This window comes from Neovison vison, chromosome 5 (genome assembly GCF_020171115.1).
Source record: "Neovison vison isolate M4711 chromosome 5, ASM_NN_V1, whole genome shotgun sequence".
NCBI lineage: Eukaryota > Metazoa > Chordata > Mammalia > Carnivora > Mustelidae > Neogale > Neogale vison.
In genome coordinates this window covers 81895827-81967852 of record NC_058095.1, presented here as the reverse complement: position 1 = coordinate 81967852, position 72026 = coordinate 81895827, and the positions used below count along the sequence as shown (strand labels likewise).

Genomic DNA, 72026 nt, shown 5'->3' with positions numbered 1-72026 from the left:
GTTCTCCTCTAGGATTCTGATGGATTCCTGTCTCACATTGAGGTTTCTTATCCATTTTGAGTTTATCTTTGTGTACGGTGTAAGAGAATGGTCGAGTTTCATTCTTCTACATATAGCTGCCCAGTTTTCCCAGCACCATTTATTGAAGAGACTGTCTTTTTTCCACTGTATATTTTTTCCTGTTTTTTCAAAGATTATTTGCCCATAGAGTTGAGGGTCCATATCTGGGCTCTCTACTCTGTTCCACTGGTCTATGTGCCTGTTTTTATGCCAGTACCATGCTGTCTTGGTGATCACAGCTTTGTAGTAAAGCTTGAAATCAGGTAACATGATGCCCCCAGTTTTATTTTTGTTGATATCCAGGATCTATAATGAAATCCTCAAACTCTACACACACAAAACAGACAATCTTATCAAAAAATGGGCAGAAGATATGGACAGACACTTCTCCAATAAAGACATACAAATGGCTATCAGACACATGAAAAAAATGTTCATCATCACTAGCCATCAGGGAGATTCAAATTAAAACTACATTGAGATATCGCCTTACACCAGTTAGAATTGCCAAAATTAACAAAACAGGAAACAACATGTGTTGGAGAGGATGTGGAGAAAGGGGAACCCTCTTACACTGTTGGTGGGAATGCAAGTTGGTGCAGCCTCTTTGGAGAACAATGTGGAGATTCCTCAAGAAATTAAAAATAGAACTTCCCTATGACCCTGCAATTGCACTCCTGGGTATTTACCCCACAGATACAGATGTAGTGAAAAAAAGGGCCATCTGTACCCCAATGTTTATAGCAGCAATGGCCACGGTCGCCAAACTGTGGAAAGAACCAAGATTCCCTTCAACGGATGAATGGATAAGGAAGACGTGGTCCATATACACTATGGAGTATTATGCCTCCATCAGAAAGGATGAATACCCAACTTTTGTAGCAACATGGACGGGACTGGAAGAGATTATGCTGAGTGAAATAAGTCAAGCAGAGAGAGTCAATTATCATATGGTTTCACTTATTTGTGGAGCATAACAAAAAGCACAGAGGACATAGGGAGTTAGAGAGAAGGGGGTTGGAGCAAATTGGAAGGGGATGTGAATCATGAGAGACTATGGACTGTGAAAAACAATCTGAGGGGTTTGAAGTGGCGGGGGGGGGTGGGAGGTCGGGGTACCAGGTGGTGGGTATTATAGAGGGCACAGATTGCATGGAACACTGGGTGTGGTGAAAAAAATATTGATACTGTTATGCTGAAAATAAATAAATGAAAAAAAAACCAATATTCCCATGAAACATGCTGATTCCTTTTTTTTTAAAGATTTTATTTGAGAGAGAGATTGAGTATGTGCACCTGAGACAAAGGGAGGGGCAGAAGTAGATGGAGAGAATCTCAAACAGACTCCCCACTGAGAATGGGGGGGGGTGCTGGATCATTCTGAGATTATGACTGGAATGGAAATCAAGAGTCAGGCGTTCAACCCAGGTTCCCCAGAACATGCTGATTCTTATGCAATTTTGTGAAAAACATTCCATATCCCCCTCATCTGGAATACCCAGTTCTACCTTTTTGTTGACTTATAGTCTCCTTATCCTCCATGAGTCATCTTTAGAAACACCTGCTTCTTCTTGAAACCTTTGCATTTCTCCCTGCATTCAGTAATACTCCAGCATGTAGCAACAATCTTCTTTTCCACTGTTGGGGTCGATTCCACATTAAGACATGTTAACCCCCTAGGGCCCGCCTGGGCCTACTTAGCCATAGTGACTCCATGTTGCCTAGGTAGATATTTTGTTGTTTAATAAATGCCTCAACAGTTATTGATGTCAGTTCCAGAGAACTGTTACTAAAACACACACCTAAAACAAGGCCATTTTGTTTATATTGGTTCCAGGTAACTATTACTAAAACACATACCTAAAATAAGGCCATTTTGTTGTTTAATAAACACCTCAACAGTTACTAGTATCAGTTCCAGGTAACCGTTACTAAAACACACAGGTAGGAGACATTCAATCAGCCAAAGCCACATATGCAGATATCTGCGATTGTGCCCTATAAAAACTAGTTTGTAAGACCAAGGGGCATCGATCTCTCCGGAGGCGGCCCTGGCCTGTCAGTCTGACTTCTAATGCTTGGCATAGAATAAAGCTTTACATAACTTTCACTTTGTCTCAGCCTCATTTCCCTGGCCGGTCAGTCTAACTTCTAATGCTTGGCATAGATTAAGGCTTTGCGTAACTTGGTCTCAGTCTCGTTCCTTTGATAACGGACCCACCACCACTAAGGATTCTGTGCTGTAATTTGAATAAAAATGATCTCATTGAATGGGGAAAAAAATGGGAAAAATGATATCATTGCATAGGGGTTCTTATTGGGTCATACAATGAATCTAATATGGTACAATACAGAGTAGCTATCTCTGAATGTTACCAGATGTGCTGGAGAGAATTTTGCCTTTGATAATCTCAGAAGTTGAATAAATCAGGACCAGTGGACAAATCAGGACCAGTGAGATATACAATGGTATATGTTTGGGTCTTGATACTTACCATGACCTCTTAAATACAGCAGGCAGAATTATCTTTTTAACATTTAATTTACATTGTTTAAATCATTTGTTTGGATTCTTTTAATGGCTGCCTATTGGCTATGACAAATCCTTAACATGGTATCTGAGGCCTTAGTGATTTGACTTCTGCTTACCTCTCTAGCTTCATTTTTTATCACTTCTCCTCACTGTGTCCCAGACACATTGGCCTTTTTCACTTCTATAAGTAGGTCAAACTCTTTCCACTCACAGGACCTTTACCTGGAACTATTAAAAAAATTGCTACAAAATATTTTAGTACCACGAAAGGAATATAGAAGAAAATTATGAACGTCCATGTATCCTCCAACCACTTTAACAATCTAATTTTATCCAGATAATCTAGTTTTATTATGTTATTTTGGCCATTTATTCTCATGTTGATCAATTCTTTAATTATTCCTCTTCATACCTTCCTTCTAGGATAATTTTTCTTCTTTGGGGACACCCTGAATAAATGTCTTTAGTGGGGATATGTAGTGGCAAATGCTTTCAGTTTTTATTTGGATGAAAATGTATTTTTATTTCATCTTTATTCTTGAATAATCTTTTAGTAACATAAAATCTTAAGCTGACAGTTATTTTTTCTCAGGCTTTGGAGATAACATACTGATTTCTGACTTGTTGCTATTGAGAATTTTCTGTAAATCTCTCATTTTTTATGGGTAAGTTGTTTTTCTTTGGAATTCTATATTTATTTTTATTTTTATTTATTTTTAGTAAAGACCTATTCACTTATTTTAGCGAGAGAAAGAGAGGCAGCATGCGAGCCAGGGGAATGGGGGTGTGTGGTGCTGAGGTAGAGAACCTCATGCTGACTCCTACCAAGCATGGAGCCAGACACCGGGCTCAATCCCACAACCCTGAGATCATGACCTGTGTCAAAATCAAGAGTTGGCTGCTCAACTGACTGAGCCCCCAAGGTGCCTCTGGCATTTCATATATTTATTATAATATCAAAGTAGATACATATTTACTCTGTTTGGGGATTGATCACAGTTCCTCAGTCTGAGTATTATTATAAGCAGGTCTGGAAAATTTGGGGCCATTTGTCTCTTTGTATATTAGTTCTTCCTTGTTATTTTTTTCTGGAACTCCTATTACATAGTAAATAGTGTCTTTTCATTCTATACCTTTCTTAACTTCTCTTTCCTATTTTCCACTTCTTTATCTCTCTGTGCTGCATTCTGAGAATTGCTAAACAATTCTCTCTTCATCTGGATCTAACCTGCTATTTTAACATGACTGCCAAGTTTTAAATTTTCACTATTTTATTCAATTTTAGTTATTCTTTTTTTTTAAATTTCAAAATATGCCTGATCTTTTTGGATAGTACTGTGTTCCTTTCTAATGGTTTTTAGTCCATCTTTTATTACTTTAATATTTTAAGCACAATTATTAAGTTATATAAGCCCAAAATTCTTTCTCTGATAATCTTGAGGGATATAAATATGCAGTTTATTATTTTTACTGGTTCTTATTCATGGTGATGTGTTTCCTCCTGTGTTTTATAATTTTGAATTTTAAGTTCATGTTTGAAAGTTATTATCTGTGGGACTCTTGTGAGGTCTGTATTAAGGATACATTTCTTCAGATTTAATTTTTGCTTCCTTTAGGCACCCCCAAGGCATGATGAATCTAAGACCACTTTAATGTGTTGGCTTCCTAGACTACTGATAGCATACTTCTAATCCCTTGCCTACCTGAAAGCACATATGTATTCTATGTAACCTGGGGAGATAGTTTCTCCACACAAAGGTATACAAGATAATCAAAATTCTTTGTCTTTTAACCTACCTGTTCACTCCGGCCATCAAAGTATGAACCTACTATGCAAATGCTTGGATTAGCAGTGTTTTGTTTTGTCTGCTAATTCAATAGCTGTACCATATATTTTTGTGGTCTTAATTTACATTTCTTTAATGACTAATGAGTTTTCATGTGTATTGGTCATTTAGACTTTCATATGCTCTTTTTGCCTTTTGGGTTGTCTCTTAATTGATTTATAGCAATTCTTTATTCTAGATTCCATTACAAATATCCTTTTCTAGTTTATGACTTGTTTTTGTTGTTGTTGTTGTTTTGTTTTGTTTTTACTTTGTTTATAATATATCTTATTGTCCAAAAGCATTTTGTTTTACTATGAAATGTTCATTAAGATATGCAATTTTGGAGTATTATTTTTAAAATCTTTCCTCAAACTAAACATTTGTTTTATTCATTATCTTCCATAAGCTTTATTACCTTCTCTTCTATTTTAAAATTCAGCTCTGTTGTTGTTGGTATTTGCAGGAGTGGGAGAAAGTGAGGTGCAAAGGAAATATGAGATCCCAGTAATTTGGATGGACAGGGTCATGAACCTTGATTAACTCTTTACATGTGTATCTCTAGGTATACACCATTGATAGAGTGCCATCTCAGAACACAGATATGGAGATAGATATTCCACATCTTATTATGACTTATAAAATTATCAAGTATATTTTAACTTTGATTCTACTTTTGTTTCAGTAAAATATTGGATTTAATATTTTTCTTCTAGACTCTCTGAAAGTATCAGGTTGTCATTAAAATAATTTATTATGAAATATTCAGGCAATACTCTCAGGTACCCCTCCCTCTTTGGGAGCTTTGTCCTATCACTTTACTGTTGCTCAATAAACTTTGCTTTGCTGCCCACCAAGGGAAAAAAAGGGGAGGGGGCCCTGGGTGGCATCCACCTTTAGCTCAGGTCATGATCCCAGGGTACTGGGATCAAGTCTTACATTGGGTTCCCTGTTCAGTGGGGAGTCACTTCTCCCTTTCCTCCATGTCTCCCCCTGCTCGTGTTCTCTCAAATAAATAAAGTCTTTAAAAAATAATAATTTATTATACAACATTCACAGAGCCTCATACACAGTATGTGCTCAGTAGAAATGTAGTAGCAGTAAATGCTCATGTGGTGTCAGAACACAAGATGGCTGTAAGTAGAACACACCAACATAGCAATAACCAGCTTGACATAATCTCAAAATGCACTAGATGGAGCCAGGCCCATAACAAACAGTATTCGCAATTTGGTTCCTTCCTTACTTTTTGGAGGTAGTTTTCAGGTTGTCTGCTATGTTGCCTCTGACTTTTCTGTCCTAAATCACTGCTAGCAGAGGTGTGCAGTGAAAAGGTATGGTTGCCTTCTTTTTTTTTTTTTAAGATTTTTATTTACTTATTTGAGAGAGAAAAGAGACAGAGATAGTGACAGAGATAGAGAGAGCACAAGCAGGGTGGAAAGGGAGGAACAGTCTCCCTGCTGAGCAAGGAGAGCAATGTGGGGCTTGATCCCAGAACCTCGAGATCATGGCCTGAGCCGGAGGCAGACACTTAATGACTGAGCCACCCAGGCACCCCATAACTTGTCTTCTATATGTTGTCTGGAGGAGGCAGAATACCCAGGTTTCCCAGGAGGTGACTCTGGCTTTTTTCTTAGAAATTTTAGGGCAGTGGAGCAGGAAGGATTTTTAGAAATTGCTGGAGACCCCTCCTCATTTGGGATGGGAAGCCAAGCCTCTCAGGGTTTCTTGGGTAGTATTAGAGTCTTGGTGTTCTGATTTCTGGACTATGTGCCTATAATTTTGCTATACCTATTTCCACAACCACTTCCAGAAGACTTTGGGGAATTGTGGCAGAGATGGACTTATGGATAGGAAATTTTGAATTAATGGAGAGATAACAGTTGTTGCTCCAGATCAGATTTGAGGACCTTTTGTAGGGATCAGCAAACTTCAACTTGGCTGTTAGTGGACAAGATGGGGATTGCAGAAATAACCCCATTCTGGTGTCCTGAAAGTTGAGAGAGTAACCTGAAGGACATGAGGAAAGCTTGTGACCTTTGTGAACCTTCTTATAGGGCAGCAGGGTGTTAGCATCTGCCACTGTTCCTCCTATGCTCTATTCAAGACTCATTAATTAGGAGAATTCTCCAAATGCATTTGCCAGAGTAAGTGATTGCTTTTCTGACTGAGTTGGGTGTGGGCTAGACACCACTAACCCAAACTTAGCCAGCAGACGCTATCTGGTAATTCTCAGACTTTTGTGTGCTTGAGAATCCCTTGGAGAGCTTATGGGAATGTAGAGCTCAAGCCCTAGAGGTTCTGATTTAGGAGGTGTAGGTGAAGCTCACTGAGAGATAGACTGCCTTACAGAGCTGAAGTTTCTTCTGATTTCTCAGTGTGTGTACATGTCCCTAGTTTTTTCCATTCCAAGACTTCCATTCCTTGCTGTCTACATCTATTTTTTTAATCTTGGAAACATAAAGCTATAGACACTGGGGGAGAAGCAAAACCCATGTTCACAGAGATTTTGTTTGTTTACATTGATGCAAGTTATAAATTAGAAATTAGAAAATTAGAAAATCTCCAAGGGACAGTCACTCCAAGCTCAGACTCTGTGTCTACTCTGTGGTGAAGCAGATGAAAGAACTGAGTTTGCAAATAACTTTCAGTAGAGAAATATGACCTGTTGTTTCAGAATCTTAATCTTAATAGTTGCTGATTGTGTATGCTATGCTGATAGCTTTAAGGCAGTCTTGCCCCTTGAGCCTTTCCTCAAGTACCCTGGCCAGAGGAGTGGGTAGGCACATATCTGTAGCATATCTGTAGGCACATATCTCCACCTTTCCAAACCCTCACCTGTCCATTTCTCATGGACAGAAGGCTCTCCATCCCTCCTCTCAGATACTGTAAAAGAATAAAAACATTTCATGCAAAGCTTGAGAAGGAGAGATACTCCTTCATGTGGACTCGTTGTGGTATTTTATGGCTGCCATTTTGTGTTCTAAATGTCATCCTTGTTCTCCGTATGCAAGTTAGATGTCTTTAATGTGGTTCACAGCACTAGGTACGATTCTAATACCTGCTTTCAGTTTCAATGATGGCTTCAGAGAAGAGATAAAGGAATAAATGAAGGTGTGTTTAAGCTCACTGTAGTAAGGGAGAATTTGAGAATTATGAGGAATGGTGGCAGGAGTTGTGGTGGTGTAGCCTGAGACAATATGGTCACACTTATCAGTCTTTTCTTGCCAGGAAATTTAATTCTCCGGTTTCCTCTCAGAGGTCCTCCTTTTACCTCCTCTATCCCCCTCATCTTTTATCTTAAGGGCAAATAAAACATTAGAATTGAAAAAAGTTTTTGGAAACCAGGCCAGGTCACTGGATTAACTCATTTTAGTGAAAACAGTTTATTTAATGTCACAGTTCATCATTGTGTTTTTACATAAAGCTGCACTCAAATTCTCAATGCCTCCTTCAGACATTCCCCACCAAGGCTGAATCCAGGTGATGGATTCCCACCATCACCAAGTTCTCTGTATAGTGTTATTATATTAGTTTCAGGTGTACAATATGATTCAACACTTCCATACATCACCTGGTGCTCATCACAAGTGTACTCCTTAATCCCCATTGTGTATTTAACCCATCCCCTCACCCACCTCCTCTCTGGTAACCATCAGTTTGTTCTCTATAGTTAAGAGTCTCCTACCTTGTCTCTCTTTTTTTTTCTTTTGCTCATTTGTTTTCTTTCCTAAATTCTACATATGAGTGATATTATATGGTATTTGTCTTTTTCTAGTTGACTTATTTATTTTGCTTAGCATTATATTCTCTAGCTCCATCCATGTTGTTGCAGATGGCAAGATTTCATTCTTTCTTATGGCTGAATAATATGCAAATATAATATTAATATTAATAATATAATATGAATAATATGCAATCCCATTGCATACATGTATACACATCTTCTTTATGCATTCATCAGTCAATAGACACTTCAGCTGCTTCCGTAATTCAGCTATCATAAACAATGCTGCTATGAAATGACGTGGATGGAACTAGAGGGTATTATGCTAGGTGAAGTAAGTCAATCAGAGAAAGACAATTATCATATGATCTCTCTGATATGAGAAATTTGAGAGGCAGGGCAGGGGATCATGAGGGGAAGGGAGGGAAAAAATGTTTCATTTTGTTTCATCTTGTTTCAAGATGGGAGGGGGAGGGAGACAAACCATAAGAGACTCTTAATCTCAGAAAACAAACTGAGGGTTGCTGGGGGTAGAAGGGAGGAATAGGGTGACTGGATTATGGACATTGGGGAGGGTATGTGCTATGGTGAGTGCTGTGAATTGTGTAAGACTGACGATCCGCAGACTTGTACCCCTGAAGCAACTAATATGTTATATGTTAACAAGATTAAAAAAAAATACTGCTACGAACATTGGGGTGCATGTATGCCTTTTTAAAATGATTTTATTTATTTGACAGAGGACACAAGCAGGGGGAGTGGCAGGCAGAGGGAAAAGCAGGCTCTCCACTGAGTAGGGAGCCTGATGAGGGCTGCATCTCAGGACTCTGAAATCATGAAGGCAGATGCTTAACCGACTGAGATACCTAGGTACCCCTAGTGTTGCTTTTCTGAGACAGATTGCATTTTCCTAGCAATGGCTCCCATATTATCCCCTGCAAATTGCTTTTGACACCCTTCCTGTTAGTGGTTGTAGGTGAGGAAGATGGTATAAAATGAAGCTGAAGAGGTGGGCAAGGCAGATCAGTTAGAATATTATAGGCTATACTAAAACTTTGAATTCTATTAAGCAGGGGAATGATAGGATCCAGCTACTTTTTCTTTTATTTTGTGGGGAGGAGTTGGTAACAATGGATAGAAGAGCTTCAGTTGTTATTTTTAGCTCCAGGATAAGGAGCTGTTACCCTCATAGCCTGGGGATTCTCCTACCCTGAATATTATTTCCTAAGGAAATGGGTCTGTTATACCACACAGGCAGGGCAGTATAGTAGGAAGTCTTAGATTGGCTAAAGGGCTCTATGAACACTTATTATTCTTGTAACCTTGGAGCAAGTTATGTGTCCAAGCTTTCTTTCTCTTCATCTGCAAAATGGGCATGATAATAGTCCCTATAATGTAGAGTTGCTTACAGGGTTCACCAAGATAATAGTTGCAGAAGGCTCCCACAGTGCCTGACATACAGAGGGATATCCAGTGGGCATATGAATTAAGATGGATGGATTCTCATTGACTCCCAGCCTGCTCAGAGTTTCTGTTTTAGTCCCTCCATCTTTCAAGAATTTTGAATGAGGAATTCACTGGGGTCATGAAAAATATTCCATATCAGAAGGCAGATAAACTCCATTCTGTCATTAATTCTCTGTGCAATATAAGGCAAGGGAGTGTTTTTGAGATTCATTCCCCTTACCTGTAAAATGCCCAGGTCATTTCTCAGGTTTATGATGAGAATTAAGTGTCAAAGGGCTTTGTAAACAATTCACTATTAACAAGTGCCAGATATTAATTCTCTTCTTAAATAACACTTGACCTCCCATGTTTCTGAGATGTTAATGAGTAGGAAGAATCCAGGTCTGTGGCCAAGGGCATCATTTACTTGTAAAGATGAATATGTGGTGGAAACTACAACAGCCTTCTCATTACACTTTGTTTCCTAAAATTCCACAGCCAGACTGTGTTAGCATTCACGTTGCACGAGTGAGATGTGGAAAATGGGATCTCCATCAATTCACAATTTTCCCATTTCTGCTCTTTGTTTGAACCTGAAATTACCTTTCAGAGGTTGATCTAGGTGAAGCAAGAGGGTCCTGGAAAGGTCTGGCTGCAGTGCTTTGAATGTAGTGCAGACCTAACTTCTTGGAGCCATGGCTCTCTTTCCTACAAAATAGAAATATAGTAGTAAACCTACACCTCCTCCCATTTAACTCCCACTGATGCTACAAAACTAAATGGAATTGTAAAAATTATGTAAGACTATTCATGTATTTTTGAGGTTTATTTTTTATGTTAATACATAAAAATCACTATGGAAAGTATTACTAGAGAGTGTATTCTCTTCAAGTAGAAGAAACTGAAATAAATATCTTTGGATTTCACAGGCATTGACTGATCCCTTATTTATGAGAGACAGTATCACACAGTGACTAATAGCATAGACTGTGGAATCAGACTGGTTGTGTCTGACTCCCAGCTCTGCAACTTAAAGCTAATTATGTGTACCTGGGCAATGTACTTACCCTCTCTGTCTCAGTTTTCCCATCCACAAAATGGGTTGATAATAGTACCTCTCTCTCAAGGTTGTTGTGAGGATTAATTGAGTTAACATACAAAAAAGTCCTTAGAACAGTGTCTGACAAAAAGTAAGCACTAAAAAATGTCCTGTAGTCAGTGCCTAGCACAGTTTTCGGCACCATGTATGTAGGGCTTGTAGAACTGTGATATCTCCAAAATTGCTTCTTCTCTTTTCTTTTGGAAAGTAGTTTTAAGTTTGCAATAAAATTGAGAGAAAGAGAAAGATACGCCATGTATCACCTCCTCCCACACAGATATAGCTTCCTCCATTATCAACATCATTCACCAGAATGGTACATTTTTTTCTTTCTAACCAAGAATGAATCTACACTGACACATTACTATCACCCAAAGTCCATAGTTAACCATAGGATTCACTCTTGGTGTTATATATTCAATGGATTTGGACAAATGTATAATGATATATATCCATCATTATATCATAAGATATTTTCACTGTCCTTAAAAATCCTCTGTACTTTGCCCATTTATCTCTTTTCACTCCTCATTCACTAGCAGCCACAGATCATTTTACTGTCTCTATAATTTTGCCTTTTCCAGAAAGTCATATAGTTGGAATCATACAATATGTAATCTCAGACTGGCTTCTTTCACTTAATAATATGTACTTAAGTTTCTTCTATCTTTTCATGGCTTGGTAGCTCATCTCTTTTTTTCTTTCTTTTTGTTTTTTTTTTTAGAACTCTGGGTATTCTTTTTTTTCTAATAGATTTTAAAATTTAAATTCAATTAATAAATATATAATGTATTATTAGTTTCAGAAGTAGAGTGAGTGATTCATCAGTCTTCTATAATATTCAATGCTCATTACATCATGTGCCCTCCTTAATGTCTGTCACCCATTACCCCCTTCCCCCAACACCCTTCCCCTCCAGGAACCCTCAGTTTGTTTCCTATGATTAAGAGTCTTTTATGGTTTTTCTCCCTCTCTGGTTTCATTTTGCTTTATTTTTTCCTCTTCCCTTATGATCCTCTTTTTTGTTTCTTAAATTCCACATATCAGTGAAATCATATGATACCTATCTTTCTCTGATTGACTTAATTTCTCTTAGCATAATACCCTCTAGTTCCATCCACATTGTTGTGAATGGCAAGATGTCGTTGCTGGGGGGAGGGGGTTGGGAGAAGGGGGGTAGGGTTATGGACATTGGGGAGGGTATGTGCTTTTGGGTAAATTGGAAGGGGAGATGAACCATGAGAGACTATGGACTCTGAAAAACAATCTGAGGGGTTTGAAGTGGCGGGGGGTGGGAGGTTGGGGTACCAGGTGGTGGGTATTATAGAGGGCACAGCTTGCATGGAGCACTGGGTGTGGTGAAAAAATAATGAATAATGTTTTTCTGAAAATAAATAAATTGAAAAAAAAAGATGTCATTTTTTAATATTTTTTTATTTTTTTAAAAGATTTTATTTATTTATTTGACAGACAGAGATCACAAATAGGCAGAGAGGCAGGCAGAGAGAGAGAGGAGGAAGCAGGCTCCCTGCTGAGCAGAGAGCCCGATGCGGGACTCTATCCCAGGACCCTGAGATCATGACCTGAACCGAAGGCAGAGGCTTAACCCACTGAGCCACCCAGGCGCCCAAGATGTCATTTTTTATGGCTGAGTATTCCTCTGTGTGTGTGTGTGTATGTATACATGTATGTGTATGTGTGTGTGTGTGTGTGTGTGTGTGTGTGTATATATATATATATAGCCAAACTATGGAAAGAGCTGGATGTCCAACGACAGATGAATGGATAAAGAAGATGTGTGTGTGTGTGTATGTGTGTGTGTGTATATATATATATATATATATATATGGATAAAGAAGATGTGTGTGTGTGTGTGTGTGTGTGTGTGTGTGTGTGTATGGATAAAGAAGATGTGTATATCTTCTTTGGTGAGGTGCCTGTTAAGGTTTTGTTTTGTTTTTAAAGATTTTATTTATTTGTCAGAGAGGGGAAGAGAGAGACACACACACAGGGATAGAGAGGGAGAGAGAGAGCACAAGCCAGGAGAGTGTCAGGCAGAGGGAGAAGCAGGGTCCCCTTGGAGGAAGGAACCTGATGTGGGACTTGATTCCAGGACTCTGGGATCATGACTTGAGTGAAGCCAGATGCTTAACGGACTGAGCCACCCAGGTGTCCCTCTGTTAAGGTCTTTGGCCCATTTTTTAATTGGATTGCTTTCTTATTGTTGAGTTTTAAGAGTTCTTTGGTTACGTGGATAAGAGTCCTTGATCAGGTGTGCCCTGTTCTTTCTTTTTTTTTTTCTCAAAGATTTTATTTATTTATTTGACAGACAGAGATCACAAGTAGGCAGAGAGGCAGGCAGAGAGAGAAGAATGGAAGCAGGCTCTCTACTGAGCAGAGAGCCCAATGCAGGGCTCAATCCCAGGACCCTGGGATCATGACCTAAGCCGAAGGCAGAGGCTTTAACCCACTGAGCTACCCAGGCACCCTGCCCTGTTATTTCTTTATGCTTGTCCTCCTTGTCCCACTGAGCTGACCTGACTCAGACATATCCCCTGTAGTAAGGAGTCAGACTCCTTTTTGACGTTTGCTGACAGCTTTCAAGCATTACTCATCTCTTTTCTTTCTGTTCCATATTTGGAAGAGATAATAATAAAGCCTGGATATTCTCTCTGTTGGAATCCTCAATCTACCCCCACCCCTACCACAGTATAAGCCCAAACCACTTTCCTTTCTCTGCTCTCTCAGCCATTTTTGGACCTGCTTGGGAGCAAAAAGTCTCATTATGTGAATAATAAACCTTTCTATACCCTGTTGGTGTGTGTATAGAATCAATAGTTTTGACATCACCAAATTTTGGGTGGGGTCCATTCTGTTAAATTAGAGTGGCTGCAACACCCTCTCTCTAATAATGCACTATGTGAAATAGTCAATTACTGTTTATGAAAGAGCTAACTGAATAAAATGTAAATAGAATGACTGCTACCTTCTGGAGAATGCAGATGAATCAAAAGGGCAAGACCAGGGCACCTGGGTGCCTCAGTCATTTGAGCAGCTGACTCTTGATTTCAGCTCAGGCCCTGATCTCAAGGTTGTGTGATTGAGCCCTATGTGAGGCTCACACCCAGCTCAGAGTCTTGTCTCTCCCCTCTGCTCCTCCCCCTGCTTACGCTCTCTTTCTCTGTCTGTCAAATAAATAAATAAATCTTTTTAAAAAAGGGCTAGACCTTACAAATTCGCCCTGTTATCCCAAAGCTGTCACTTTTAGGTGGCAAAAACTGGACACATAATGAGGATCTAACCATTCTGGAGATAGTCTGAGTATTTGGTTTTAGTATCTGAAGATTGGAACAGCTTTCTGGACTGGCTCCCAAGGAAGCTGTTTGAACAGTTGGTGGTTAAAGGAGGTACCTTTCTCCTAAGAAAGTCCTACATTCTGTCCTTATTTGATCCCAGCTGCTAAGTAGAGCAAGGTTGCTGGTTGTGAGCATATGTCCTTTTTTCAAGAATTTAAGAGGCCATATTCTTAGAATCCCTATATGTTTAATAACATTAGAAACATGTTATCACATACTTGATGAGATATGGTTTAAATAAGTATTAATATCTCCTTCCTCAAGTCATCCTTTTGAGATGAAGAGAGAGCATCATCATTGCTCCCTTACATTTGAAGGAATTGCAATATAGAATGGTTATAGAATATAATATAGAATATAATTATAGAATATAATATAGAATGAGTTATCCATGAATATGTTTGGATGGAGGGTCTGGCCCTAGACCTGTGCTTTTTCCTGCCAGGTCATACCACCTACGGCACAGGTGCCCATGTATCCCAGTTAACTGAGGACATATTGGTTTATGCTTCTTATCTCAGCATACTTATTAATAGTGCTTCATTTTATTTTCATATGTGTCCCAATTTGAGTGATAAATTATATGGTTACCCTCTTAATACAGAAGATCTTGGGATATTTTTTGGTGTGCTTTTTATTGTTCTTATTAGATGCAGATCACTAAAATTTGGGGAAACCAGTACTTTGCAAAGATTGTTAGAGGATTTCAGGGCCCAGAAAGGTTTCCCTGGCCTTCTTTCCTTTGTTTCAGGGTTGAACTTTCTGTTTTCTTGAAGGGAAGCATGTGCAGATTGCTACCTGTGGGGTAGTTTTCTCAAAGGCCAAGAATTTGAGTGAATGTAGAAATTAGGGCATTACCTGTATTTGCTACTTTCTACATATTTGCAAGGTTAAATTTTACTCCATTCTGAGTGCTTTCAATTTAATGTTGTATTATTACTACCTTTTATTTCTTTATGGTTATATAAGCTGCATAAACGTGAAGAAGACTTATTACCAGTTTGATAATATACGTTACCTGGAGTGGGGAAGGGAAAAGCAAGCAAAAAAGAAAAAAAGATAGCACACTATATACAAAAATAGACTCAAATGGATTAAAGATCTAATGTGAGACCTGAAACCATAAAAATCCTAGAAGAAAACACAGGCAGTAATTTCTCTGACACCAGCCATAGCAACATTTTTCTAGATATGTCTCCTAAGGCAAGGGGAATGAAAGCAAAAATAAACTTTTACACAGCAGAGGAAACCATCAGCAAAACAGAAAGACAACCTCCTGAATGGGAGAAGATATTTGCAATGAGATATCTGATAAGGCTTAATATCTAAAATATATAAAAAACCTAAATAATTCAACACCAACCCCCCCAAACAATCAAATTAAAAAAGGGGAGAAGACCTGAGTAAACATTTTTCCATAGAGAACACTTACAGATGTCTAACAGATACATGAAAGGATGCTCAGCGTCACTTATTATCAGGGAAATGGAAATCAAAACCACAATGAGATATTACCTTATGCCTGTTATAATGGTTAAAATAAAATCACATGAAACAATAAGTACTGGTGAGGATGTGGGAAAAAAGGAACTCTTGTGCACTGTTGCCTCTTGTGCCTCTCTGCAGCCACTATAGAAAACAGTATGGAGGTTACTAACAAAATTAAAGACAGAAATGCCATATGATCCAATAATTCCACTACTGGGTACCCAGGGAAAATGAAAACACTAATTCAAAAAGATAAATGCTCCCCTGTGTTTATTGCAGCATTACTTACAATAGCCAAGACATGGAAGCAACCTAAGTATCAATAGACAAATGGATAAGGAAAATATGGTGTATATATATGCAATGGAATATTACACAGACATAAAATGATGAGATCTTGCCATATGAGACCACATGGGTATTATGCTAAGTGAAGTAAGTCAGACTGAGAAAGACAAATACCATCCATGTATCCACTCATAAATGGAATCTAAAAAATGAATAAACAAAAAGCAGAATCAGAACTATAAATACAGAGAACAAACTGTTGGTTGCCAGAGGGGAGGGGGGAAGTGCGTTGGGTAAAATGAGTGAAGGAGAGTGGGAGATACAGGCCTCCAGTTATGGATGAGTAAGTCACAGGAATATGGTCAATGATGTAGTAATTATGTAATGAGGAAAAGGTAGCTCTACTTATGGTGAACATAGCATAGTGAATTAACTTGTCAAATCAATAAGTTGTACACCTGAAACTATGTACCATTGTGTGTCAACTATACTTAAAAAAATGGTTGAGGGGCACCTGGGTGGCTCAGTGTGTTAAGCCTCTGCCCTCGGCCCAGGTCATGGTCTCAGGATCCTGGGATTGAGCCCCGTGTTGGGCTCTCTGCTCAGCAGGGAGCCTGCTTCCCCCTCCCACTCTGCCTGCCTCTCTGCCTACTTGTGATCTCTCTCTTCCCCTCTCTGTCAAATAAATAAATAAAATCTTTTTAAAAAAATGGTTAATATGAGAAAAGAAAAATATAAAAAGTATAATGTCCCCCTTTATTAAAATTATATATGAATGTGAGTGTTTTTTTAAAAGATTTTATTTGACAGAGAGAAAGAGAGAACACAAGCAGGGGAGCGGGAAGGCAGAGGGAGAGGGAGAAGCAGGCTCCCAGAAAAGCAGGGAGCCCAACATGGGGCTCAGCCCCAGGACCCCGGGATCATAACCTGAGCCAAAGGCAGACACTTAAGCAACTGAACCACCCAAGCACCCCATATGTATGTGATTGTTAATGAAAAGATAGATCTACATATGGTGACTATAAAGTAAAAAAAGGAGGAACAGAAACTGAAAGATATGGAGGGCCTCATAGGTATTGTGCCCCATGAGGTAGGTATAATTATCCTTATTCCAGAGAATGCCACAGTAATGTAATAAATGGCAGAGAATTTCTATACTAGCTCTATCTGACTTGGTAGCCCAGGATGCTTTTCCACTATGACCAATCCCCTTTCTGAATCCCCCTCCTTTTTCCCCATCTTCTGAGTATAGGTCTTTTCATGCTTATGTTTCTAGGCCTGTTTACTTGGCTTATTTCCTTGTTTATAGTCAGTTCCAAGCTCCTCAATCATCCATTTGGAAATATTTATTGAGCATGTACTATGTGCCAGCCACTCTTCTAGGCCTTAGCAGCAAACCAAGGAGACCAAAGTTGCAGCCCTCTAGGAGCTTACATCCCAGGTCTTGTCCATGGGGAGATAGGCAATCAAACAGATTAGCACGTGAAACATGGAGCATATCAGATGCTGAGGATTGCTATGGAGAAAGATGAAGCATGGAAAAGGGAGAGGAGTGTTGGGGTGAAGGAGTGTTGGGGTGTTTACTGTCATCAGGCAGATCTCAAAAGGGTGGGAGGGAAAGAAGCCTTGGGGTGTTTGGGAGAAGACATTTCCAGTAGAGTGAGCAGGTAGTACAAAGGCCCCAAGCTGGGTACACTTGGCATCCTGACGGGGCCAGATCAAGGCCTGTATGAACAGCTCACAACATAGTGGTTGAAGGCACACTGCATAGGGCCTTGTAGACCAATAAGGACTTGTGAAGTTTTGATGAGGATAACCAATACCATTTGAACTGCTAGTAGGTATTAGGAACTCTTCTAGGTGCTTTACACATATGGGCTTGTTTAACTGATGACCCCCAAGAGTTCGGCCTTCTTCAACCTTCATTGCTTGTTGAATGAAGTCTTGACTCTTGAGCTGGGCCCTCAAGAGCTCCACAGTCTGCCTACATTACTCACCTTTCACTCTTCTCTAGGACCAGCTTTCCCACCCTGGACATTAAAGGGAATGATCAGAGACCTGTCAGGGGCAACAACCCTTTAGACTTCTCTGGGGAGTGGATGAGTTTAGAGTCTCAGTCCACCATGACTGATGGTGAGTATACTGAGGCTCAAGTATATAAACTAAGTGCTGGTTTAATGAATTTACATCATGAAGTGATGGTCTAGGGCATGAGGTCTTCATATTCACCAGCCAGGCCTTTCTCCTCTGTTTGCATCAGAAGTCAGAAATTCAATGGGTGAGTATTGAATTAGAGGAAGCAGGGGCTCCTGGGTGGCTCAGTGGGTTAGGTCTCTGCCTTCAGCTCGGGGCATGATCTCAGAGTCCTGGGATTGAGCCCCGCATCGGGCTCTCTGCTCAGCAGGGAGCCTGCATCCCCCCTCCCTTTGCCTGCTTCTCTGCCTACTCATGATCTCTGTCTGTCAAATACATAAATAAAATCTTAAAAAAAAATAGAGGAAGCAGATGCGGCTTTGTGACTTGATGTGGGTCTGACATGCCTGTCCCCATATTAGGACTAGACTTGCCAGGGATGCCGTCACAAGGCTCAGTGGAACCAGGCTCCTTCCCCTTGACAGGCATGAGTGGACATATCTACCAGGCTTTAGTGTTCCTTTTCTTTGTCTCTGTCATGGACAGCTTCTTTCTGACTGACAGTCTTTAACTTACTTAAAGTTAGTTTGGTCTTTCTTACTTAAGGTAATTCTGCCATCTCTGCTTTGGCCGTGGATGTGTTCATTTGAGTTTTAGTCTCACAGGCAATCTTATTTCTGTCTCTTGGAGGTTTGGTCACAGATATTGCAGCCCCGGGGTTGTGATCAGGTGGAATACTACACCCAGGCTCACAGGGTCCAGAAGGTATGTGTCTCTTCAACCTCCAGTTACTACACCCAGGCAGTTTAAAACCTACCTTCAAGGGAGCTGGCTTCTGGGACACACTGTAACCCACTGGGACACATCTCTTGCCCCTACCCCTTCCTTTCCCTCACTGTGATGCTTTCCCTCATTTCTGCCATTGAAGCCCACCTCCTGAAGGCTCAGGGGCCTGCTGAGGGTGGTCTCCTGCATGCTTACCACAATGTGCCTTGCTGCCTGTGTCAAATCCTGCCCTCCATCCATAGCTTATATATGAACATGCCCTTCCTGTTGTATTATTTGCTCCTCTGAGACTAGCACCACACTGATCAATCCTAGTTTCCTCACATCGTTTAGTGGGCTGCTGTCTACCTAACAGGTGCTTGATTTTGTTGAAAAATGAAAGCAAGAGGGAGAAATTCCATGTTATAACTATAAAATGCAGAGAAGGAAAAACAACTCTGGTAACCTCTTGTACTTTCAGGCTTACAAAGTACTTTTCTTCACAGTATCTCAATTTATCTTTATAACAACTCTGTAGAGGGGAGCTTCTATCCCTTTAAAGTCAATCAGGCTTTTGTCTTAAATTTCCATTAAACTTTATCTTAGAGCCTCTGGAACAAAAAGATAAAATCCCCAGTCAGTTCTGGTATATCAGAGGGAGGAAGGAACTTGCCCAGAGATCTGGTCTGAAGCAGAAAAAACAGCATCAATGAAGCAAAAGTGGAAAAGGAAGACAGGCCCTGGTACTTGTTTGGGCTGCTGACTGGGTGAGATTAGCCCGAGTGGAGTTGGTAGATGGTCCAGCTGCACCAAGGCTAAGAGCCCCTGAAAGGAAAAAGCGGTTTTCTTCCTCTGTTTTCATTGTGAAAGGATATTTTTCAAAGAAAGGGTAAAATCATGGCTCTTCTACAAGTAAAGAATGAACAAATGTTAAAGAATTTATTTACTTATTATATAGATGAGGGAACTAGTTTTTAGAACAGGTTCAAAGGACCAAAAAATACATGTTTATTTGTAGTCAAGGAATGTCAGAAGATTGTGCAAAAGGAATAAACCTGGATTTTCCAGAGGAAGCGGGACTGTCCCTCTTGGGATGGGATGCATTTACATATCTATAGACAAGGAATATTTTGAATTGCTGTCAGTTCTTGATAACTTTAGTAACACCTGAAGGGTGTTTTCCATGGAAGCACAAATTCTCCCATCACTTCACAGATTCTAAAATTGAGCTACTTAGTAGAACAGAAGAAATCCACAGTGCAGAGCAAGTCACTTACCTGAATCTCAGTTTCTTTATTTGTAATGTGAGGTTGACACTATTCACTGGTCTGGTCACTGTGAGCATTAATAAGATCATGCTTTTAGGAGTTTATCACAGTGCCCAGACATAACAGGTATTTTTAATAAATATCAGCTGTTGTTACTGTCCTGTTAAGTGACATTAAACTCTACAAGTAGAGTGATGACGGCAGAATGAATGAACATGGAGAACTTATTTCCTTTATAAATGTAGAGTCAGAAGCAACTAGCATATGTGCGTTTAAATGTGTATCTTGCTCTACTTGAGAAGTCCCCTGGGAGGAAGAGCCTTGCCTTAGTATCTCTTCTTTCCCCCATTTTGATAAACATGGAGTCAGCCGGGGAAGTTGATGGCCTTTCTAGTGGCTTGATTTGGATCATCTACAGGTAACCTCCCTTAAAAAATTCTTCCAAGGAAGTCTGTTTATGGAGTTAAAGTTATACACACACTCACAGGGGCCAGGTGCTTCACATTCAGGTGTTCTCATACTTGTCACCACGTGCCTAGTCTAAATCATAGCTTTCCTTGCCTAACTCATCTCCTTGCATCCATTCTTGCCTGCCCCAACTCTTCCTGTCTTCTATACAGAAGTCAAAGCGATCATAACATGTAAACTGGAGCTGTAAACTGATTTTATTGATAATTTTCAATAGTGTGACCCTGTATTTGTAATGAAATTCAACTTCTTTCCCAGGGATTATGGGATCCTATATGATTCCTGCCTATTTCTCCAACTACCTGATGACCCAGTCTTCCTATTGCTGTCCCTGTCCCTGCCACACCTCACTGTTGGTCATCCCGGAATTCTCTTCTCTTTGCTGGTGACAATGACCGCTTCTTCTCTTTCATCTCTACAAAAAGAACTTTCCTAACCACCCACTTAAAGTAGGATCACCACCTCTCCCCATCCTACAGCTTACTGTCTCAGCCTCATTATGTCTCTTAAAGCCTTTTTTCCATTTCTGTTTTTTTTCTGCCCCTCCACTGGAGTATTGGCTCCATGATTCTGTCTCATTCTCTGCTATATGCTCACACTGTGTAGGAGCCACTCCGTACATCTTGGCTGAATGAAGAAAAATCTTTTATGGTCGACTGAGCCTTCATATCTTTTATGACAGGCAAAATAAATACTTTATTATTGCTGGCAGGAATGTAAACTGATACTGCTTATCTGAAAGTAAACTTGGTAATGTGTATCAAGACTCTTAAAAATGCTCTCAACCCTCCACTCCATTTGGAGGAATCAGTATAAAATAATCAGAGATGTTTTAGAACAAGATTTAATGACAAGATTTAATGACAGGTTCAGCCTTTTAGAAAAAGATGAGTATTCAGACACCAATGTACCACCCAACAGTGGGGATATGATTAAAGTGTTCTTAATACGCAATACTGCACAATCATTAAATCACATCTTCAGTGGTAAATAAAAAGGTGGAATGGAAAACTTCATATTTCAATTTGGCTAAAAATAAACATATGTATAGAAAAGCCCCAAGGAAATAACTACCCTTTTGGTTAGATATATTACTAGACAGTGAGATTTAGGGTGATTTTAATTTTCTTTTTATTCTTGGATATTCCAAATTTTCTAAGACAAGCTGCAGTTTTATAAACAGACTAAAACATGTATTAGTTAAAATAAAGACTTGGGGCACCTGGGTGGCTCAGTTGGTTAAGCACAGGTCATGACCCCAGGGTCCTGGGATTGAGACCCCCATCAGGCTCCCTGCTCATGGGGGTACCTACTTCTCTCTCCCACTAACACTGCTCATGATCTCTCTATAATAAATAAAATCTTTTTAAAAATTACAAAATACAAAAACAGACTCAATAAATCCAGCTTTATGCTTCCCTGAGTTACTGTGCCACACCAATTAAAGTTAACTCTATTATTGTTTCTAAAGCATATTTAGACTGTCCTTAGTGGGTCAATGTAGTAGTCCCTCCAAGAAACAAAACAAGACAAAACAAAACAATTCTTTGATATGGGACTTTATTGCCTTATTCTGTCTACCACTTAACAAAGCAACTTGATATATGAGTCTCATTTCTGGGATTCCTTAAATTAGTTATGTTTGTAATATTTGAGGATCAACTTTTTGTAAGAGTAGGTATGTGTAATATGAGAGTTTTTCCAGACAGGACTCCTTCTGTGAAGAGACTTCTAGTTCAAATGTTACTCCTTTCAATCTCAAGTTAAATCCCTTAGAGGTTTGTGTTATATTTATAAAAGCCTTCCCTGGCTGGCTCTGGCAGGACCGAGAGCTGCCAACCGTCACAGCCAGGAGCACTCAGACAGTCTGGCAAGAAACAGAGTGAGGACAAATTATTCTTAGTTGAAGTTTAGAAAGCATTAGCTGCTTTGTCAAGACTGGAATGAGAAGCCCATAATGTTGCTGCCTGAAAAGTGTTTCCAGTTCACTGCTACTACTGATGTGAGATTAGCCCAGTGATAATTGTGGTTGAAAATAGAGATGAAAGACCTTGAGGACACCAACATGGTTCACATACAATACACACTGTACATGTAATCTATTAACAAAAAGTTACAACGATGGCTCCTGACCTCTTTCATGCTTCTCAGCATGACCCGAGAAAATGCCACAGAACTGTGGCTCTGTGTCTCCCTCTTCCTGCGTCAGAGACACCAGCCTAGAGACATCAGCAGCAGAATGTCCTTATCTAAATGAGTAATGGAGGAGAAATGATTGGGTAGGCCAGGGAGTGGGAAAGTTTAACAGAATTGCAATTTTCAGGTTTTGTCAAGTGCTATGAAAACTGCTTTCCCTAGTGCTGCTGATGAAAGGTGTATCCTCCCCCTGAAATCCCAACTTAAAAATGTAGGCACATCAGACTCAGGATACAGAGCAGGGATGTTGGTTGAGAGGAGCTCAGAAGGTAAACCCTGTATTTTTAGACCTTCCATAGAAAAACAAAATGATGAGGCAAAAAAAAAAAAAAAAATTGAAATCACATCTCTTTTTTGTGTGCCCTATGCTCTGCATTCTAGAAAAACTCAAATTAATTAAAATACAACAATTAGACTGGGTTTTATAAAACATCTTTTACTTAAAAATGAGGCCTCCTGGGGGCTGTCAACATAGACGTATGCGTCACACATGAATAAAGTGAAGTTAAAGCAACTTAACTTAAAGAAACTTAACTGGTATAAAATTAGTGCCAGAGAGTGCTTTGCAACCATTTTACATTAAATAAATACTACTATTTTAAACCCCAGTGCTTCCCTATTGAGGCTGAATCATGGTAAATGAAAATCTCTTTGGGTTGGGAGAGCATCTGGAGCTGGGCTGTGCAAAATGGACATGGAGCTCAGTTTTGGAGTTGAGGGCGATGTGGGAGGGAGGAGTCCAGCTGGAAGGAGGGAGGAGGCCATTTGGGAGGAGGGAGGGCCCCAAAGGACTGGTGAGATGGTATGGGATAAACAGGGATGCAGCAGGTGACTGGGGACAGTTAAGAAGGATGTCTGAAAGCCAAAACTGAGGTTGCCCATATTGCTGTGATGTAAATCTGCCATCACTTCCACCTTTTGCAAACCTGTAGCTAATTAACCTTTTTTAAAGCATGGTGACTATGAAATTAAAAACTCTCTGGGATTTGTTAACTGTTTCCTTTGCTGTGCAAAAGCTTTTGATCTTGATGAAGTCCCATTCAGAGTATCTAGGGAGTCACTGGACTTTTAGTTAGGTATGGAATGGAGGTTTGAGCAATCTTATCTAGCAGGAATATCTGAACAGGTGACTGGATTACCCAAGACTACTTAACATGAGTGAACTTTATATACATATCAACATGTCATTCTTCCCTTGAAGTTCACCTATTTTTGAACAGGAAGATGGGTATAGAGAGGCAAATCATATATAAACAGCTGAATCTCTGAAAGTACAAAACCTTAGTAAGTATCTTTCATACTATTTTTTGCCTTCTCTTTCTGCATTTTGATAAGTTGCTATTGCAGGGGTCTTCCAGATGCAGCCAGAAGATGAAGAACACTGGGAGGCTTGGGAAATAGGGTGGTCTTAATAATACATGTTCTTATCCCACCAGCCTGTAGAGGTAGAAAAAGGTTAATGAGAAATTAGGAGTCTGTTGAAGTAGATAAGCAGAGTCTCAAAAATCCTATTACTACTTACTTCCAGGGTAGAGTCTGATGAAAAGTTTTCGCACCTCATCATACACCCAAATCAGAATGGCAAATGGCACAGCCACAAACCAATACTGAGGCCTGGAAGCAGAAGGGAGGAAGGTAAGTCTGAATGTATCCAAAGAAAGGGCCAAGTACCCTGCCAGTGGGCAGAGGGCTTCTTGTTCATTTTTCTGCCCTATTGGAAAGAACAACACATCCATGCTTAATAAAACTGGCAAGCTTCTTATTTAAACTGGACTGTGTTTGGTAGAAGCAATATATGCCTTCGAATTGGCCTACTGGATGAAGGTAGAGATGGGATGGTGTTAGAAGACCCACTGCCTCTTCTGGGAAAACTCACAGGTCAAAATTTCTGACTAAAATAGAGCCAATTTGGTTTTATCTCATTTGAAAGCCTGAGGGGAAAAAAACCCACTGGAATCCTAATATTTACTTAGGCTGTGACAGCTCAGACAGGGATGGCTCTTTCCTGTCTACTATTTAAAAGGAACTCACCGGAGCATCGTGAAACTTAGGGCCGTCACACTTCCAAGCCCATAGGAGAGGGTTAATGCAATGATAATCTGTGAGGCAATCCCCACCCAGATGACTTTATTTCTACAAGAAACATAAAAGACAAACAGATTCTGAATTCACATGGCCAGAGGACCACACAATCAAGGGAGTCAAGGCCTCATGAATTATAGGCCCAACCCTCATCATTACTGCATCTAATTCCCAAGGCTGAACTACCAGGTTGGATGTGGGCAGTACCTGAAGAGACCCTGCTGGAAGATGGAGTTCCTCCTGGTTTTCCTGATGATTAGATCAGCTATTTGTTGGACCATGATGCCAACAAAGAAAGCCGTATAGCCCATCCATTCTAAGTATTTCCTTTGGTACCATGTCTGTCAATGGACAAAAAGGAGACTGTGAAACCCCAGAGGGAAAACTTCAGGAATATTTCAATGTAGTTCTGTGAAGTTTTACTCTCTTCCCTACTCACCAAGATTGACAGAGGATCACCTCCTTGTGTTTGGAAAGAAACTTTTTTTTTCTTTATTCAGTTGAGTAGTGAAGATGCTAACTTAATTGATTTGGCCCCACTGTGGATATTGTTGGACCTGTCACTCATCCATATCAACTGCAAAGCCAATGTAAGAAAGTGAGCTCAAGGCATCTAATTCAAGAGAGGAGGCTGAGTTCTGGCAAAGGCCAAACCAATATAACAAAGCGGCCCATAAGCCCTATTAACTAAGAAAACTTCCACCTTCTCTGTCTCATTAAGGCTGTCCAGGGAAATGAAATCTCTGCATCAGTCTCAGCAAAGCAGTGAGAGGAGGGGAATAGCAGGACTTTGAAGGCAGAGCCTCCTTCCCTTACCCACTGTTGTCCGTAGCTGTCTTCCAAGTCATTCACATTGCTATCCTCCCATTCCACCCGGATGTTAATGAGAATGCTGGGTTTAAAGCCCTCCTGTGCATACACAGTGAAATATGCAACAAAAGCTCCCACAGCTTGCATGAGGCCTGAAAGCACAAATGGTAAGGACAGATGTTCTATACATGACTTCAGAATTGCGCCTGTGCTCACTTTCCTTTCAGTTCCTCCCATCCCATCCCAACCCTGCCTCCAAGGAAAAACAGTTTCTGACTGTGACTGGAATGAATTCTCGGGGTGGTCCTTTATCTGATAGGCTAGCAATGGCTTCATCATACCGATGTGCAGGTAAGAGTATATGGCAAGTTGCTGATTCACCAGTCTGTCCTTCTTCTTGTGGCGAGGCTTCCTGTTCATAATGTCACTTTCAGCTTTCTCATAAGCCAAGGCAATGGAGGGGATCTAGAGGGGAGACAGTCCGTAAGGCCTAGCCCTGAAACACTGTGCTGTACCAACAGAGCGATAATGGCAGTGGCATAACCATGGGCCTCAGGGTGGGAGGTGGGGTAGACTGTGGTGGTGGTAGGGTTATGTAACTGGTCTATCCAGGGTGTAGGCAATGGGGATTCATTGGTTCTAGAGAATTTTAAAAAAGTTTGCTTTAAAAATCAATCTTTTTTTTTTTTTTTAAATCACCATGTGCTGGCAGTTCTAAAGATGCTAACTATAAAACATGTTGTTTCCCCCTCTGGGCAGGTTTTTCCTTAGGCATGCCACTGGAACACACTGGTTCTCTCAGAGGTCCTCCCACCTGGAAGGCTTGTTAAAGGTCAGATCACTGGGTCCCACCCCCCACCTGGGGTCTCTCCCAAGGTCTGAGCTGGAGCCACAGAATCTGTTTCTAACAGTTCCCCAGGTGATGCCTGAACCACACTGTGAGTAGCACTGCAGTGGAGAAAAAGAAGTGAATTGAAAGAGCCTGGAAAATGATCTGACTGTAAACCACGAGGATCCCAGTTCCCCTCTAAGGCAAAGATATCTTTTGTCTCTCTGCAATGTGTTGATTGCCTGGGTATTGTATCAAATAAGAGGGTAGGAGGTGGCCATTTGGAGCATCCTCACTGTGAATTCAGCTCGCTCACTCTTGCCTTTTTCCCCCTTTGTTTACATAAACTGGAATCATGTGGGTAACTGTCCTGATACTTTCTTAAATGGATACATACCAGAAGAAGGAAGGGTTTGGGTGATATTATTGTAGGTCAATATGAGGCCTGATCACATGTTAATACCTTCTACTTCTAACTGCATGTAGGTGACGGGCTTCCAGATCAGATTCTTTGACTTGACAAGGGGCAGTTGTGGGTTATCACATAGGCCATTGGGCCCCTGGTGTTACAGGGGCTATGTAGTGATAGCTCTATCTTCTCAAAGGGAAAGGGAGGCATGTTAGCTGAAACTGACCAATGGCATATGCTGGCGGGAGGCTTAAGAACTCACGTCTTGAAAAGCTCTTATTGGAAGTGAAGTGGTTTTAACTTCCAAACATTTGAGAGATCTCTCTAGTCCTTTGCTTTGAAGTGTGGCTGGTGGACCAGCAGAATTGGCATCACTTAAAAGCATGTTAGAAATGCAGAACTTCTGGCCCCATCACATCGAAGTTTGAGGAACACTGATTTAGTCCATCTCCTCACCCTTGAAGGTAATGGCCCCAAAGTTTACACCTCCTGGGTCAGTTATCAGAATCTGTTCCCTTTAGTGCTACTTACTATGTCTGTGCCCAAGTCGATGAACAAGATAGTAATGGTGCCAATGGGTAGGGGAAGCCCAACAATGATGTAGATCAGAAAGGGACACAGCTCAGCAATGTTCTTGGTCAGGGTGTAAGCGATAGTCTTCTTTAGGTTGTCAAAGATCAGGCGACCTAGGCAAAGATGTTGCTTTCATAGGACTTGCTTTTGATCCCCCCAGGTGACCCCTGTCTTCATAAGACCATTTGAGACCTCACTCACCTTCCTCCACCCCTGTGACTATGGATGCAAAGTTGTCATCCAACAAGATCATGTCAGCTGCATTTTTGGCTGCATCAGAACCTGCTATCCCCATGGCAATCCCAATATCTGCCTTCTTTAGAGCTGGAGAGTCATTAACGCCATCTCCTGTCACAGCAACAACTGCATTCTATGGGGACACATGAGAAAATGGGAATCAGCAGATCTAAGGGGTCATAGAGAAGGAAGATCAACATAGTTTCCCTTTCCTCCCTCCAGATGTAGGGCCAACAGGAACTGAGATGAATGGCCTGTTTTGGGAAAAGATAAAGCCGGGAAATCCCAGAAGCAGGAACAACAAACTCCAAACAAGATGTGTTCCATAATTAAAACCATTGTATGTGGCAGACTAAAGTAGATCTTTTATATATTGTCTTTAAATTTTTTCTTCTGTATCTTACATTTTCAAATCTTTCTATATGCACACCTACCACAGAAAAAAATATTTCATTGTCAGAAAGCCCTGTATGCAGGAAGCTCTCAAAGGAGGGTGGAGGGGCAGCCCCGAGAGTGTAGAAATGTAAGGTTATAAAGATAGGCAAAGAATTATCTCTCGAGAGGTTTAAGAAGCGTCATAGCCCTGATCTGGGATCCAAATCTCAGCCCTGCATTTCCCTACAGGACAGTGACAGACCTGAAAGGTTCTCTGGGTGCTGCTGACCACCCACCTGCCTTTGACAGCCCTCCACAATGATCAGCTTCTGCTGGGGGGATGTCCGGGCAAAGACGATCTCTGAGTAGTTGGTTAAGAGCTCATCCAGTTGTTCTGGGCTCATGTCCTTCAGCTCCATGCCAGTCACCACTGCAGCTTTAGCGTCCCTAGAAGGGCCAGAAGGAACTGAGTGAGGCCAAAGCTTGGATCTTAGGCTGAAACATTGCTCTGGGCAGGAAGTAGGCTGAAGCCTCTTTGACTTCACCTGGAACCCAATGTCCTTGACACTAATACTTTAGTACTAATACTAATACTTTAGTGGGAAGATAGGGGTTATGAGTTCTGGGAACACTTTGGTCCCCATTTCAAGATAGTAAACTAAGGTGAAACAGGAAGGTCATTTTCTGATATACAATCGGAATAGGCCAAGTAGCCTTTTGCTTGTAGAAATGGGTGGGAGCATCTGTGGGGCAATGTTTGACGTAAGGAGTAAAAAGACGGTAAAAAAACCTTCCTGTTTGTATGTTTTGGGTCCTAGACTTCAGCTTATGTCAAAACACATGGTAACCATTCTTTGTTGTTGCTTATTTCTGATTTATAGTGTCTACAGCACAATGAGCTGTGTAGGCAGAACAATTATTGAGGTCCTTTTTGGGGAAAACTGCTGTCTGCTGCTGATGAAAGTAAGGTTCTAGAAACTACTGATTATGCAGATCTGACTGTGATGTTCCCTGCTAAACCATTTCAGAGGCTTTCCACTGTGCTTAGAGCAGACCCCAGAGTCCCCAAGGTGTTCTGCAAGCCCAGCTGCAGCTGTTGCTGTTGAACCTCACCCTTTGGCTCTCCCCTACAGCCCGTGGGACTCCCAGCCCTGAGTGCCCCACACTCTCCACTGCCCTCAGGCCTTCACAGGTCTTTCCCCTTTCCAGTCATGCATGTCTCTCACCTCACCTTCCCTTGGCTAACACTCCACATTTTTGTTTTCAAATCTTAGCTTATACACTCTACTCACAAAACACTGCACTCCTTTTTCTTTAGTTTAGAGCTTTTTTTTTTTTAAGATTTTATTTATTTGTCAGAGAGATAGAGAGAGGGAGAACACAAGCAGGCAGAGCAGCAGGCAGAGGCAGAGAGAGAAACAGGCTCCCCGCTGAGCAAGGAGCCTGATGCGGGACTCAATCCCAGGACCCTGGGATCATGATCTGAGCCGAAGGCAGCAGCTTAACCAACTGAGCCACCCAGGCATCCCATGTTTGGAGCTTTTTTAGGTCCATGTTATCTATCCCATCTCCCATTCAGTGAGATGAGTTACATGGCTATGTATAATACTATTATTTTTGGCATTAAGGAGGGCACGTGATGTGATGAGCACTAATAAATCATTGAACATTACATCAAAAACTAATGATGTACTATATGTTGGCTAATTCAATTTAGATAATTAAAAAAAAAAATAAGAAAAGCTCCAAAAATCTTTTGTCGATGAATGTTGTTTACACAAAGGAGTCTGGAATACTCTCAGACTTTCAGGTATTGTTGTGCCCAAAAGCTAGAATTCTGTGTGGTTGTCTTAATTGGTAATATGTTGCCCTGGTAATAATTTATTAACTGACAGATCTGTATTCTGAAGAGTATAAATGCTTGGGTAAACCAGAAGAGGTTCATTGGTTTCTCCCTTTTCCCCCCACATTCATGAAATTATAATAAAGCCAATGACATTTATTTTTACACTGAGACTTTGGAGTCTTTAATCGTTTAAATTGTCAACAGTCCAGGTGACTCTGGACTCCTCCTACTGCTTGAACCCTTGTCCTCTGTGTGTCCTTCACTGTACTTATCACATCAGAAGTAGCTTTTGTTTTTCTGTCCCTCTGCCTAGATGGAAAGCTCCCCAAGGGCAGAGATAGTGTCTGGTCTGTTTGCTACTACAGTTCCAGTGTCCAAGACAGTGCCTGGTATATTGTGGGCACTCAAAAATTAATTGCTGAGGGCACTGAGGTGGCTTAGTTGCTTAAGTGTCTGCCTTTAGCTCAGGTCATGAGCCCAGGGTCCTGGGATTGAGCCCCACCTTGGGCTTCCTGCTTAGGAGGGAGGCTGCTTCTTCTTGTCCCTCTGCTTATGCATGCTCTCCCTCTCTCTCAAATAAATAAATAAATGAAATCTTTAAAACAACAACAAGAAGAAAAAAACAATTCTTGAAAGAAGTTAACACATGAATGAATGGATGGACAAATGGACTAAAGGACAGACATGACTACAAGAATTAGGATACAGAAGGAAAAACTTAGTCTTTCCTCAGGAAGCTTTCATTCTATTTACTACAAAATAAAAAAGAAAACTGTATGTTCATATAGCTACACATTATGAAGCAACTGAACAAATACTTAAAATAAGCACTAAGGGCACCAAACACAGAGGGTTCTTAATTTTCCTGGTTATACAACTGGATCAATGGCAAGTAATTTCATGTACATTTTGTTTCAGTTTTTCTCACTCTGAATGTGGCACTGAAGTTTTCAGATCTGCTCCATTGGGTTTTTAGGTTTTAAAATTTCATATAAGGAATATATCACAGGTAATTTTCATGATACCAGTGGTACCATGGTACCAGCCAGGCATTACCCTGAGAGAGTGTGGGGCAAATAGAGGATTTGCTCCAAATAGCACAGCTCTTTAGAGCCAACAAGGATGAGGAATTGAATAAGAACTTTAGTTTCTGCTACACTGGTTCTGTGCTTACCGCTTGTTAACTTGTTCCACAGCAATGTGGAGGCGTTTTGCAATGTCTTCCACTGTTTCGCTGTTGGCTGAAATGATACCCACACTCTTGGCAATAGCTTTTGCTGTGATTGGATGATCACCTGTAACCATAATAACCTAGAACACAAACAACGAGAAAGGCATGTGGACAATGAGAAACTTGGCTGGCCAGACAGTATCACTTACTCTACCATGACCTGGTAGAATATTAGTGATTATCGTGGTTTGCCCTTATGGGCAGTTCTTGATCTTTAGATCAAAGACAAAACTGTCTCTGAAGAACACACTGATCTCATTGGCTCTGTCCTTGCTTCTGAGCTTCTTTCATTTCCTTTTCTGACATTAGAGGAGGCCCTTTCCTTTGGATGTTACCTTACTTGTGAAAGGGCTAGTGGACGTGTACTTGAGACAGCTTCATGTTGATTCGACAGTCTTGCTATTAACATGGTAATTGAATTAATTATTCTGGCTTTGGTAATATGAAGGCAAATGGGTTTTGGAGGCCAAACCTTAAGATTAAGTAATAAAACCTTTTATTGTCTATCAGAGTCTAAGGCAAGATAAAGTCAATTCATGGTGTTCTCACTGTGCTACTATCATGGTTTGTTCCACACAGACATAATGTTTTGCCTTTACTGGACAATTACTAGAATCTTAGTATAGTGAAAGTAGAGATAAAAAGAAGGGTATAATGATATTTATCGGAGATTTAAATACTATCTCCTATGACAAACATCCTTAGATAACATAAAAGGAGGACTTCCTAAGTCAGAATAATAACTCCCACCTTGATCCCTGCACTTCGACATTTGGTGACTGCATCAGGTACAGTGGACCGAGGGGGATCAATCATTGATAACAGCCCCACAAAACAGAGGTTAGACGTGGGAAAATTCATGGTATCTACATCAAATGTGTAAGTTTCTGGAAACTCGTCTGCTGGCAGGTAGAGATGACAGAAACCTGGAATGCACATGAATTTGGGAGTCAATGAAATTTGGTAAGAAATAAAAGGAGGAACATTTTCACACACTCCTTTACTATTTTACTAATACTTGAGAGTATACTAGAGTTGTTTCATTCTTTCAATTTCAACATGCAAGCTGTAATTAGGAAGGACGTATTTTTTTTTTAAGATTTTATTTATTGACAGACAGAGATCACAAGTAGGCAGAGAGGCAGGCAGAGAGGAAGGGAAGCAGGCTCCCTGCTGAGCAGAGAGCGTCCTCCTAGGACCCCAGGATCATGACCTGGGCCGAAAGCAGAGGCTTTAACCCACTGAGCCACCCAGGCACCCCTAGGAAGGATATAGTTCATTCAAAAGGTAATTTACTGGGCGCCTGGGTGGCTCAGTGGGTTAAGCCACTGCCTTCAGTTCTGGTCATGATCTCAGGGTCCTGGGATCGAGTCCCGCATTGGGCTCTCTGCTGAGCAGGGGCCTGCTTCCCTTCCCCTCTCTCTGCCTGCCTCTCTGCCTACTGTGATCTCTCTCTGTCAAATAAATAAATAAAATCTTTAAAAAAAAAAAAAAGGTAATTTACCATGTGCCCACTGGATTTTCTGGTATGTACTAAGTTTGTATGGTATGTTCTGGTATGGTATGTTCTGGTATGTACTTAGTTTCTGGTAGAAACTAAGGCCTTAGCCTCGGAAGATGTCTCAGTTTAGTATACGGACAGAGACATAAAGAGGTAAAGCATAAAAAAGCATAGTGAGTGTTATAGGGTAGAGCCACCTGGGGAATCAGGAAAGACTTCCCCAAGGAGGTCACATGGGAGTTGACTCTTGAGAAAAGAGTTAAAAGTTTTTCAGGGAGAAGGGAGGGTTAGGGACGGGAAGGCCATCTGAGGCAGAGAAAACAGCATGTGCTACTACATAAACTGGGGAAAGAATCTGGGACACCAAGGGAAGGGTATGAAGCTTGGTCTTTAATCAAGGAAAGTGTGAGAGAAAGGTCATTAGGAATGGAGAACCTTTTGTTACTCAGAAGACATCTGCTTTTCATAGGTTAAGGTAGAAGGGATTCCTGTGTCTGGTGGGACCCCTAAGATCATGTGGCTTTCTCATCAGCTTTTATATAAAATTTATTCTCAGCATGCCCCACTGCCTTACACATTTCAGTAAAGCACAGAGTCTGAGGGGGCAAACACAAGGTTCCTAGAGCGATTCTTGTCAGATGGGTATCAGTCCTGCACTGAAAATACTACTTGGTGCTGTGGGCTATTTAAGACATGCTTAAAGCATTATCACCTCATTTAATTATTTCATTTGCTTTACAAGCCCAAATATCCTTTAGAAATACACATTCCACAGATTCCATCTCTATTGGCAAGAACTTTTATGATGTTTAATGAGCCGTATCATCAACTGTGAACTTCTGTTACCTTGAATTCATATTCTGTAGTTCACAGGTGCCATTCTGTCAACCCAGATTCTCATGACAGAACATACCACTTAAGTTACCACAATTAGGCATCTACCAGTGGCTGTATTTTTATGGTTTCTCCTCCACCTCCGACAACGCCTGTCTCTATTACTGGCAGTATTTTCTCCCTAATAGGCAAGTGAGAAACTTCAACATTATTTTTAACTTACTTTTCTCCTCTAACTAGTTGCTAAGTCTTACCTGTTCTGCCTCCATGAAGTCTTGTGTCTGACCCCTTCATCACATTATGAGTGCCTTGGATCAAATTCCTACCCTCTTTCACCTCAGTGAGGGCTGCCACTTCCTCCTGAGACCCATGCCTCTCCTCTCCCTGCTACTGCCAAGAATTACACTCTGTAAATCTGTTTGGTTCACTCACCACAAAGCCTTTTGTGGCTCTCTGACTGTGGAATGAAACCCTAGTTCCTCACCCACATAAGGTACTCCATATCATGCCCTCCAATCTATGTTTCCTGCCCATTTCCTAGGAACTATGTCATCTCATCTACCTGCCACACTCCACACAGACTGGCTCACTCACAATGTGGGCACACACCCCATCCATTTCTAACTCTGTGTTTTGGCCTATGTTGTTCCCTCTACTTCAAATATTTTCCCTCACCTCCCTTCAAGAATTGTTGTGCAAGGCCCCGTTTAAAATATAACTCCTTCCACAAAATCTTCCCAGATATTCTTTATCTGGAAGCAATCCCACCCTCCTCAGTACTTATATATATATATATATATATATATATATATTTTAAAAGATTTTATTTATTTATTTGACAGAGAGAAATCACAAGTAGGCAGAGAGGCAGGCAGAGAGAGAGAGAGGGAAGCAGGCTCCCTGCCGAGCAGAGAGCCCGATGCGGGACTCGATCCCAGGACCCTGAGATCATGACCTGAGCCGAAGGCAGCGGCTTAACCCACTGAGCCACCCAGGCGCCCCAGTACTTCTATATATTTATCATATTCTTCTATGATTCATGTGGATGCCATAGCTACTTACAGCTAGATAATAAGCCTGTCTCCACTTATGCCCTGACTTGGCATAAAGCCTCACATCCAACAGGTGACAGGTAAGGGTTCTTCACCAAAAGCTCACCCAACACACGCTCCCCGAGGCCTCCCAACTCCATGTACGCTGTGTGGAAGGCCTCGGCTGTGTTCTTGTCCAGAGGCTGCTTCTGGCCATTGACCATGATGGTGCTGCACTTCTCTAAGATCCTCTCTGGAGCCCCTTTCATCACCAGGAGGAAGCGCTGGTCATTGGGGTCATCGGTTTTGTGTATGGAGAGCTGGGAGGGAAGGAACTGAGCATGTTAACATATTCCCTGCCATTGGATGATGACACCATCCTTACTCATAAGGGCCTGAAATGGACAATTTCTTAATTAGCAAAGATTAAAGATATACCTTTCTTTCATGGGCTACTTATCCTTGACATGAAAAGGAGTGTTCACTACAGGCATGTTCTATCCTTTTTATTTTGTGGTCAAGTAGTATGTGGAAATCTAATCTTGGTCCAGTTTAGGCACCCTGAACTTGAATCCAAAGTAAGTAGATCTCATCTTTCAAACAGAAACTAGTTGCTTTACGGAGGCTAGATGTGGCTGTTATGCTGTGAAGTCTTGTGTGTTGAACCAGATCTGGGGTGACCATGGGAGTTAGGGGACCATGAGCCACTTTGTCTTGCTTCTTGTCTCTACCTCCCTATCATGGGTAGCAAGCTATTTTGAGTTCAGGCAGGCATGAGGGCAGCAGGAGTTCCTATGCCCCTTCATCTCCAAATCAATCCAATTTTACTGCCTGGTAGTGAAAGAAAATGATAGGGGTGGAGGAAGTAGATACCCTTACATATAGGCTTTCAGGACAATTAAGTAACACAATTTTAATATCAAAAATCCTCTCAGCTACTGATTCTACTTCTAGATTCATCCTAATAAAGTAATTGGAAAAAAAATCTGAAACAAAGCAAAACAAAACAAAAAAAAACTCAAAAATTTATATAAAATGGCTTAGTCTTATGGAAGCTGTTGTTATATACCAGGTGCTCTTCTAAACTTTTGAAAGGAATTTCAGGAAGTTGGAGTGTTTGAAAGACAATCAGTATGTTACTTAAAAAAAAATCTACCATTGTGGGTCTATCAGTTGATTCTAAATTCTAGTTCTTAGCCTTTTGCATACCAAAGTGGAGCACAATAAAAAATAAAAAAGTAGAGGGTATATATATATTTTTAATAGCCAAGTAAACATATTAAAAAAACCTCAACTATCTAACCAAACCAAACCCAAACTTCCCATCTATTATTACTATTATTTCCTCAAAGATAGGATATTTTAACATTTAAAAAAATAAAACAATAAACACTTTTATAATGTGTACTCTTCTCTTTTTTTTTAAAGATTTTATTTATTTGACAGAGAGATCACAAGTAGGGAGAGAGGAGGAAGCAGGCTCCCCACTGAGCAGAGAGCCCAATGCAGGGCTCGATCCCAGGACCCTGAGATCATGACCTGAGCCGAAGGCAGAGGCTTAACCCACTGAGTCACCCAGGTGCCCCTATAGTGTGTACTCTTCTAAGTGCTTCACACATTGACTCATTTAATTCTTGAAATTACCATAAGGCTGTGAGTACTATTATTATTACCTTTTACAAGGAAGGAAACTGAGGCACCAAGGGGTTAACTGGCATGAGAAAGGTCATGCCCTAATAAGTGGCTGAGCTGGGATTTGAATTCAGACTAGCAGGCTCCAGAGTCCCCATCTTAATCAAGTAGCATATAAAGGATAATCTTTTAAATTAAATACATTCATCCTTATATAAAACTTCATAAAACACCGTCCTAATTTTCCAGTTTGCCACAAACTATTAGAAATGTTTTTATGAGCTGGTCTCAGTTTGGAGAATTGCTATTCTAAAATCAGTAAGACACAGACTTTCTCCTTTGTTTCCTTTAGTTGAATGATACCCCAGAGACCTTCACAACATAGAAGACTCTTTTTTGAGTGTTGCTTATGTGTAGATATAAAATGGCACTAACAGCCTCCAAAATGGCTCTTTGGCCTCTTCTGCAGGAAACCATAGAGGTCCTCCTATCTATCAGACTATCAGAGTAGTCCTAACTCTGGGTAGCTTACTTTCCCCTTCAACATTTAGGACATGAGGCCTCTTGAAACCTGCTTTTTTTTCATTTCTCACATGATGAGGAAATTCTTTACTAGAGTAGATGGAGCCCCAGCATGATTCCGAGTCTTATCCCTGATTAGAAGACCATTCAATTATGGCTCTGGCCCTTATTAGCTGTGGGATAATGTTCTGTACCTCAGTTTCCTCATTCCCAATCTTATGGAGTTGAGAGAATTGAGAGATTGAATACATGAAGAAATTAGCATATAATAACTATCATTACTATTGTTATATAAAGATCATTACTCATTCTATTTTCCTTTCTGTTTTGAACAAGAAATCTGATTTACTGGCTTTAATATTTTACTTCATACATTTTTTAGTTGTCTATTTGGCTAACAACAATTCTTCTTTGGCTGGTTATCCACAAAGATGTTTGCAACAGTTATTTCCCAATCCTAAATGCCATCCAAACAAAATGTGAGGGTAAACACCAGAAACTTTTAAACAAACATGTTTATCTTATTTATATACTTTCCTGTTATGCAAAGACCAAGTCACAAGGGCCTGCTCTCAGCTTTGGTCTAAGGGAAGTCCCACCTGCAGCAGTAAACCAGGCTACAAACTGTCATTTGTCCCACTCTGAGGAGGATGTAGCTAGCTGACCATTGGCTGGTCTGGAATGAGTGAACACAGATAGTCAATGACAGTCATTTTCTTCCTGAGCAATGGGGCAGAACTAGAAAAAGCATGGCTGGTAACAGTCATCTGAGAGACTATTCATTGGTCTTCACAAAGGGCAAGGTTTACTCACAAGGCCCAAGCTACATTGTTCAGCTTCTGTGTTGTGGTAGACAAAGCATAGCCTTGGGAGTTGAAAAGACATGTAAAAACTGGTTATGCCACTTAGATGCTTGGGAACTCTGGTCACATCAACATTTCTAAAGGCCTGTTTCCTCACCCAGAAATTGAGATTAATTACTCCCACCTCAGGCTTATCGTGAGGATTAAATGAGAGAATGTATGCAACGTGCCAGATACAGACTAAGGGAGCATTAAATGTTAGTTCTCCCCATTCCCCCAGTTTTCATTTATCCTTTAGGATGTGGCTTTTGCCCCTCACCTGTGCAAATGGTACCTGGTGGTGGTGGAGGTGGCATATGTGTGGGAGTGGGGGATGGATGTAATGTAGATTGATCACTCACAGGAACATCCAGGCCCTGAGAAGATCTTCACTTTTCTTTTTTCTCTACCTATTTCTGGCAAAGGGATGAAGCCAGCAAGGGAAACCTATTCTGGGCATACCAGATGCCCAGGACCTGTATCCCTGAAGGCTACTTTTGAAGTCAAATATCATTCAAAATGCATACTAACCAGAGAACACTTACAGGTAGAAATGCCATTCTTGTGGTAATCAAGATTCAGTTGTGAGGAAAAACTCACCTGAAATTTGTTGGTTGAGTTAAAAGGGATTTCAGCTACTTTGTGGTTTCTTTTTCTAATCTCCATCACATCACCTAAAATGACCTCTGAGAACTTCAAAAGAGCAGTTTCGGAGGCATCTCCAACCACAACTCTCTGAGAATCAAGAGATAACAAATATTTGTAGCACATAATTTTTTTTTTAACATAATCTGGTTCTTTTGTGATTATTTTAAATGAGCCAGCAGATGGCCTAAGCTCAGTATCTAACAAATGACAGCACCACAATGAGCCACTGACTGAACCATGGTGGAGTTGTTAAACTGGATGATGGTGCTTACTGGCATTAGGGTAATTCAAAATAGTCTGAGCTCTGTGAGACCTAGAGGGCTGCATGAAAGAACCTGCTACGAACTAGTCTTGAAAGATGGGTGGATAACTGACAGAAAGGAAAAGAAGAAAGCCTTCTGGAAATCAGAATTCCATGAATGAAGGCATGAAGTGGAAGAATTCCACTTTAAGTCCTGGACGTCCAGGTGGAAATGGGGGATGCAGAGATAGAGAGGGCCTTGAAAGGCAGACAAGGTCTAAAGCTTGAGCTGCAGAAAGCAGATGCATGGAAAGTTTTTGAGCAAAGTTAAGTGAAGTGGTCCATCTAAAGAAGTACTTAAGGAAAATTTCTGGTATGCAAGAAAGACCGGGGGGAGGGATAAACTGCAATCATGAAGGCCAATCAAGAGGTTGTTTTAATTAATTAGATGTGAGGTACTGGCAATAACAGATAAGTAAAATTATGTATTTATTTGAAGCAAGAATAATAGGACCTGGTGATTCACTAGATACTAGTAATGAAGAAAGTTAAAGATAACTTCCAAAAGTTGTGGACTAGATAGGAAGTTAAAATGGTTATGCCACAGAAAAATAGAAAAGGGACAAGATAATGATTTAAAGCCAGGCTGGGTACAGGTGGAAGGTGGCATGTATAATTTGTTGAAAGCCTAGCATGGCAAAACTTTCAAGTGGAAACAGACAGCTAACTGGAGATCCATGGAGTTTGGGTGAAAAATCAGAATTGGAGATAAGGATTTGAAAGCTATGGACAGAGAAATCATGGGCCAGGAGGAGAACTGATGAGCTGTCTGACCGAGAAAGGAAACCAACCAAACAAATAGTCTAAGAAAAAAGAAGAGTCAGTGAAGGAAACAGATGGCAAATAGAAAATCCCAGAGAAGACAGACTCAGTGACTGACTCAGAAGGAAAGGAGAGGGGGAGAGGAGAGAAGAAGGGGAGGAAGAAGGGAGAGAAAGAAGAGAAGTTTGTTTTTGTATATTCTAACATTCCAGGGCCCCTTAGCACTGCATCTAGGAGTGCCAGGAGGATGTTCTAAGGTCAATCCTTCTATTTCCTGCCAATTATATTTTAAACGTCAGTGAATGGCATTTATGTAATAAAGAAACTTTGATTATATCTACTTAGTTTGTAAAGGAAAGTAACTTAAAGGTACATTCATTTTCAGGAATGAGAATTTTCAATAGAACTAAATCAATGTTCTGAGGACTTCCATACATCTCTGATTTCTCAAAGCAAATAAGGGTAAAGAAAATTTTCTGCAGGTCTTGTGAGTCAGACTTGCTATTACTCGTACAAACTTTACTCAGTGGGAGAGATTTAAATCAAGAGCCAAATCAAAACAGAGAAAATGACTTCAAACAGGCTGTGATTTAAGACTGAGTGATACTGAAGCTTTACCTTCATGATGGGGACACTTTCTTGTCCTGGACTGAACTCAGCTCTGTTACACAATGTTATTATCTTTGATAAGGAGGCCCAGGTTCCAGAGCTTTTATCAAAGACTTGGTCTGGAAAATAGAACAGTGGATGCTGTGGGTGCTGGACCTAATATCCATACTATTCAACCAATTCTCTGAGTCTGCACACCGATGATGCCATGTTCTCCCCCTCTACTCGAGTCCACAGCTTCAAGCCACACTGAGTGTTCCAGAAGACTTACTTGAATGGTCTTCACTGGTGTCAGCTATGAAGATCTGATTGTCGAACCACAGATGGGCCACGGTCATCCTGTTCTGGGTCAGAGTCCCAGTCTTGTCTGAGCAAATGATAGAGGTGGAGCCGAGGGTCTCCACTGCTTCCAGGTTCTTCACCAGGCAGTTCTTCTTGGCCATCCGTTTAGCTGTCAGTGACAGAGTCACCTAGACAGGAGAGAGAGAGAGAAACAGAGAGGGAGAGAGAGAGAGGAAGAAGTTTTGAGAAAAATCATCATTTCGAACTCAAGCTGGTTTCAGGATGGAGGTATTGTTATAGATGTGGCAAAGCTGACCAAGTAGCTGATAAACCACATAAAGCCCTATGTATATGCCATATTCCTTTTATTAAATGTAGGAGTTTAACAATGTGCCTAAGTTCCTCAGTTGTAGAAATTTCTTTTTAAGAAATGTGAAACTGTAGGGAAGGTGTCAGACTTCTTGAAAATCTGTAAGTGGTGGTTTGCATCTGTCTTATCTAGATCTTTTTTTTTAATCTTATCTAGCTCTTAAGGAGGAAGATAATATGCAATTTGCAGATAGTGCCCCTAAAAACAAAAATAGAAAGTTTTCTAGGATAGTGTTAAAAATGTTAAAAATATCACAATTCCATTTGTCTAAGAAACAATCTATTCAGAATGTCCCATGGTGTCCCCTTACAAGAGTGTCACTCTGAAGATGGAGGAGACTCGCAGTGTATGGTGGGCACACACCCAGCATAGCAGAATGCTGTGTGTTAATAGGGTCAGGGGAAAGGCCACCTAGCAGCACGGACTCACAGTGACAGTGGCCAGGAGACCCTCGGGCACATTGGCCACAATGATGCCAATGAGGAAGATGATGGAGTCCAGGACCTGATACTTCAGGGACACTGCGATGATGAAGAAAAGGATGCCAATGGAGACGGCCACTCCTGCCACAATATGAACAAAGTGCTGGATCTCAATGGCAATGGGTGTCTTCTCATTTCCAACTCCTGAAGCCAGTGAGGCGATCTGACCAATGATGGTGCGGTCACCCGTGTTGATGACCATGCCAGTTGCTGTGCCTACAGGTGAAGTAGACATTTTATTCTGGGGATCCTCAGCTATGAGGGAACCACAGGCTGCTTACAGTCCTCTCTTTGCTGGTTTACATGATCAATTAGCACACATTACAAAGTTCTCTGGGCTCTTCAGTTCCATGCAAGATATGGTAAAGAGACAAGAGCATAAAGCCTGGAGGGGAGAGGTGATATGGGTGGTGCATGCAGTCGTGGGAACCAGCCAGACTTACCTTCCAGACAGGTTGTAGAATAGAAACCAATGTTCTTTGTTTCCAGGGGACTATCGTGGGTAAACTCAGAGGAACGGGGCTGGGGTTCAGATTCTCCAGTGAGAGATGAGTTATCTACCTAGAAAAAATTTTGAAAAAAGTTCAAGACTGGGCATCTTGTTCCCTGCCCCAGTACCATTGAGATCTAGGAAGACAACAGAATAGATACTAGTTATGAGTGTGATCTTTGGGGTGCCCTCTGGTGCTTACCTTACAGCCCTGAACAGACAGCAACCTGACGTCTGCAGGGATCCGGTCTCCTCCTCTAATCTCCACTATGTCCCCCACCACTAGCTCCTCTGCCGGGATTGTCGTCTTCTCTGAGTCTCGAATGACAAGAGCTTGCTGCAAAAGAAAACAGAGACAGATGCTTCAGATCCTAGAATGATGCCAACTCTCCTCCATCCACATCTCTCCACTTCTCCAGAAGGGAGGCACTGGAAGGCACAGCTGTCAGAATGGCAAAAATACAACAAAAAACTTTTGCTTGGGGCCTGAAGACACTAAGAACTATCTTTTCTTGAGGAGGAACTCTCAGAGATATTCTTGGAAACAGAAAATGCTGCTGTGGGCAGATATAACAAACTACCAGCCCAAGCACGACAGAGAGGGACAATTAAGGATGAATGATCTTGGCTAGGATGTCTGGGAAGGACTGTAATGGCTGAGCCAAAGGGTGTAATACTCTTGCTCCTGTCAGGAAGACTTGAATGGGGTAGAAGGCAGATCTCCCACTTCTTAGCATGGACGAGTCCATCCCGAACCTTCTCTAGCTGGCAGCTCTGTGAGCCAGGGGCAGTGTGGTTTTCCCACTGTGCTAACAGTGGTGTGTGATCTCCCTAGAGGACTCCTAACATGGGGTCCTGTGGGAAGACAGGATCAGGGGGCCTCCCTTACCAAAAGCAGTTTGGGGCAACATGCAGAGAGACTCCAAAATGGGTGCAGAAATGGTCACAGATGAAAAATTGTAGGTTGACCTCCTTGGCTACTGGGGAACACTCCTGAACTTCTACAACTTGGTCTTAGAAGCTCCTGAATTCCTTTTGTTTGAACAGTTCACCAAAGCTCAAGAACAGTAATAGAAGATGTTGTGTGATGACTGATGTTTGTCTTTTTTTTTTTTTTAAGTTTTTATTTATTTATTTGACAGAGAGAGATCACAAGTAGATGGAGAGGCAGGCAGAGAGAGAGATAGAGGGAAGCAAGCTCCCTCCTGAGCAGAGAGCCCGATGCAGGACTCAATCCCAGGACCCTGAGATCATAACCTGAGCTGAAGGCAGCGGCTTAACCCACTGAGCCACCCAGGCGCCCCGAATGATGTTTGTCTTATTTTGCTCTTGACTAAGCATTTTCCTGTATCTTACTTCCCTGATGATCCCAAAACTCTGTGTGAAAATGGGGCTTCAGAAGGACTGCGTAAGACTTCTCAGACAGCAAAGGATGGAGTGCTGACCCTCTGCCTCAGAGGCCCCACTCTCCTCCTTATCTGATGCTTCCTCATCTGAAATCACATGGAGACCAGAGAGGGATGGCTGCCACTCACCTGTGGGATCATCTTATTGAAGGTGGCCATTATGTTCGTGCTTTTTGCCTCTTGATAGTAAGCAAAGATCCCTGTTAAAATAACGACCAATGCAAGCACGCAGCCCAAGTATACCTGGGTAAGGAGAAGAAGCATCAATCAGAAAAACAGCCTTCAGGAATGAGCCAGGTCCTAGGGCTAGAGCTCTCCTTGCAAAGGTGAGAGACACGGCAGTGGTATCCTGGTGTCATTTACAGGTCACAAAATTTACCTATTTTAAGTGTATAATTCAATGATTTTTGATGAATTTACTCAACTTTGCAACAATCACCACAATCCAATTTTAGGACATATCCATCATCCCAGTGGCAGTCATTCCCCACTGCAACACCCAGCCCTTGCCACCTATGATCTGCTGTCTCTAGGATGTGCCTGTTCTGGACATTTCCTATCAATGGAGTCATATAGTGTGTGGCCTTTTGCATCTGGCTTCTTTCTCTTAGCATGATGCTGGCCAGTTCAGTGTTTTGGTTTTGGTGCTGTTATCAGCAGGCATAGATGCTCCCCATGTTTTAAGGGATACAATTAGCTTTGAGGAGAGACCCAAAATATTTCACATGGATGTAGATCTTTTTTTTACCCCCTTAGGAACTTATAGTGTGTATGTGTCTCTCTTTCTCTTTAAAATTCATGCTCATGCTGCCTCTGAGACATCAGAAAGTCAGCTATAATTTGTATTTTACAGCTGGCAAAATTATTTGATTTTCCCAAACAGTGATGGATCAGTGTGGACTCCTGATTGCAGCCCACTGCTCTGCCCACTAATGGCCTTACTTTAGGGTTGTTTTTCCATGACTAGTTTAGGAAACCCGGAAGGAGACCTCCCCTTACATTGTCCAGGGATGAGGATGTATTCATGGAATACTGGATCCCATAAGCAATCCAGCACAGGATTGCTCCTATCCACAGAAGGATGGAGAACCCCCCCACCATCTGCTTAAGGAACTTGATGATCTCTGGTGTTTCCTTGGGAGGAGTGAGGGCATTGGGTCCATTCCGAGCCAGGAGCTCAGCAGCTTGGGTGCTGGAGAGACCCTGAGAAAGCCAGACAAAAACAAATAGGAATTAGACATTTCTCTTCCCTCAGACAGATGTCATTCTTCTGCAGGTTGTGGGTAGGAGTTACTATGCCCAAGAAGGGCCTGTGAAAAGTGGATGATGTCTTACCTCCCCGAACTCTCACTGTTTTAAAAAGAATATTTAATATTAATGCTTAATATCAGCCTGGCAATGTACTCTTTATATTTGCTTATTTACCCTTCACAAAAACCCACTGAATAAGGTGCAGTTATTATCCTCATTTTATAGATGTGGAATTTGAGGCACATGGAAGTTAAATCACCCAGCTAGTAAATGGGTTCCAGAGCCACTATATTACACTTTGCTAAGGTCTTTCAGTTTCTTGGAGATTTATCCAGAGATAAGAGTAACTTGGCTAAGGAGGATTTGAAATACAAAAGCTAATCACTAAAGTTAAGGCCAATATGGGAACTATCCACAAAATATTCTCTTTTCTAGAACTTCTACATATTGCACTGGCTAATTTTTCATCCTTAAGTCTGGTGTCTTTCTGCTTTTCTCTATATCCACCCCAAGTTCTAAGTTCTACCAAACTAAATTCTACCAAACTCAAGCCCACATGTGTAGTCACTTCTTGCCAGAAGCCCTCCCTGGTAAGCATGCCTTCCACAGGCATACAGAGGGCCCTCCACCCCTCTTGAAATCCTGTATTGTGACTCATAAGGTTTTTTTTTCCCCCACACAAACTCTCCTTTAAGGAGAAGGTCTTGTCATTACTTTTTCTTTCTAATCATGTTGTAAGCTACTTAAAGGACAGCTTAAAGACTATCCACGGGGTGCCTCGGTGGCTCAGTTGGTTAAGCTTCCAACTCTTGATTTCAGCTCAGGTCATGATATCAGGGTCATGAGATCAACCTCTGTGTTGGGTTCCATGCCCAGTGTGCAGTCAGCCTGAGATCCTTTCCCTCTGCCCCTCCCCCTACTCACGTGTGCTCTCTCTCTAAAATAAGTTAAAATAAATCTTCAATTAAAAAAAAAAAATACTCTGGGATTCTTGGGTGGCTCAGTTGGTTAAGCGGCTGCCTTTGGCTCAGGTCATGATCCCAGGATCCTGGGACAGAGTCTGGCATTGGGCTCCTTGCTCAGTGAGAAGCCTGCTTCTCCCCTGCCTGCCAGTCCCCCTGTTTGTGCTCTCTCTCTCTCTCTGACAAATAATAAAATCTTAAAAAAAAAAAAAAAAAAGACGCTATCCTTGTTAATTTTTGTGTCCTTTATGTGGTGTCCTGATTGTTCTGTAACAGAGGCTCAAATATTTGCTGAATAACTGGATTTGAAGTCACTAACTTGTAGTCAGAATAAAATTCATCTCTGTCATCACTGTCTCCTTCCTACTTTTTCTCTACTCTCTCAGCCCCATGTCTTGCCATGGCCCTCTTAACTACCTGACCAAATCTCCTCCTCCTTCTGCCTCTCTACCGTGGTAACTGGGATCAGGGATTTATTCAAATACCCCAGTGGAACAAAGTCCTACCTGCTATTTCTCTGAAAAGTCTCTGGAATCTGTCCCCTTCCCTTCCCATCTCACTGCTGCTGCCTCGTTTCAGTTCCTTATTTTATATTCCTGGGTTATTGTCTCATTCTTCTAGACCCTTCCATCTCCCACTTAAAAAAAAAAAAAGTTCATCCTCCTACCTACCTATATCTGTATATATCTTGTACCAGAATTCCCTTTTGAAAGCCAATCTTATTTAAATCACTTCCTTGTTTAGAATTTGTGTGTAACTAATAAAGCCCTTATTCCTTAGTTTAATATGGAAGTGCTTAAAGGTTTCACACAAACTGCCTCTCCACGGTCTCATTTTCCACCCCTTTCTCTCCCCTTTCCAAACACATTAGCTTCCAGAAACTCCAGACTGCTCTCCAAATATACTCTGTTCTCCCTGGTCTCCTGGGTAGTCTGCTAACTTAAACCCAAATCTTCCTCCTATGTCCTTCCTGATTTAAACACTGCACCACCCAGGGAGCCCATTCTGGTTCTTCTGGTCAGAAGAATCTGTCACTCACTCAGCACACCATTTAAACCTCCTCTCTCTTTACCATCTAAGTCGAACAGACTGGATGTTATGATACTCTCTTATATACCTGCCTCCCCTGCTGAACTGCTCAGTCCTTAAGACCGGGGATCACCTATCCCTCTTTGGCCCTCTCACTGCTTGTCTTGTGTGTTGCACATAGTGGGGCTTTTTGTTGACTTGAACAGATGTATCCAAATCTCCTGATGTCAAGACACCAAAGCTTTTGACATTTAATTTGAGTCTGAATTCACACAAGGAAGCAGTCCTTCTGTGGTGGGGGAATTTGCCAGACACCTGAGAGCATACCAGTCTGTCCTGGAGTCATCATCGTTCCTTCTCAGAGGAAGAGGCGGACAAGCAGTGTTGTAAGCCTGTCACTCTGGATGGTTGCTTTTTAACACTGGTTTTCCCCATTCTTTGATAAGACCTTACACTTCCTGGACATGAAGATTAAAAGCAACCTCTGACCATGACCATAAGGAAGTGTCCGAGCCTTTCTGAGGACACCACAGCTTTCCTGCAGTTATAATCAAAAGAAATGTTTATAGCCAGGAGTCCAGCTCAGCAGAGGGGCTTGACTCCAGGCTCTGGTTCAGGCACACCAGCTCTTAAAGTTAACCAGCCCTCGTTTACATGCTGGGCATGTGCGTGACTGGTATTCTTCAAGTTGCTGCTTCAACCTAAAGATGCCGTCTACTTTTCCATACACCTTACGCACATGGCTTTAAAGTACAGTCCTTTGCATAGTCCCAGGGCTTTTCTTCCCAACCCCTAATCCCTTGATGACTTACTGTAATGATGTTTGTACCATATTTCTTTTCCAGTTCCTTAATGCTGAGTTTGTGGTCATCCTGAAGTCCATGAAAGGAAGAAGAGAGTGCATTAATAATTCCAAAATACTCAAACCCTAAGCTTTGACCAGCCCATGAGAAGCACTGATGATAGGAGGAGCCAGGAAGTGAGGGAGAGAAAACCCTCTGTGCCAGGTGGTTATTGCCCTGAGAGAAAAGAGAGTCTTGCTACAGGAGAGGCTTGCCTTCTGATTCACCGGCCAGGGGATTTTCTGGCCATCCCTTGAGTTCAGACTTAGTTTGTCCTTTACCACATATTAGCTGTCTTTAGTTTTTATGAACAAAGTATGTCATTTCAATCTGATCTTCAGCACATGCAAGTCCTAGCATACCTGTCTGCTGTCCGGGTACTGGTAATCTAGATACTTAGTTCAGTACCCGAGTTCTGGGATTAGTTGAGGGTGATGAGCAATACCAAACCAGACCAGACACATCCGACAACTCCTTACCCATGGAGCCCTCATTGGGCAGGTAGTCTCTGGTAGAAGCAGCAAGCCTTTTCTTAATCAAGTACTTGAGACTCAGAGAGTTTATTTGGTAGAGAAGCCCTACAGATTTAAAACTGCCAAATAAACACCAGTATGACCCACACTTGCTAATTTCGTTATAGAATCATTAAACTAAAGCAGAGTTTTTCAACTTTGGCATTACTTACATTTGGGCCAATAACTATCTGGGTGGGTGACGGGGACTTCCATCTACTATGTCACCTACTAGCACACCCTCCCTGGAGTAGTGATAACCAGAAATGTTTCCAGACCCCACTAAATGTCTCATGGGGGGGGGGCAAATTCCTCCTATCCTGTCCCTTGAGAGCCACTGGGCTACAGGATTAGAAGCCTTTTCCTGTCTCAGGAAAACCTAGGGGCAAGTAAGCCTTCTTTAGCCCACCTAGACAACCTAGCACTCAGGATTCTTTAGGTTTTGATCATCTGAAACAAAGATTTATACTGTGATGGATACTAGAACTATCTCTTTTCTTAAGTATATGAAAAAAAAAGGTTACCTGTTAAGAGATGAGATTTTCCAATTAAAAAATTATTTTGTCTTCTCCTCTGCCAGATTCTGCTTTACTCATTTAGTCATTGTACCAATATTGATTGAGAGATATTGCTGGGGATTCAAAGGATTAAGATACAGTTTTGTGCAGTGTGCTAAATTCTGTGCAGATCCAAGTAACAGGTGATTAGAGCCACTGATTGCATGGATGTATTTCATAGTTTAAGGGGCCTGTACAGTGAGGCAGAATAAGGCAGAATATCTTCCCTTCTTTAGCCTTGGCTTTGGCGATGAGAGCATGGGGGAGAGGGAGGGACTGGAGGCATGGTGGGTGCCTGTGGCGCACTCTGCTGGCCGGCACTAGAATAGCTCAGGGCATCATCCTGCGTCTCAGACTTCTGTCAGGTCATTACCTGTCGGTTGATTCAGCAGCCAGGGATACTTTCGTTCTTGTCAAGGATCTAATGTGCCAGAGGGCATCCCAGTACACGGTCACAAATTAAATTATAGGATTCTTGTGAGAATTTTGGGAAATAAGAAGGAAAGATTTTCCTCTCTCAGGCGGGAAGCAGGGGAACACTAGTTAACACTACAAAAATTATCTTTCTATACTATACATCTTTCCAAAATGCTCTGAGAAGGGAGATTCTCTTCATAATAAACAGGCATATGATAGAATGGATATATATTCATGTTATAAGTAGCAATTTTATGGAAGACTACATATGTCTTCAATCCTGAATGCTAGAGATACATAGGAAATAAGAATGACTATTATCTGGTGCTGTGCTAAGTCTTTCTCCTGCTTTATTTCACTTAACCTTTTTAACTACTCCAACAGGTAAGCACTGTTTTTTTTAAATTCCTATGTTTTGAAATAGGAAGTGAATGTCAATCAAACTGGGATCTGAATTCAGGTCAGTGCAATTTCAGGGCTGTGTGTTCTTAAATGTCTGTCAAAACAGGCATGGGCAAATACCTAGTGATGTGTTGCTAAATTTTTCACAAGCTCTCCAGGAAAAATAAATTAAAAACTCTGACTTGTATTTACTGATTTTTCACTATAACCAAGTTCTAAGATGCTAACCCAATGTCAACCAACTTGCCAAATTCCTGAAAATTTAACAATGGGCTTTCTAGCTCACATGAACTCATACCACTACTGTCTGCGCCAACAATAACAGTTTTAAAGTCTGCAATGAACTGAAGGGATGATGTAGTAAAACTTCAGGCTTGCTGTAGAAGTTTTCCCCTTGACATTCCTGACACATAACCTGTCACATTTCAGTTCTGAGGCAGATCTTGCCCATGGTGGACAACTTTAACAATTCCAAAGTTCTTCCTTCACAGGAATAACATTGTGCTTCCATAAATTACAAAATTACTAATTATAAATAATTTAATTATGAATTGCATAAATTACAAAATATTCTTACTCTTTTCTCATTTTTTCCCCTCACCCATGCAAATTGTTTATTTCCCACTTTACATAAAGAAAACGGAGCTTTACCAAGTTTGCTCCCAGTTACCAATCACTTAAGTGGAACTTAACTGAGCCCAAGGTTCTCTGAATCCAAGCCCAATATACTTTTACCAGTGAAATTATTCTATTTCATGGGGCATACATAGCCAAAAACCTAGCAAGGTTAGTGGCTTTGTTTTCCTCCTTCATGGTTCCAGCTCCGGTAGTTTTACCTTACCAGCTTAAAAACTGGCAGTTGGGTACAGCTATCTCAATGAAGCAGCCAGGAAGGAGAGAGGTCTGGGCTGTGCCTGTGGGGACTGGAATCAAAGGCTCTTCCCTCAGAGTTCTAGCTGGGAGTGCCTACAACCAGAATGCAGGAATCCTGCAGAAGCCCTGACCCCCAGGGCAGATATTATCACACCATTTATTTTAAACAAGGAAACAAATCTCAGGCGGATTTTCAAATCCTTAAGACTGATCCTTCTTTTGTTAAGGAGGCTATAGGGGCAAGTTCTCAAGGGGAAAGGGCAGAACTCAGTGGACCCATTTGGCTTAAGAACCAAATCAACTGACCAGATCCACTTCTTTCCTAAGCTCCTCCTTATGGTGATTCTTTCTGGGTTCGAAGCAGTTCTTCAAGCCTCTGTACTTCTCCTTGCCATTCCCATTGTCTGTTTGTTGGATGTCTTTGGTTCCACTGAGCTCCACAGAGTAAATTTCTAGTGTTTTCTGAAAAGAAAGCAGAAATACAATATTGGTCCAAGATGGGTTTTCTGAAGAAGTGTCGAGCACTTCTCTGTGGGTCAGGGACCTACAGGGAAGGGAGCCCCCTTCATTCTCTCCTCTAGAGAGAGTAAGGCGCACGATGTGGAGAGTTTCTCTCTCCCCCACCTTCAAACTCCCAGGCCCTTTCTCTCCTTTCTTCTCCAGTATAAAGGATAGATGGCAAAGCCCTGCCGGCATCTCCTCAGGGTGACCCCATCCTGGAGTTTGGGAAGGTGGGATGTTACTTCCTCCAACTCGAGACAAGACCCATCCAGCCCCAGGGTCGCCCTAGTACTTTGCTCCCAACAGGGCACACCGGCGTGTGTCCCGCTTCTTGGGTGGGGCGTTGCCCACTGAATCTCAGTCCCGGGCAGGGCAGGCTTTACAGACCACAGCGCAGCCGGGTAAACCCCAGCCTGGCGACACCCGCCACATCGGAGACGTCCAAGGGCCCTTGGGGTTCCTTCCCAGAGCGTATGGATTTGGGTCTTCCCCCCAGTCAGCTCCGGGAAGGGAGAGGAACCGTGCAGAGGTCAGGAGCGCAGAATAAAGGTGGCCAGTCCTTCCTCCTTCCCCTCGTCTTCCATCCCCTCTCTACGGGTCTCGGGCGGGCGCCAGGGGACTGCACGCACCTTGGTCATGGCGAAGGCGGTGGCGCCGCCGGCAGGCGAGCTTGGTGTCCGGGCTCTGGCTGTGGCGGCGCGCGCAGGGCAAGCGTCCCGTCGGGCGGCGGTGGCGAGCTGCGGTGGCGAGAGCCCCACGCTCACCTCCTGTGGCCAAACGCCAGCCGCTGCCGGGGGGAGGCGGTGTCCGCCTTAAATGCCGCCTGCCCCGCCCACGTACCTACCTGCGAGCAGGTTGCCCGGCCTCAGGACGCCCGGGGAGGAGGGAGTCCTGCAGGCGCGGTCCTGGGCGCGGAACCTCGCGGCTGTGCTCCATCCAGGGAGCCGGGAGCGACGCGGACCTTCGGCCAAGGACGTGGGGTACCCGAGGCAGCGCCGTGGAACGGCCGCAGCCTATCCTCTGATGGAGCCTCCGACGATCGCACGCCCTCATCCCAGCTTTGGTGGGACCCTCACCCGCTTGCTTGCTTGCTTGCTTGCTTTTTCTTCTTCTTCTCCTTCCTTCCTTCCTTTCTTTCTTTCTTGATTTTATTTATTTGACAGACAGAGATCACAACAAGTAGGCAGAGAGGCAGGCAGAAAGAGGTGGGGGGTGGGGAAGCAGGCTCCCCGCTGAGCAGAGAGCCTGAAGCGGGGCTCCATCGGAGAACCCTGGGATCACGACCTGAGCCGAAGGCAGAGGCTTTAACCCACTGAGCCACCCAGGCGTCCCTCACCCGCTTTGCTTTTAAAATTTGCTTGCTAATAAAGGAATTCGTAAAAATACCTAAGCAGAGCGGAAGAATTGCTGCTTCTAGCAGCAGCTGCTCTCTAAGGTGTCATGACTATAAAAGGCCACCTTATTAGGTGGATTTCCACAGGAGGATGGATTTCCACAGGCCAGTGTGGTGTCAGAGTGAATTTGGGAATTACTGAGAGAGCTCTGAGGAGTTGCTGAATTACCTTGCGGGATCTGGATGAAAATTGGAGTTCTGAAACAGCTGTGGAGGGAGAGAGTGGGAGAAACTGTGCAGTAAGAGGACTCAGAAATGAGGCTGCCTCCTGGGCAGAACTGAAGCTATAGGCTGGGGTCGGGTAAACACGCTCATCCCCTAAACGGGGTGGACATCTCCTCCTGCCAAGGCTATAAACGCCTTTTCCCCTTTCTTCTTGCCTTCGTTCTTTCACCCTTCCTTTCTTCTTTTCTTTCCAAAATGAGAGAATTTGAAGTTAGACGATCCTACCCTCCCACCCGGCTCCACCCCACTCCCCACCTCCCCAAACACACACACACACACACACACACACACACACACTCCCACTGTGGGGTTGGGCAACACCAATGTGTTACTCCTTAATTAAACGATAAGGGACAGGAAAACTCCGGGTAACATCTGTTTTGCAGATACAGATCACAGGTTCTTTGGAGTTGGATGGCAAGTTAAATTCTAGTTCAAACTCAAGCAACAACTGACCCCTGGCTAAGTCTGTGTTGTGTTCTCCCCCTTTTCTTCTCTCCTGGAGAATGCTCTTCAAAGGAAAAATTGTAAGACAGGGCTAAGGAGAAAGAAAATTTGTATGCAACTGATGTTCCCACTGTTTGCTGGAAATCCAGGAGAAGGGATTTTGCAGGTACAAGTGGCTGCTTGCTCACCTTCCCCTCTTCCAGCTCCTGCTCAACTTTTTAGGACAGAGAGAGAATAGAGAAGCAGGATGGCTTAGAGAAATGCCCCAGAACTCATGTCGAGTTCAAGCTTCAAAAGCAAACTCAGATTCACACTTAATTAGGGGAACAGGAGAGAGTGATGTAGGAAGAGGAATGGGCTAATGGAGAGGTGACAGCAGATTTTAAAATCAGCAGATCCTAACAACTCCTCCTAGAGAAGACTGCTGTTTATTCTTGTTGGTGTCAAGTTTGGAAAAGTGTTAGTTACTACCAAATTGGACAAAAATGACATCATCAGATACTCTAGCACCTCTGTGGTCCTGCAGAGTTCCTGATTCCTGCCAGGGGCCAGCTTTGGCCACTACTGCTGTGGGCATCTTCTGATGCCATCAGGTATCCTGGACTGTGATTTCTACCACAGAGGACAAATGGGGCCACTCTACACACACCCACCCTAACTCCAGTTACTGCTTTGCTATTGCTGGTCATCTTGCCCGAGAGTCCAGACATCCCAATATTTCTTGAGGAGAATGTCTTCTAGGTATCTGTGAGGCAGGTACCTGGAATAGTCCTCACATGGTCGAACTATGGACTGAATTTCCGCTTGGAAACACAGACTTACTCACCTCTTTTTGGCCCCAGGAACTATCACCTGTCCTGTTCTGGCCAATGTACCCTGAATTTCTCCCAGTTCTATGACTCTCTTGAACTGGCTGTAAAGACCAGGGTATGACTTGGGACACTGTCTCAGCCCAAATGCTCTAGTAGCAGCTTCTGCTTAAAGCAGAGTTTTCCTCTCTTTCAAAAAGAGCCTATCCATGCCAAGAATCTCTTCTAAGACTGTTCTCATTGGTAAATATTATATATTTGTGATAGGTTGTCATAATATATGTAATTACTCCTAGCTCATTTTAATCAATTAAATGCACACAATGTATGTGAAACTGTACTAGGCATAGAGGGTGGTGGGGGGAAATGGTACTAAAATTGTGTCATTCTCTGCCCTCAAGAAAGCTACACTTGAGTTGGAAAGGCAGATTTAATGAATAGACAATAGTAAATCACCCAAGCGAGAAAAGAATTTAGCACTAAATGGTATAGGCTCTAAGTGTTTTAAAAGATGTGGTCCATATACACTATGGAGTATTATGCCTCCATCAGAAAGGATGAATACCCAACTTTTGTAGCAACATGGACGGGACTGGAAGAGATTATGCTGAGTGAAATAAGTCAAGCAGAGAGAGTCAATTATCATATGGTTTCACTTATTTGTGGAGCATAACAAATAGCATGGAGGACAAGGGGCGTTAGAGAGGAGAAGGGAATTTGGGTAAATTGGAAGGGGAGGTGAACCATGAGAGACTATGGACTCTGAAAAACAATCTGAGGGGTTTGAAGTGGCGGGGGGGTGGGAGGTTGGGGTACCAGGTGGTGGGTATTATAGAGGGCACAGCTTGCATGGAGCACTGGGTGTGGTGAAAAAATAATGAATAATGTTTTTCTGAAAATAAATAAATTGGAAAAAAAAGTTTAAAGAAAAGATGCAGGAGATGGCAAGATTTTTATTTCTTAGAATTAAATTTTCAGATTTTTCCCCTATCCCTTTCTACTTTCTGTGAAAGGAGGGAGAGAGATAGAAAGAGTGGTGGAGTTATGGATCATACTTGCTGCCCTGAAGTGCCCCCTCCTGCTGTAGAGTCCTGGATAAAGGGACATCCACCAGCTGACTCAAGAGTGTGAGCGTGAAGATTTAGTACTCCAGAGAAGGGGATCCAGGTGCTAATGGGAAGAGGAAGGTTCACTTCCTGCCTTACATCTGGATCAGCCGGTGCCACTGCTGCCCACTGTCTTCTTCCTCCTGGATTCCTGTCCCACGCACACGGCAGTCCCTACACACCTGTGTTCCCTCATCATGCCAGGCTATGACTAGGCTGCATTTCTCCACTGACAGGGGAGCCTGGGTTGGAGTCAAGATGCAAAAACAAAAACAAAACAAAACTTCAGCCAAGCACATCGCTAAGCTGTTTCCTCATTTCTTCATGTACAAGAAACTCTGAGATGGTCATATGAACAACCTGCAGAAGGGAAACCTGCTTTCAGAAATAAGCACCAATACCATGATAATGGTCCTGCCTGAAGCTGTTAAAGACCATGACCAGAGTGGATAGGGGTGATTCCAGAAGTAGATAAAAGGCCTGCATGGGGCTTAGGTGTGGCCATGCCACAGGGATGTTTTCTTCCCTTGTGAATATAGCTCTCCAAAATGTTAGGTTACTACAGTGCTTATTCTCTGTGACTTATTTTGGGTACTAAGAGCCTTTCTCAAAAAATTACTATTTTCCTTTTAATAGGTGATTGAAAAAAAATTAACTGCATTCTGAAGTTCTTAAATTTGTTTTTTGAATCTTAGGGTGAAACAGATTTTCCTCATTTGAATCATCTTCACCTTCATCATGGAAGTTATACCATATATATGTGTAATATATATGACATATAACACATATAACATGAAGGATATTATTCATATAAATATGCTCAGTTAAGTTTGCAAAAATTTGCCTCTTCTCATGAGTGAGGTGATACTCTCTTGGTCACCAGCTTCCAAATTCTTCAGAGTTAGAGAGACAAAAGCAGATACTCCAAAATTTATTTATTCTGAAATATTTACTGGAGGCCTGTGAAAAATGTGTAGGGCCATAGTAGGTCCCTCCCCTGAAAGAGCTTTCGATTTGGTTGAGGAGGTAAGATACATCACTCTGGATTAGAAAATTAATATAAAGACGTGTCCAATGCTATACCTGAGGGGACACCTGGGTAGCTCAGTCAGTTAAGCGTCTGCCTTCAGCTCAGGTCACAATCCCAGGGTGCTGGGATCGAGTCCCACATCGGGCTCCCTGCTCAGCGGGGAGCCTGCTTTTCAGTCTGCCTGCCACTCCCCCACTTGTGCCCTCTCTTTCCTGACAAATAAATAAATAAGATCTTAAAACAAAAAGCAAAAACCAAAAAACTATACCTGGTCCAGCACTGAATCAGTGGGCAAACACTGGAATTCCAGAGGAGCCAAGGAAGACATGAGCTCTAGATAGTGAGCGATGGGTGATTCTTTAAGAGGGACAAGTATAAGTGGATTTTGAAGGCTGTGTAACCTGAGACAACTAGGGAGGTGTAGGGCAATGAATGAGGAGAGGAGGAAAGAGGAAGGTAATGGCTCCTGCAATGACCAAAGGGATGGGAATGAAAATGGCAGCATTCCAGGGAGAGAAGGGAGCCTGGTAGCTGGAGCAGACAGGTTCTTTCAGGGAGTAGCAGAAGGTCCAGCTGTCAAAGTCGGACTCTGTAGGGGTTGGATTTCATCAATACGCCTTAGGGAGCCCTTGAGGATGAGAGCAATCTAATGAAAACAACATTTTGGGAAAGATGAGCAGTTCTAGAGCAAAAACTGGGAGCCCTTCTGACTCTTAAGTTCCTGGGTTTGCAACTGTCCCAGCATGAGTCTTGAACCCTTTTCTCTTTATTCTAGGTTCCTGTCAGTGAGCAGGTTCTAAACAAGGTGTCTTGCTGCTTTTGGCAAGTGTGCTTTAGCTCCCTGACACCCTAAACATGTCTAGTCTCTAAACAACTGTTATTTTAGGCAGAATTTATTTGTTCTATCAAGAGTCTTTGGAATGAAATCAGGGAGAGAGCAAATGGTCATCACACAATCTACATTAGGGAAGCTTATAGGACTCTCCCCTCTTCATCCCCCAATAAATTTGTATTTATCCTGTGTTTCCAGGATGAACTGAGCTGTTCTAAGAGCTGGGGAAGAGGAGCTATGGAATTAAAGGACATCATAGGAGACATAGTCTGTCTTATCCACAAAGATCAGCTTCAATTTAGTAATAATGATGAGCTGCTTCATTCTTTATGATGATCTAAGTTTGTAAAAAACAAAAAACGAAAAAAAAAAAAAGAAAGAAAAAGTACAGTTTGACCGTTTTTTCAGTCAAGTCAACACAGCTATGTTCCTTTCGCCCAGGTTTCAGGTCTGATATGTCTCTTGTGAGATGACAGGTTTGGTGTTGGGGTATATGAAAATGACCATAAAACTATTTGTGGAGTCCATGTCCTCTATAAGCCAGGCACAGATAATAATCACTTTCTTACTTGATTGTCTCTCTTTCTCTCTGATGTACTTTATATAATTCTGTGATAACCCAATGTCTTAAGTCAGCATGTCTGGCTCTATGCTCATATCTGTTCTGGGATCAGCGTATCAAAATAACAAAAATTCACTGAAGAAACAAAGCAGGGGGGTTTGGGAAACACAGCCTGAATCTCTGGTCTCATTCACAGCAAGGCCAACTTAGCTCTTGCTGACCCAGAAAGGTGCACGGGAGTGGACCATGCCACAACCCAATGAAGAGTCCAAAGCAGGGCTTGAGACTTAAGGTATCTTGCATATAAATGATGGGAAATAAAGTGAGTAAAGGAATAAGAAACTGCTTTCAAGGGACAATTAGGAGAAAACTGGCAGATGATTGCCTGCAAATTCTACTGGGAAGTTCTGCTAAGAGGTGAGTTGGTAGTGGAGGTTCTGAAGTTTGTCTGCCATCACTCAAGGGAGACAACAAAGGGTCAGATCTGCTCTGTAAAGTACATCTGGGTACTGGGGGAAACCAGAAGCAAGAAAGGCAAGAGAAAATACTTAGTACATTTATAGGCCATCTTACTGTAGCTGTCAAAGTATCCCCTTAGGAAATAAATCTACTCGCTGCTGAAATGCAATATGTGTTAATTAACATGAGACCAACATGATGATAGGCTGAGAAACAGGCAGAGTCAGAAAAACAGGACAAACTGCATTTAGTTAATTGACAGATGCAATAGTGCAGGGCCTAACTGTCTCCAGCTCTAGGGAGAGAAAATTATTTAAAAGGGGTCTTGGTAGGTCTGGTCTAATGGTTCAACTGTCCCCAGCTTCAGCCACTATTACATTTGGGCAGTATCCATCTAAGAGAGTTCTTTGACTCTGGACTGATGTTTCTCCTCATCTCACTTTTCCCTCCTGCTTAGAGTTGCCAGATAAAACACAGGGCTCCCATTAGAGTTGCATTTCAGGTAAGCGACGAATCATTTTCTGCATGTCTTAAATATTGCATGGGACATACTTGCTTTCATTTAGCTGACATGCAAATTTAACTGGCTATTGTTATTTACAATTCTGGCAATCCTATTCCTTATAGATGCACTGGGGATCAGTCCTTTATTGCTTGTCAGCTGGCACATTTTGGGACATTGGCCTAGGCTCTACTGATCTTATCACGAGGGCAAACATGAAGATAATAACAGATTCAGATTTTCCCTTTTTGTCAGTCCCTCCCAAGAGCCCACCTGAACCAGATTTGCTTTAAGGCAATTTCAATGAGTGTGGCAGTAAGTTTCTTTTTTCTTTTAAAATCAGGTATCTTTTCAGCCAGAAAATTCTTACAACGATGCAGAAGTCACATTCTTTTTTTTTTTTTAGGTTTTAAAAAATTTATTTTTTAAAAGTTAACATGTGCATAAAAGGAAATTGAAAAACACAAGAAGCAAAGAACAAAGTCATCCATAATCACAAGCAGTTTACAGTTTGACTTCTAGGTCCCATGTGTGTATCTACAAAAGTAAGCATTTTAATGTAATTAAGATCGTAGTTATGTATCATGCTTTTTTACACACCATGAATATACATTCTTTCTGCTGAGAAGAGCACTACAGGAATTCAGTGCTATCTCAAAACTAATTTTTACTTTTAAAGGTGACCAGCAGGGGGAGCACATTTCAAACCGACACACTGGGCTCAGGCTACCTGGGTGAGATCATCACTCTCAGGGCCACCTGGCATCGCTCAGGCACGAAGAATTTCTAGAATCCCCGCAGGCTTTGCAACTGTGTGCCAAATTTCTTTCTTTTTTTTTTTTTAATTAATTAATTTATTTTCAGAAAAACAGTATTCATTATTTTTTCACCACACCCAGTGCTCCATGCAATCTGTGCCCTCTATAATACCCACCACCTGGTACCCCAACCTCCCACCCCCCCCCGCCACTTCAAACCCCTCAGATTGTTTTTCAGAGTCCATAGTCTCTCATGATTCACCTCCCCTTCCAATTTACCCCAATTCCCTTCTCCTCTCTAACACCCCTTGTCCTCCCTGATATTTGTTATGCTCCACAAATAAGTGAAACCATGTGCCAAATTTCTGACTAAGCAAAGGACGACTTGGGTAAAAGACAAACCCCAAACAAACCAGGAAAAAAAAAACTACTAGTAAAAGAAAAGAAGTAACAATAACAATAAAAAACTCCAATGATAGTGCAAAGAAACAGCAAACTACAAGATTATATGAAAAAACAGGGGTGCCTGGGTGGCTCAGTTGGTTAAACGTCTGCCTTTGGCTCAGGTTATGATCCCAGGGTCCTGGGATCGAGCCCCACATCAGGCTCCCTGCTGGTGGGAAGACTGCTTTTCCCTCTCCCTTTGCCTACTGCTCCCCTGCTCCTTGTGCTCTCTTTGTCAAATAAATAAATAAACAAAATCTTAAAAAAAAAAAAGGAAAAAAGATTATAAAAAAAACAAATGATGAATGTTTCCCTACTCCTAGGGCTGGATAGGATTTGGAAACATCATGTTCAATTTCTCAAGACTTAATGAACAAGTGGGCTTGAGAACTATTGGACCAGATCACTGGCCTTACTGCACATATCCATGCCTGGACCTCCAGAGAGTGACTTCAGTGGTCTAGTGTGAGCTGTGTCCTCAGGCGTATCTACCGTGCAATCAAGGTCAAGGGCCCCGGATTAGATGTTCATTAAGATCCCTTCTGACTCGAACACTTTAAGGTCTAAGAACCTTGCCTTTATAAGTACTTACATGGCAGTTTTATTGCATTTAATTAAAATGGGTGGCTTGCTATTGTGGCTCAGATCTGTAGACTAAAGGGCAAATGTCTCATAGCTACCCCTTAACAAAGGGTCACTCTTGTTTCCAGAAAGAAGGGGATGTGAGAGTGTGGGTGAGTAAGCACAGGCCAGTTATACTATAAGTGTACATTCACCAACAGCAAGTTGAGTGTCCCAGCCATGTGCTGGCTTCCAGTAATGTATGAATATTGACATCCAAGTAGAGCTTTTCACGAACAGGGATGTAGACTCATTCTACAAACAATGTATTGAATTGCAATGTATTGAATTGCAATGACCTCAAGGTAACAACATTTCTAATTATTTCCATATTTTTAAATGTAACTGATGAACACATTGGGAGTGTGACAGGGCTTTTTAGATTGAGCCTAAATTGTGTCCAACAGTAGGACCTGCCTGGGCATGTCTGGTTAACTGGTGGGGCAGACCAAAAGGAAGGAGGTTGGGTGGAGGCATTTCCTTACACGGAAGAAAGAGCAAGGTATGCAAAGGTTGGTCCAGTACAAAAACCTTAGTCACTGGTCGGACAGTACAATGTTTTGTCATTCTAATTTGTCTCACGATCTAGCTCATGAATGTACCTCTGGCCAAAGGAGGAGAGAGGACTAGAGCAAAAGCTGAGATGTCTGTTTCCCACACCTCTGAAACTCTGGGGTTTGACACCTGTAAGTTCTGTGTATTCACAGTGGCCAGGCTTCATAAAAACTGAGGTTCAGCAGGAACTTGCAGGAGGTGGTGATGATCCTTGGTGCCTTGGTGGATGGGGAGTTAGCAGTGGAGTGTGACAGGGCTAGAGCAGAGGTAGGGGAGGAGGGTGACTTGACCTCTCCCAGTATTCCAAGCCTGTAGGTTCCAGGGTTCTGAATTAGCAGAGAGGAATGAGGGCTGACAGAACACAGTTTACATCATAATGCCAGTTTCTAACCTCAAGAGACACAGTCTAGGACCCAAGTACCTGTGATCTCTTGAGGAAATTTTTCTAGTTCAGTTTAGCAAATGCTAGGCTTTGTCAATTGTTCTCTACTCCTCTGTGAGGAGTTACTCGGTCTTGATGCCATCATCAAGAGTGTGTAAGAGAAGGCTCATCTGCAGTAAGAATAGCATTGCTTCTGTGGTGAGCAAGTGCCTGGAAATCCTGCTAGTCTAGGAGATTATAGGCTCTTTGAATCTCTAATACCGACTACCTCTTCTCAGAACGCCTATGGAAGCTTATCAGCACCTAGGTGACATCTTAGAGGCACCTTTCTTCTACTTCTTTCCCTCCCTATGTGGCCAGGAAAGACGATCTGGGGTTGGGTTTAGAGTAGTCAGATCCTGGGCGGTGTCCTGGAGCCTCTGTTTTCTCAAGGAGCTGGGCCTGATATGGATTGTGAACCAGACCTTCTGCCAAGGGCATTCCTCAGCTCCACTTCAGCAAGCAATGAAAGACATGCCACACGGAAGCAAAAAAAAAGCTGGTCTCAGTTCAATCACTCCATCTTACTTCTGATGCAACCTCTCAGCTCTTAGAATATTCTGACTAAAGGTCTGTGATGGTTGACTCTATGTATCAACTTGGATAGGCCATGCTAGCCAGTTTTTGGTCAAACGCCAGTCTAGATGTTGCTGTGAAAGCATTTTCTTTGATGGGATTAACAGTTAAATCAATAGATTTTGAGTAAAACAGATTATCTTCCATAATGCAGATGAGCCTCACCCAATCAGTTGAGGGACTTAAAAGCAAACAGACTGATGCTCCCAAGGACAAGGGAATTCTGCCTCCAGACCTCTTTGGACTCAAGCTATATTATCAAGTCTTCCAGCCTGTTGGCCTGCTTTGTAGATTTTGGACTTGCCAACCCTGACAACTTTGTGAGCTAATTCTTTAAATCTCTCTATCTCTGGAGAATCCTGAGCTAATACAAGCTAGTGCAAGCTCTAAGCTTAACACCCAGCAAACCACACAACTTCTAGCATAGAAAAGAAATCAGATGCCAAAGCCAGTTTTTCCTTTTTTCTTTTTTAAGAAGATTTTATTTATTTGACAGACAGAGATCACAAGTAGGCAAAGAGGCAGGCATGAGAGAGAGGGGGAAGTAGGCTCTCTGCCAAGCAGAGAACCCAATGCAGGGCTCGATCCCAGGACCCTGAGACCATGACTTGAGCCGAAGGCAGAGGCTTTAACGCACTGAGCCACCCAGGCACCCCTCAAAGGCAGTTTTCTGTCATTTGTCTACAACCTAAAGGAAACTTTTATGATCAACCACCTTTTAGGTTGAGAGTGTGTATAAAAAAATCTGTGATGTTCTCATGATTGGATATTACCATCAACTGCTTCATTTTCATAAGTACTATTACAACCAGATTTCCTTGTGATTTGTTCCAAAGCCATTTTGCTAACCTTGGGGTATCTGGGTAGCTGTGGGGAGGCAGACAATGAACAATCACCTTCAGGTAAAAGAATCATGGAGTAGAGGCTTTAGTTGTGAAATATTTGAGAGGCTGTGATGAAGTGATTTGAATTCTTAGTTTTCCTAGGAATTCAGAGTAATAAAGCTATTTATGCTAAATCTCATGGTGGTTATAAGGTCTGTTTTAAAATGCAGCATGTAAAAAAATGCAGCATGTAAACTATTTCTACAAAATAAAAGGAAATAAGGCACATAGCAACTTTCTAGTGGATTTGAACAGCTTTAGATATCAGGTCTGCAGCTCACAGGATCACCTAGAGGTCTGGGAACTGGAAAATCCAAATAGTTGCCTAAATACTCTTGTTTTCTTGGCTTCTTTGCTCTTAGCCACAGAGAATCAGATTGTCCAGTTATGATTATTAATGTATGAGAAAGAGAAACACAGGAAAGTGATTTCTTAAGGATTCTATTTTTCTTCTTTGTAGTTCCCCAAATGTGTGCCATGGTGTCTTAGTTCTGTAACATGGTCATAAGGACAAATACATTAAAAAATGTTTTATAATAAGATCTTCTCATCCTTGGAGAGTTGCCATGCTATTAGCATTCAGAAGGTAGTAAGACCCCATTAACCTCCCTCAGAGGGTGGTAGGGAAGGTCATTCAAAAGAAGTGGCTGCTGGTTTACCTATGAGATGAACCTGGGCACTCAGAGACTCCTCATCCCCTCCCCTATCTTTGGAATGTGGGTTCATTTGCCTTTCCTGATCCCAGAGGCTGTTCCAAGGATAGAACATTGAGATGGGATGTAGTGCTGAGAGTACCTGCACTATACATGACTGAACACAGTTAGGCCTCTTAAAAAAATTTAAATTCAGTTTAGTTAAAAGTATACTGTACTATTAGTTTTAGGGGTAGAATTTCATGATTCATCAGTTGCATATAACACCCAGTGCTCATTACATCAAGCGCCCTCCTTAATGTCCATCACCAAGTTACCCCATTTTCCCACCCACCAACCTCTGGCAACCCTCAGTTTGTTTCTTAGAGTCTCTTACGGGTTGCCTTCCTCTCTGTTTTTTCTTATTTTTCCTTCCCTTCTCCTATGTTCATCTGTTTTGTTTCCTAAATTCTACTTATAACAGCATGTCCTATGTATTTTAAACAATACCCAAAGAAGATGTCAAAGGAATATGGGGCCATTCACTGAAGTTCCCAACTAATGAAGAATTGGCAAATTGATTATGTTGGTTCCCTCCCTCTGAGCGAGGTCCTAAATATGCCTTGGTTTGTGTGGACACTACGTCTGGTTTAATCCCAAACTTTCCAGGCTGCCATCATTGAAGATTAGAGAAGCTAAGTACCACATATAGATATCCTCCTTGACTAGATGGTCATTAGGGGTTACATTTCAAAAGTCATGACATGCAAGGGTGGGAAAAGGAACATAACACTGAATAGAGGTTCCATCTTTTCTATAACCTATAAGCAGCAGGGTTGGTAGAAAGAAGAAATAGAATATCAGAACAGCAAATTAAATTGTTAACAAGTAAAACCACCTTGGCTGATGGACTAAAGTATTGTCCCAGGTTTTAATACTTTTGAATGACCATCCAGTAGGGCCTATTGCTCCATGTGCTAGGTTGGGGACCCCTGATGAAACACCCAGTACCATGAAGAAGTTGTGGGAACCAGCCATTGCCCCAAGTCTCATTGTGGATCAACGCTATCCTGTTGAGAACACCAAGCCCTATCACGCCTGAGAAAGGAATTATCTACCAGAAATTGCAGTGGGACCTCCTGCTGGGATAGTTACTTTGTATTCCTTGGTGAGGGAGAGCTACTCAATTTCCACCAGGATCCTATTATCCTGCTCCAAGCTGGACCCATTAAAAGGCACTATACCTGGAATGTAACATGCACCATCAAAAGGGAAGAGGATGGGGGTCTTGGTCTAGCACATCCCTCTCCTAGTCTATCTCCTCATGCCTAACAATGCTGCCTCCTCTTGCCAACATGCATAGTATATACCACCAGGTTAAATTTCTAAACCTCCCAACCTCCCTCTCCTCAAGGTCAGGTAGTGGCATTCTGTTTCCTCTGGTTTGATCATTTGGCCACCATCTTTGTTCCCTTCATTGGCCTGGAGAATGTTACAGCACAAAAAGAAATTCTTACAAAATTCACCCAGCAAGATTTAAATGATAGCCAACAAAGCCTGTTTTTATGAAACACTGAAATGTTTCTGATGAGAAAAGTTATCCTCCAAAATAGGATGGCTTTAGACCTTATTACTGCCTTATAAGGAGGCACCTATGTCATTATCCAAACAGAATGTTGTGTGTTCATACTTTGATGAGTATACTAATGTATCATGTTTATTAAATTTCATGAAGACATAGTAAACTCCCTGAGTGATTTGACTCCTAGCTTAGGGGACTAGATGAATCAGTGGTTTGACGGACTCTTACAGAATGTTATTAGTGATTTTGGAATTATTATCTTAATCTGTGATTTTTCTTACATGTGCCTGTGTTGGTGCACCATTTGCCTCCAGTACAGCCAGATAGCCACCAAAGGGGCCACGTCGATGCTAGTGAAACCCCTTGCTAATTGCTCAGGGCCTGTTGTGGAAGGAGGGGTATGTATGAAATTATAGTCAGTCATGAGGAGTGGAATTATGGGGAAAGTAATCAAAACGACATAACTGCTAGTTGACCTGTGAGATTGACCTGGACATTCAGAGGCTCCTCACCAACCCTCTCCTTGGAATATGGGTTTCACTTTCCTCTCCCACTCCTAGAGGCCACTCCAAGGACCTAGTCTTGAGATTGTGGTGTGATATTGAGAACATCTGCATGGTATACATGACTAAACCTAGTTAGGGACTCTTTATTAGCTTTATAAGATTTGGCAGACAAAGGCGGGGATCTACTCATCTTGCTGCCGCCCAAGACAAAGCCTCATATGGAAGTTCCCTTTGTTTGTTCAAACTACCAACTACTAACCTGGAATGGCCTCCTCTTTCTTGGGTCTCTCTCTGCCCTCCATATATAAGTGTCTTATTTCAGATTATACCTGGGAAACCCCTGAGAGGGTGGTGAACCAACAGTGGGGCATTTGCTGGGACAGAAAACTTGCTCTGGAAGATCATTGATTTTATAAATCCAAGCTAAGTCACAAGGTAATGATTATTAGTCCAAGTACAGCTAACAGTAGTAAATACACCATTACCATATGCAGAATCTAAATTCTCATAATGTAAAATGCTTCCTTTCTTCCAACTTCCAAGCCTGCAAACCCCTTCTTAGATCCAGCTTGACAGAGGAGTTCTTTGGGAGACTTAGTACTACATACATACATGGAAGTAGAGATGATACTCTTTCACCTGTGCCAGGTGATGAGCAGGAAGTGTGTAATTGTAGCATCCACAAAAGAAATAGTAAGAATGTTTTTTATTCAAACATTTAAAAATTATTTGTATAAATGTGTTCAAGTAGTGCTTTTCAAATGGCAAACACTTGGAATTTTGCATATGGCTAAAATGGGGCTATGACTTACAGCAATGGCCACAGTCGCCAAACTGTGGAAAGAACCTAGATGCCCTTCAACAGACAAATGGATAAAGAAGATATGGTCCATATATACAATGGAGTATTATGCCTCCATCAGAAAGGATGAATACCCAACTTTTGTATCAACGTGGATGGGACTGGAAGAGATTATGCTGAGTAGAATAAGTCAAGCAGAGAAAGTCAAGTATCATATGGTTTCACTTACTTATGGAGCATAAGGAATAACATGGAGGACATTGGAAGATGGAGAGGAGGAGTGAGTTGGGGGAAATTGGAGGGGGAGACAAACCATGAGAGACTGTGGATACTGAGAAACAAACAGGGTTTTGGAGGGGAGGGGGGTGGGGGGGTTGGGTAAGCCTGATGGTGGGTATTATGCAGGGCACATATTGTGTGGAGCACTGGGTGTGGTGCATAAACAATGAATTCTGGAACACTGAAAAGAAATAAAATAAAATAAAAAAAGAATACATAGGTATTACAGTTTATGTAAGTAGATGTTAAGTGAAATTGATAGTAGTTTCCTCCCTCCTAAAAAAGGGGGAGGGTTATGACTTAAAACTATAGCTTCTTAACATGAATGAATGCTATAAATTAATTGGAAAAAATGACGAATATGTAGAAAATGTCAATACCAGGACATGCCTAAATGAAATAAAGTTAGGTGAAAATACCAGAAAAAGTTACATATATGCTGGTTACAACCAAGTGGAATTAAATGTGTGTACATTAGAAAATATGAGAGAATTTGAATGAGGTTAGTAGTTTACAATTTAATATTCATTAATATTTTTCATACAACTGCTTTTTTCATACAACTTTTTCATACAACTGCTCACATTTCTAAAAAAACAAATTTACTTTAAAAATGAGCAGAGAAACTGAATAGATGTTTTTCCAAAGAGGACATATAGATGGCCAACAGCACATGAAAAGATGCTCAACATCACTCAAAGGAAATGTAAATCAAAACCACAATGAGATATCACCTCACACTTGTCACAATGGCTAAAATAAAAAAGTCAAGAAATAACAAGTGCTGCCTAGGATGTGGAGAAAAAGGAAACTTTGTGGATTGTTGATGGGAATGCAAACTGGCGCTGCCACTGTGGAAACAGTGTGGAGGTTACTAAAAAAATTAAAACTACCTTAAGATCCAATAATTCCACTGATGAATATTTGCTCTAAGAAAACAACAACACTAATTTAAAAAGATATTGGCATCCCTATGTTTATTGCAGCATTATTTACAAAAGCCAAGATATGGAAGCAACCCAAATGTCCATTGACTGGTGAATGGATAAGAAAGATGACACACACACACCGGGATATTATGTGGCATAAAAAAAGGATGAGAACTTGGCATTTGTGACAACATGGATAAATCTAGAAGGTGTTATGCAAGGTGAAATAAACATACTAGCTAGGTTTGAAAAAGGCACAGAAGACACTAGAGAATCCCTTACTAGATAAATGAAAGAACTAAAATCTAATCAGGTCAGTATCAAAAAGATTATTACTGAGATGAATAAAAAATAGAGGCTCTAACTGCTAAGATAAACAAGACAGAAGAGAGAGGCAGTGATATAGAAGACAAAATGATGGAAATTAAAGAAACTGAGAAAAAGAGAGATAAACAACTACTGGACTAGGAGGGGGAGGATTTGAGAAATCAGTGATACCATAATGCAAAATAATGTTAGAATAATTGGGGTCCAGGAGGAAAATGAAAGAGAGAAGGGGGGGAAGGTTTATTTGAGCAAATTATAGCTGAGAACTTGCCTAATCTGGGGAAGAAACAGGCATTCAAGTCCAGGACGCACAGACAAACCCCCTCAAAAAATATAAAAATAGGTCAACACCTTAACATAGAATAATGAAATTTGCAAATTTCAGAAACAAAGAAAACATCCTGAAAGCAGCTTGGGACAAATGGTCCTTACCCTACAAGAGTAGAAACAAGACTGGCAGCAGCTCTATGCACAAAGACATGGCAGACCAGAAAGGACAGGTATGATATATTCAGGATGCTAAATGAGAAAAATATGCAGCCCAGAATACTTTATCCAGCAAGCTGTCATTCAGAATAGGTGCAATAGGGGTGCCTGGGTGGCTCAGTGGGTTAAAGCCTCTGCCTTTGGCTCAGGTCATGATCCCGGGATCCTGGGATCGAGCCCTGCATCAGGCTCTCAGCTCTGTGGGGAGCCTGCCTCCTCCTCTCTCTCTCTGCCTGTCTCTCCATCTACTTCTGATCTCCCTCTCTCTGTCAAATAAATAAAACTTAAAAAAATAGGTGTGATAAAGAGTTTTCAGGAGAAACAGAAACTGAAAGAATCTGTGATCACTAAACAAGATCTGCAAGAAAATTTAAAGGGAATCCTTTAAGCAAAGAGAGAGCCCCAAAGTAACATAGATCAGAAAGGAACAGAGTCAATATACAGAAACACTGACTTTACAGGTAATACAATGGTACTAAATTTATTTCTTTCAATAATTACTCTGAATGTAAATGCTCTAATCAAAAGACATATGTATCAGATTAGATAACAAGCAATACCCATTGATATATTTTCTACAAGAGTCTCACTTCATTTTCTTTATTTTTTTTAAAGATTTTATTTATTTATTTGACAGACAGAGATCACATGTAGGCAGAGAGGTGGGGGCGGGGTGGGGGGTGAAGCAGGCCCCCTGAAGAGCAGAGAGTCTGATGTGGGGCTCAATCCCAGGACCCCGAGATCATGACCTGAGCTGAAGGCAGAGGCTTTAACCCGCTGAGCGTTCCAGGTGCCCCTTAGTTTATTTTATTTTTTAAAAAAGATTTCTTTTATTTATTTGACAGAGAGAGATCACAAGTAAGCATATAGGCAGGCAGAGAGAGAGGGAGAAGCAGGCTCCCTGCTGAGCAGAGCCTGATGCAGGGCTCCATCCAAGGGCCATGAGATCATGACCTGAGCGGAAGGCAGAGGCTTAACCCATTGACCCACCCAGGCTTCCTGAGACTCGTTTTAGACACAAATTTAAAGTGAGGTGGGAGAGAATCATTTATCACACTAATGAACATCAAAGGAAAGCTGGTATAGCAATCCTTATATCAGATGAATTGGATTTTAAACTAAAGACTGTAATGAGATGAAAAAGGACACTATATCATATTTAAAGGGTCTATCCCATGAGAAAAAACTAACAATTGCAAATATTTACACTCCTAACTTGGGAGCAGCCAATTATATAAGCCAATTAATAATAAAACTAAAAAAAAAAAAGGACAATAATACAATGATAGTAGGGGACTTTAATATTGCAGGCACTGCAATGGACAAATCATCTAGGCAGAAGATCAAAAAGGAAAGAAGGGTTTTGAATGACACACTGGACCGGATGGATGTCACAGGTATATTCAGAGCATTTCATCCTAAAGCAACAGCATACACATTCTTCTCTAATATACATGGAACATTGTCCAGAATGATGTGATCTCACATACTGCATTGAAAATCAGGTCTCAACTGAAAAAAAGATTGGGATTATTCCCTGCATATTCTGAGACAACAAAGCTTTAAAAGTTGAACTCAATCACAAGACAAAATTTGGAGGGAACAAAAACATATGGACGGTAAGGAACATCCTGCTAAACAATGAATGGGTTAATAAGAAAATTAAAGAAGAATTTAAAAAAATATGGAAATAATTGAAAATGAAACACAGCTGTTCAAAACCTTTGGGATGCAGCAAAGGTGGTCCTAAGAGAGAAGTATATAGCAATACAGCTTTCCTCAAGAAACAAGAAAAGTCTCAAATACACAACCTGGAGAAAGAAATAGAGAAAATAAAGCCCAGACCCAGCAGGAGAAGAGAAATAATAAAGATCAGAGCAGAAATCAATGAAATGGAAACCAAAAGAACAGTAGAACAGATCAATGAAACTAGGAGCTGATTCTTTGAAAGAATTAATAAGATTGATAAACCCCTGGCCAGACTTACCAAAAAGAAAAAGAAAGGACCCAAATTAATAAAATCATGAATGAAAAAGGAGAGATCACAACCAAGACCAAGGAAATTCAATTGTAAGAACATGTTATGAGCAATTACATGCCAACCAATTAGACAATCTGGAAGCAATGGATGCATTCCTAGAAACATATAAACTACCAAAGCTGAACCAGGAAGAAATAGAAAACCTGAACAGTCCCATAACCAGCAAGGACACTGAAGCAGTAATCAAAAATCTCCCAAGAGCCCAGGGCCAGATGGCTTTCCAGGGGAATTCTACCAAACATTTAAAGAAGAATTAATACCTATTCTTCTGAAACTGTTCCAAAAAAAATAGAAATGAAAGGAAAACTTCTAAACTCATTTTCTGAGGCCAGCATTCTTTGATCCCAATACCAAACAATGACCCCACCAAAAGGGAGAATTACAGACCAATAACCCTGATGAACATGGATGCAAAAAACTCTCACCAAAATACTAGCTAATAGGATCCAACGGCACATTAAAAGGGTTATCCACCACAACCAAATGGGATTTATTCCTGGGCTGCAAGGGTAGTTCAACATCTGCAAATCAATCAACATCATACACTACATTAATAAAAGAAAAGACAAGTACAATATGATCCTGTGAATAGATGCAGGAAAAGCATTTGACAAAATACACCATCCCTTCTTGATGAAAACTCTCCATAGTGTAAGGATAGAGGGAACAGACCTCAAAATCAGAAAAGCCATGTACAAAAAGCCCACAGTGAATATCATTCTCAATGGGGAAAAACTGAGAGCTTTTCCCCTAAGGTCAGGAACCTGCCAGAGATGTTCACTCCCACCACTACTGTTCAACATTGCAGTAAAATTCCTAGCCTCAGCAATCAGACAACAAAAAGAAATAAAAGCATCAAATAGGCAAAGAAGAAGTCAAACTCTCACTCTTTGCAGATGACAAGACACTGTAAATGGAAAACCCAGAAGACTCACCCCAAAATTGCTAGCTCTCATACAGAAATTCAGCAAAGTGGCAGGACATAAAATCAATGCACAGCAATCGGTTGCATTTCTACACACCAACAACAAGATAGAAGAAAGAGAAATTAAGGAGTTGATCCTATTTACAATTGCACCCAAAACCATAAGATACCTAGAACAAATCTAACTGAAGAGACAAAGAATCTGCACTTGGGAAACTAGAGAATACTCATGAAAGAAATTGAGAGAGACACAAAGAAATGGAAAAAGTTTTCATGCTCATGGATTGGAAGAACAAATGTCTATGCTACCTAGAGCTATCTACACATTTAATGAAAATACCATCAACTTTTTTTTCAAAGAAATGGAACAGAAAATTCTAAAATTTGTATGGAACCAGAAAAGACCCCAAATAAGCCAATGGAATGCTGAAAGAGGAAACTAAAGTTGTAGGCATCACAATTCTGAACTTTAAGCTGTATTACAAAGCTTTAATCGTCAAGACAATATGGTACTGGCACAAAAACAGACACATAAATCAATGGAACAGAATAGAGAACCCAGAAATGGGCCCTCAAGTCTATCATCAACTAATCTTTGACAAAGCAGGAAAGAATGTCAAACGAAAAAAAGACAGTCTTCAACAAATGGTGTTGAGGGAAAATTGGACAGCCACATGCAGAAGAATGAAACCGGACCATTTCCTTATACCTCACAAAAAATAGACTCAAAATGGATGAAAGACCTGAATGTGAGATAGGGATCCATCAAAATCCTTGAGGAGAACACAGGCAGCAAGCTCTTCGACCTCTGTCACAGCAACTTCTTCCTAAAAACACCACCAAAGGCAAGGAAAGCAAGGACAAAAATGAACTACTGGGACTTCATCAAGATCAAAAGCTTTTGCACAATAAGTGAAACAATCAACAAAACCAAAAGACAACTGACAGAATGGAAGAGATAACTGTAGCCATCTTATCAGATAAAGCGTTAGTATCCAAAATCTATAAAAAACTTATCAGACTCAATGACCAAAACACAAATAATCCAGTCAAGAAATGAGCAGAAAACATAAACAGACATTTCTCAAATGAAGACATACAAATGGCCATCAGACACAGGAAAAAATGCTCCACATCACTCAGCATCAGAGAAATACAAATTAAAACCTCAGTGAGATACCACCTCGTGCCATTCAGAATGGCTAAAATTAACAAGTCAGGAAATGACAGGTGTTGGCAAGGATGCAGAGAAAGGAAACCCTCCTACACTGTTGGTGGGAATGGAAGCTGGTGCAGCCATTCTGGAAGCAGTATGGAGGTTCCTCAAAAAGTTGAAAACAGAACTACCCTATGACCCAACAATCGCAGTACTAGGTATTTACCCAAAAGATACAAAGGTAGCAATCTGAAGGGGCACCTGCACCTCTTCAGATGTTTATTAGCAACATTGTCCACAATAGCCAAGCTATGAAAAGAACCAGATGTCCATTGACAGATGAATGGGTAAAGAAGATGTGAGATACTACTGGGTATTTACCCCAAAGATACAGATGTCGTGAAAAGAAGGGCCATCTGTGCCCCAATGTTTATAGCAGCAATGGCCACATTCGCCAAACTGTGGAAAGAACCAAGGTGCCCTTCAACGGACGAAAGGATAAGGAAGATGTGGTCCATATACACTATGGAATATTATGCCTCCATCAGAAAGGATGAATACCCAACTTTTGTAGCAACATGGACGGGACTGGAAGAGATTATGCTGAGTGAAATAAGTCAAGCAGAGAGAGTCA

The 72026-nt window shown here is 41.5% G+C and overlaps 1 protein-coding gene across 2 annotated transcripts; it reads right to left on the bottom strand.

Moving 5' to 3' along the window:
* Nucleotides 1-22000: 22000 nt before the first annotated feature.
* Nucleotides 22001-50876, bottom strand: ATP12A (ATPase H+/K+ transporting non-gastric alpha2 subunit). 2 transcript variants are annotated; one of them, XM_044249362.1, is made up of 23 exons: nt 50733-50876; nt 49909-50064; nt 46812-46871; nt 43757-43960; nt 42887-43000; nt 41554-41688; nt 41305-41422; nt 40809-41077; nt 39999-40197; nt 39737-39846; nt 38008-38142; nt 34539-34731; nt 31796-31971; nt 30989-31125; nt 28265-28415; nt 27558-27726; nt 27315-27469; nt 25887-26010; nt 25552-25697; nt 24943-25076; nt 24685-24786; nt 24176-24267; nt 22001-24090 (listed from the first exon to the last, which is right to left on the bottom strand). In XM_044249362.1, exons 1-23 carry the CDS (start codon nt 50739-50741, stop codon nt 24062-24064), a joined length of 3117 nt encoding a protein of 1038 aa, XP_044105297.1. In that variant the 5' UTR covers nt 50742-50876; the 3' UTR covers nt 22001-24061. The 2 variants fall into 2 exon arrangements, 1 of the variants encoding a protein (XP_044105297.1); XR_006384632.1 differs by lacking the exons at nt 22001-24090; nt 24176-24267; nt 24685-24786 and adding an exon at nt 25175-25312.
* Nucleotides 50877-72026: the final 21150 nt, after the last annotated feature.

Bases quoted from the DNA above. Each gene is read 5' to 3' on its own strand.
- ATP12A (XM_044249362.1), bottom strand. The intron at 41,078-41,304 runs GTAAGTCTGGCT...CTTCACCTGTAG, and splicing joins TTCTACAACCTGTCTGGAAG to GCACAGCAACTGGCATGGTC. The intron at 24,787-24,942 runs GTACTGCCCACA...TGTTTCTTGTAG, and splicing joins TTCCAGCAGGGTCTCTTCAG to AAATAAAGTCATCTGGGTGG.